Raw genomic sequence first — 63619 nt, 5'->3', positions numbered from 1 at the left:
TACTGCACGTCACTGGTGTTGACATCACGTTCGCCTCCGTGTCTTTTTCTTCCTCGTTGTCAAAACGTTGATCTGATGACCTCGCGTCTTCCTTGAAGCGGAGTATGCGCGCTACTTAGCCAGGACGTCTTCGGTGAGTGCTTCGCCCGTCTGGCTTATGCACCAGGACTTGCGCGCCCCGAGGAAGCCCCTTCTGCAAAGGGTGACCCATGATCACTCGAAGACACTCCCGGTGCATCCTTTCGAGCTTGTTGTATTGAAACAACAGTTATTGCAGAGGTTCTGCATCAGCTGCAGTTACCCGTCACTACAGTGCTGTGGCTATAGTGAAGGGCCCCCTCACTATAGTCAGTTCCTTCTTCGTCACTTCATTGAATATCAGCAGCAGTTACAAACTGTTCAGTTATAATAAATGACTCCTCGTTGTTAAATTTCGTTTTAGCTCACCTGCTGGTAATTAAGTACTACCACTCACAATGTTTGAGTAAAAGAAGAACTGTTTGTGTGTTGAAGAATTTTGCCCTTCAGACCATATAAAAGATCGTCCAATGCAGCTGCTCAAGCCTATAGCGTTAAAGAAGAAGTGGGTGCCACACGTGTGGCGTGCGCCCGTGACATGTGCCGATCTGACGACCCCTTTGATTCCTTGCCGAAACCGTCGGCGGCGTGGACGAGCCCTTGTCACTGTTCTGCTTCTCTCAGCCCACTCCTTCCCAGCAACTGTTCCATAATGAGCGGGAGAGTCGTCGCTAGCTTTTCTTGACAGTATTCGCCCCCGGCGGGGCATCATCGTCAAAGGTTTGAGCAAGGGCACGGCCGCCACCAGTTTCGCGGTGCTGTCTCTCCTAGGAGTTTGCGGCATCGCCGCTGCGCTGACGCTCATCGTGCTTGACTGGCATGATGATGCAGGCAACGAGACCATGACTACAGCGGTCAGCCGGGTCACACTGCCCGTGGCCCCACTACGAGGAAGTGCCGCTCCGTCGCAGCCAGCACCAGACCACTGGCACATACATTCCAAGCACGTGGCTTCGCTGTCGTCTGGCAAGGTACCACTGGCGTCCCGAAGCATGGGCGAAAAGCGAACACGGCTAGGGAGGCAAGTAGTAACGCGTCCGCGTTTCCAGAGAGAGGAAAGCAGATGCCTGAAAGAAGGCCGTACTATCACAACGGAGCCAGTGCCGACAGTGGCGATACTTAGAACACAACAGCACCGCTGTACGGTCAGACAAGCGCCAGCGTTCGCCAGTGGCGAGGACTACTACAGAGAAGTGTCGAACAGCTTCAATATGTCGATAGGGTGGCGACAACGGAGTAATGGAAGGTTCGGAAGAAAACCTGCACCACAGTTCGTTGCTAGGAGAGGTTTCGAGTTCGAGTTCCTCGCCACCTCGAGAATCACCGGTGAATCAGTCTATCTGGCCCAGCACAGTGCGTACAACCACCGCGATTTCCACAGAAGTTTCTTCCCATCTTTACGACAACCACGACACAAAAGACGACGACAATGGCAGCTACCATGAACAGCAGCAGAACACACTTCGTGGTCGAGGATGCCACGCTGAGCCCGGCTGCGGATAGCGTCGGGGGATAACCCGAAGAAACGCAAGTCTGGATCCTCATCGTGTTGCTGTTCTGTTTCTACGATGACCGGAGCAGCGTCCGCTCTCGGGCTTCAAGGTGTACGACTTCCCCGTGCAGCTGTGCACGGACGTCGCCTTCTGTTGTGGGACGTGAATGCCAAGGGTAAGGTGGTGATCACCAAGAATCTGAAGCTGTTCCTGGAGGTGGGGGCCCACGAATTTCTGCCACCTAGTCACCTCTTCGTAACGCTGGGAGGCCACCGCCTGCTGGCCACCACTTGGACGCGGCTCTGCAAAAACACCGCGCGTTTCGCTACGGAGCTTCGGAAGAGGCGCAGCGACTTGGTGCGGGCGGGTTGGCCATCTACCTAGAGGACGTGGAGGGTACTGAAGCACGCTTTTCGCGTTCACGACCTTATAATGGCTGTGCGAGGCGTGTCCGTGGCGGTGGCTGCTGCCGCGTGACCTGCGGCAGCAGGTGCGTTATTACCACACCGAGATCTACGCTGACACCCAAGGACATGCTGGTCATCTCGCCGCCGTCGCAGGGCTACGGCGGCAGGCAGCCTGCGTCCGGCGTTCGCCACTTGCCGCACCCTCGCCGAAGTGTCCGGGAGGGCTCGTCACTCGAGTTCATATACCAGCTCTCGAGGACCTCTGCTGTCATCAATGGTCGACGGCACCGTCAACTACGCATCCAGCCACGGTGTCGCTGCAGTCGAGCAGCCGACGGCGCCGCGATATCTCATCGGCGTCTCTTTCGGCGGCTTGAAGTTCCAGCTGAAGAACCGTAGCCCTCCATGACGTCGGGTCGCCAGCAACCTTCGTTCGCGCCGTGCCATTCCGCGAGATCTGCAGCCAGCCTTGGCACCACTGGCACGACAACGTGAGCGAGTGCTTCGTGGCTTGGGACGGCGATCGGGGCTGGATGTCCTCGCTGGGGCCACGGAGCGTCGGTTTTGCCGCAGAGCTGGCCGACGGACTGGCCGTGTTCGACTTAGACTTTGATGACCACCACGGCGAGTGCGGCAACAAGTTCCCCGTACTGAGGGCGCTTCGTGCCGCGTTGATTGCTCGGCACGCCAAGAAGCTGGCATGAGTCAGCGCGGCAACAAGATGCCGCGTTTCTTCTGCCAGAAGTAGCCGCCTGCTAGCCCATCGGCAGGTTACGAACGTGATTAAAGCGATAACGAATTCATTCGTAAAGAAATGGCATGTTTCTTGTCGACTGCATGAGCACGATTGTACACCGTGTCAGTGTGACTGCAGGCGGATCCTTAGCGCCAAATAATTTGTAAAACAAGAGGAAACGCGTAATTTTTATTAGTCTCAGATAACATTTGAATGCCTTGTATACACTTTGTTAAATATAACTACCAGATATGATAGAGACCCGGTCAGGAACTTGTACTCCAACACCAAAAAGGTATATGTATACCTTTTTTCTCTTTTTTTTCCTTTTGTATATAGAATGACTGTCCACTGAATCGTCTTGGAATTTACTCGCTTTAATTTATTCATCGAAATTATAGATTTTCTCAATTTATTCACTTAGCACATGTGTAAAATCTGCCCGACTCTTGGCCGGTGCCCGTGAAGGGGTTTGCTCCAAAGGCGTTAAGGTCATCATCATCATCAGCTTCAGCGAGTGATATTCACTCATTGCATAGGGTGCTACAGTTATATTTAGCAATACTAGAAGATTGGCTTGAGGATCTTCGTATGTCATTAAATGTTAGCAAGAGTGTCTTTATTGTATTTTCCCTAAATATGTCTGTTAATGTTTCTCTCCAATACCGTCAAGAAATAATCTCTCCGCTTGACTTTATAAATATCTTGGCGTTACATATACGACCCAAAGCTTAGCTGGCGCAACCACATCGAACATGCTACGTCTAAGGCAGCGTGCGCTGTTGGCATTTTTCGCAAACTCGGTCACCGCCACTCTGGGCCACGAAGGGACACCCTCATTACGATTTATCGTATGTATGTTCAACGCACATTAGAATTTGGGTACGTTTAATTATCTGGTGGGTCAGCATACAAGATTAACCCCCTCGTTCTTCGGAAGTGAGACGCTCGGCGGATTGGTCTTGGTTTGGCAAAATTTGTTGCTAATAATGTATTATATCAAGAAGCCCAATAGCCCATGCCTATTTGCAGATTTCGAATTCTTACTGTAAAAGCATACTTAAACATTTACGAATCTTCATTGAGACGATCGCAGTTTGTATTTATTTGCGTTCTGCATTCTTTGACGACACATGGTCCAGTCTATACAGTCCGCATACTCCCTTGGTGCAACCACAACTAGAACCATTAAAAGTACAGATACGCAAGATCATTCCCCCCCCCCCCCCAAAAAAAAAAAAAAAAGCCCGTTAGTACTATTAAGATCGAATCTGATGACATATTTCCTTCCAATGCTAAACCACTTCCCACTAAATATTTAAGCGGCCGATTACAAGATCATTTGGCGCAAATAAAAATCAATGATGTAATAGCGACGAATGCATCTATTTGTGAAGGGAAAGCCAGTGTAGGCATTTTTTCGCAGGCGCTATCCTGGTCTTATTCATTGCGAGTTCCTGATTTTAGACCCATATTTGAGGCATAATTATTAGCAATTACTTTAGCTCTTCGAAAACTTCCTGTAAATTATTCGACAGCTGTAATAGTCACCGATTCATTGTCAGTGTGCACAGCACTCACCTCATCCTCAGAAAATACAGTTCTTAATGTACTACAAACATTAATACCTTCGACCTTATCTCTGGTACGCTTGACATGGGTACCAGGTCACCGTGGTTTGTTTTGAAATGAAATGACCGACCACTTGCGCGTGCATCTCTAGATGGACCAGTAATGTCTGTTCTGCCGACTTCTGCTTATATCACCGCGGCTAGATTTAGAACATTTTGTCTTTTAAAATACTCTGCAAAACAGACATTCCAAACAACAGACTTTAACCATTTGCTTTTCCCTTGGGACAATCAATGGTATCCCACACGTAAATTGGAAATCGCCCTCCCAAAATAAGATGTCGTATTCTACCTTACATGTTTATTTACACAGGTCTCGCCTGACGTTGTCGATCCCCTCCATGCCATATCTGCAAAGAACCTGAAACCATTTTAGCTTTTCTATTAACTTGCCGTCAATTTACCATACAGAGAAAAAAGTACTTCGAAATTCTATTCCGAAAATTAGACGTTGATGCAAGCACTTAAAATATTCTCACCTTTGGGGCATCTACATTGACTTTTAGCCACAGGAACTTATGCATGACCATCTGCGAATTCTTTTGTGGCACAAAGAGTAAAGCTAATAAACTTACTCATTTATTCATTGTTATTGCTCAAAGTTAGTTTGAAATTGATTGAAATTTATTACCTTCAAATTTGGTATTATTTCATAATGTACACGTTTTCCTCTAAGGGAAAAAAAAGTGGCTCTAACGTTAGTTTGTCCACTTAACTTCCTTGTACAATTCAGCTTTACCCTTTACTTTTTGTCTTTATATTACTTATATACTATATATTACTTTATATACTTTTTGTCTCAAGGTTTCTCTCCCCCTACACGTTTAACCGCCGGTGTCCTGGCCAATCCCCCGGTAGAGGGTACGCGCCATAATATAGGAATTAGGCAAACACTCAAGCAAGCAAAAAAAAGGTTTCAACATCAACATCACCTTTACGAGAGCCAGTTATCTGTTAAACCATCACTTCCCGAGACCACTGAGATGACGGTGAATTCCATGTTCTGCGGTTATGCAGACCACAGGAGTCCTAATTCAGGCTCCAATGGTGGATGTTTCCTATTTATTATGCCGTGTTTAATAGCATGTCAGCGCACCATCAGCCTTTGGCCTCGCGTTCTCGACTGTCGTTGCGGGCACCGTCGACCAAAAGCCGGTGCGGTTCAGAAAACTGAACGTTTGCGTGACAGCCACTCTGTTTCCGGTGTAAAAGTTGAAACCTTTCAAAGAGCTATGCTTTGCGAGCGCGACGCATTTGTGGCACTTGGTGAGCCTCGCGCCCCATTTCACTCTGCGCAGCTGTGTTGCTGTCCATGGACCCATGGGGCGTCCTGCTGAGCCGCGCCCTGAAGGCGCTGCACGCGCAGGGGGTGGGCCGCAGTGCGGGCTCCTCGGTGGCGCTGTTCCTGGTGAGCGCACCCAGGGCCCTGCACCCGCGCGCACTGCTCTCCCCCGCCCTGCTCGCGCTGGACGCTGCGGCGCCGGAGCTGCTGCGCGCCCTGTTCGTGGTGACGTTCGTGTCCACCGACACGTCTTACGCCAAGCTGTGGAAGGACCGCCGCACGCAGCAGCTCTACCGACAATTGGCTGCGCGCACTTCGGCCGTAAGTGTATACACATACTACATGCGTGTTCGTTTGGATTTCATGACCCTTCGTGGTTTTCCGTGCGGTATTGCAAAACTGCGCAAAAACTCAATCTTTCCTTTCTTTTGTTTAAAGGGAATACCTTTGAAGTGTTTGTGCTATGCTTGTCAACGCTAGAAGACTGTTTTCTACAGTCTATGTGCGTCGGACTATGATGGAGGTGATATGACTTGCTGGTTGGTTATGTGACTGATACTAACTACCGTATTTGCACGAATATAACGCGTTTTCTTTTCTTTCACTTTCTCTAGCGCTTCAAACAGCAGTGAGCTAGACCAGTGTGCATTTCGCGTCGTCTTTCTTCTTTTTCTGATTTAGAACACCGTTAGTGCCGCGTCAATGTGTTTACGGCGTAATAATCGCAGCCTTGAGCAAGACAATCGGTGCCATTGTGCAGGCGCGTCAAACGAGTGGTCTTCAGAGTCGCGCGGTGCATCACCGCTCAATCCTGGAAAGACTTTGCCCGTTCGATTGTGTCGCGAGCATTTCTGCAGTGCTTGCTGTCCAATTCAGCTTGGTGGCTTGGCGGGTTCACCTTGGCTTGGTTGGTTTCAGGGAGGACGAGATCGTTTTTTTGCCGACAGTGACAAAGACGTCAGCACTCATCATTTCACATAATTTTGCGACAGCAGTTCGCAGTAACTATGAATGAGGTCCTGCGGGCATTCGCTTTTATGCGTCCTTTCAAACTCAGTCGGTCCTTGCCGGTCCTTTGTCTGAGTTTGAAGGACGCAGAAAGTCCCCGCTCGCCTAATATCCGTCATCGCGCTATTTACGTGGAAATACGGTATATTTTGCGTGTTTTCATTTTTTTTATTTGCTAGTGATGGCCGCGCATTCGGTTGTGAACTGCTAAATAGCTGAAATGTATGACTTCACCAATCATCGTTCTTTGTTCATTTAATAATATAACGTTGTGGTGACATCTGTAACTTGTTGCCAGCATTTGCAGCTCATAACAAATAAATAAATAAATAATAAATCAGGAAATGTAAATTTTATTTCCCTTCACGCTTAGACTTCTACTTTTCTGATAATGCTGTGTGGCCGCGGCAGCATGCTTGCGGCTGGACGTTTAGAGCAGGTGCAAGTAGATCTGCAACGAGATGAGGCGCGCAGCGCTCACAGTTCCTCAATGGAATGGTGCAACATACTCAGCCAGGAATCGTGCGGTATTTATTATAGGTCAAGAATAAAAAAAAAGAATTTTGAGAAATATAGGCTGAAAAAAAAATTATTAACTAGAAAATTGGAAGGCCTTGCCGTACAGTCACAACGGGACACTTCATCCTCACTTGAACAAGCGCATGTTGACAATGTCAGATTTGGACTCCTTCTAACGCAAGGCGGATTGAGGTACCTACTAAGACAGGTCTGAGTCCGTGGTTGCAGAACGACAAGGTTTGATCAGAACTCGAAATCTTCATATATATTATCTAGGTGGATCGAAGTGACAGCAAACAGAGGTTGTAGTCCTTTGTGCTGATTCTACGCTATGTGTTAATCAAGGCAACGCGTTCACACGCTTCCCTTCCCTGGTTATCTTCGCTTACAGAGTGAAGTCTACGCGGCCTTTCGTTACTTCAACGCCGTGTCGCTCCTCATCACTGCCTTGTGGCGGTCGTCGAAGTCGAAACCGTCGAATGGAGCTGCTGCTCTGCCCGCTGGGTCCTTCTTCATCAACGGCACTTTCCCCAGTCTGCCGACATCGCCCAGTTATGCTGACGCTCGGGGACAGGTGAGTCGTGCTATAAGTGTATATCGCCCAAATCAATGACAATGAAAAATAAAAAGACAAGTTTACTTCATACGTACACTCCCGTACAAAAGCTTACGGAGCAGAGTTGCCACCAGAAAACAGCTGAATTTATTCATTTGTATAGGCGCGCAGGAGTGAAGTAATTGATTTTGGTGTGGTGTCTGCGAGCTTAAGTTCTGAAGCCATTTTGCAATCCCAAAGTACGTGATGAGGCCGCGACTTTCTTTTATTTCTTTCTGACACTTACCTGACGGATTGCTTTTTTTGCAAAGTTTCTCAAGTAAAGAACTGTTATTATCTTCTCAACTTCCGGCCTTACGTTGTCACTTATAATAAACGTTATAGAAGATAGGCTTGCTAACGCAGCCACTGAAGTGGTGCCATGATACCTTTGTTATCTGCTTACAACAAGAGGTACACAATTCGCAAAACATGGCGTTAGTTTACGAGACAGTAAAGGAACTCACAAAGGCAAGTGAAGAAAATCGCACAATAATGTTCCAATGGACACCTGGCCACTGCACTATGCCTGGGAATGTTGCAGCAGACAAGGCAGCTGGACAAGCGCTTATTAATAACTGCACATATGGCCTCCCTCTAGCGCAAGGCGAATTGTGGCACATACTAAGATAGAACTCGACATCTTCAGATTTATTTTACATGGACCCTTCGCTTCAATTTAAATCCCGTCCACGTTGGATTCAATTAGAGCCTTTGAAACGCTGAGTAATCGCCTGCGCCTCGGTACCACCTATACAAAAAGCTTCCTTCAAAAAATTTAAAGAGCTGATAGTCTAGAATGCACTTGTGGCCACGCGTAGGAGGATATAGAACATTATCTGCTAGAATGTCCGCGACACGACGCACAGAAACAACACTTAGCACGCAATCTTGTAGAAGTGGACCGCAGGCTTCGGGATGACGTTAGGTCCATGACCAGCAAGAACGAGTGTTAATTGCAAGAACGAGTGTTAATGACCCTTCAAAGATTTCTAGAATCGAGCGATATTCTCAAAAACAATTGAGTAGAGCGTTTATCTGTTATAAGCTCACTCTATGTGTTTAATTTGGCCCGACTTTAGCCCATTCAATGCTTGGATTGATATACCTTCATGTAAATCTAATCGGTGTTTTCTTATGTGCACTCATTTTAGTGTCGCTATGTGACAGGACATTGTGTTGACTTTAGTTTAGTTATGTGACTGGCCTTTGTGTTGGTGTGTTTCTGAGTTGACTTTTAGTTTCACTGTGTTTAAGTGATTTCTTTTTGATATCTCTTTCTGAAAAGGGTTAGCCGGCGCCAATTAAGGGCGACAATTAACATCTCATAAGCACCACGTAATTGAAAAAGAGGTATACACCACAACGAGAAGAATAAATTTGGGCACACGTGTCGGTGGTGTTTCTTCTGTTTCTCATTCAACCGGGCCCAATGGCAGCACCAGCCACACGCTCCATGGCATGTTAACGCGATAGCGTTAATGGCCCCGTATCGCAGAAAATCCGGCGTCGGCGTCGGTCTTGGCTTCGGCATCGGCGTTAAGCATCGGAGTCTGGCGGAAATAATCATACCGAACCACATCATCCTGAACCACCACGACCACACAGGCCCTCCGCGTGGCGCAAGGTGTTAGTGGACAAAAATTGAATGTCTCAAAGTAAAATCCGTCAAAAAAATCGTAAAGTACGACTTAACCACAACCTACAGACGTGATAGCGTCGGATTGTAATTTGAATATACGAGAAAAAAGCCTGATAAGCAGCCAGGGATCTTTGAATGCTATCGCGTTCCACTCTTAAAGGCGAAGCTTAAGCATCCTCAAATTTTTTTTCGAAAAAAAAAAGAAAGAGAATAGAGTGTACGTACAGACGTTTAACCTGGCGACCCTTGCGTAGAGTTTCACCACGTGCCAGCACTGAATCTGTGCGTGTGCGCAGGTTCAGAGTAAAGCCGTGCTGCTGGACTACAGCCCCGGGGCTCGGGGATTCGTGTCCGTGCGCGAGACGGAGTTCCGCGATGCGGCCCAGCCACTGCGCAGTGGGGCCTACCAGGTCTCGGATCGTGGCTCTTCGCGGTCCTGGATAGGGCGCGTCGACTGGCCAGGAGGCCACAGGCTGGAGCCAGACCCCGAGTGCGTCCTGAAGGAGGTCAACTGCGGGGGAGCCTGGGACAGTGAGCGAGCCATCCGCTACTTTCTCTGTCCATAAATGTTCTCCAGAAACCATCGACGATGATTGTCATTGTAAGCGAAAAGCAGAATGCTCCTAGAAAGCTGTACATTTCATGAAAGCAATGCTGCGCTTAAAGGCGTATATTTGTTGCGGTAAGATATTTAGGTAGCGTTTGCTGTTTCATTACGCAATTCTGTCGAGAATGTAGCCGTTAGCCAACATATCTGTAACAATGTTATAGGTAGCGCTGGTGTGAAAGGCGACTGCCATCGTCCTCTCCCGCAGCCGTCACATGGGGAGGGGGTGGCGGGAGATGAGGAGAGCAGTCGTTCGGGAGCACTCCACCACACCTTTAGACGCCTGAAAGCCCTCATGCAACGGCACGTGCGTTGTATGGAGCACCGTGTTTCTGTTTGGCCGTTGGCGCACGCGTTAATTGTACGACGATTTTTGACAGCCAGGCATCAGTGCGTAACATTTTACAGTATACGGCATATGGGGGTAAAAGACATATGTCCTATGCGTTCTTACGGCATATGTGGGAACTATATATGAAGTGGCGTAATTATACACTGTCATGTCTGGCGGTCTCTCGGGACAAAGAAGGCTTCACCGGCAAACCTGCAGCTGGGTTCACGCTTCGTCGTTTTCTCAAGGCCAAGAAGCTGGAGACTAATTCAGCGTCACCTGGGGCGAATGAACGAGCAATTGTCTCGTGTATCTCCGGCCGTTCAGCCGCCCAGAGCTGATGGGCGAGACGAGTTTTGGGACCCCAGGGTGAAATGAGTCAGCGGCCTCGTGCGGCGCTCAAGCGACAACGTCGCTTTTGGGGTGTTTCCGGGAAGCACCAGCGCCCGCCCGGACTACGACGACGCCCAGCGCCGACGATCACGCGCAAGCCAGGAGCCCCCCTTCCGAGACGACGGCAGCCGCCGCCTTCCCTGCTGGAGAAACGGTGGTTTCCGCGAAGGCCAGTCTCCGGAGCCTGTCAAACTGAACGCCACATCGAGTTTTCTCGTGGGGACCACCTGGACGTTTGATTCCCAAGTTACCACCTGTTGCCTGGTGTGCGGGGGCGATCAGGCGACATTGGAGGCGGAGCCCGGCGGGAAATGATGCCACATTATGGGCGGGTGATTACGAGCTGATCGAATATTGTGATTGGCCTAAAGAAATTCAGTGAACTCCCTCAACGAGTGAAAGGGGGAAATTAGCTGGATTGAAACGGGGTCCTGACGTGTTGTGAAAGACGCTCGACGATGTGCACGCTTGACCATTAGACGTTCGACCATGTAGGTGCTCGGACATGCAACGACTTCACATGTAGTAAGCTCCGATAATCATGGAGCCCTTGTATAAAAATATGTACATATGTATATAAAACGCTGTTCTCAACTCTCTGGATATCTCCTTCTCCCGGCACTTGGCACGACACCACACATGGATCATTCGTGGCTGATCGGACGCTTGGACTTCACAACAACACCTATCAAAAGCTTTGCCATTAGGGAGTTTTAGTATAGCGGAAAACAGCAACGCAAGAATTAGCGTTAGTGTTGCGTGCTGCAAGCTGCGCATGCGCAGAACTTTTACGCTACGTACGTACGCGATTTCCGGAATATAGCGTTTAACGCTAACGCACGCAAGGGATTCCGTACGTAGGGCAAGATGGCGGCGCCTGTTCGAGCGAGAGCCGTACACTTCGAATCTATCGAATCGTCGGCCTGCACTGTTCGGCTCATTCGTTCCCCACTAATGCTCGTGTTTGCTTTAGATTCGACAGCGGCTTACAGGTGACAAATGGGCGTTGTTTTCAATATACGTTCTCGATTAGCGGCGGAGTAGGCTTAACGAGAGGGTCTGCTCATGTTTACTGTATCCGCCTCGAGATGGCGCCCAAGTCTATTTGCGTTAGCGTTAGCGTATTGCTGCGTGCCGCTATTCTAAAACACCACCTCGTACCGCGCAGTGCAGCCTTTCTTTGCGTCAGCGTTGCGTCGCACGCTAACGCTAACGTAAGTGTTTTCCGCTATACTAAAACTCCCTATTTTTCTAATGCTCTCTTGAAAAAAACTTGAACCCATGCATGACATCCAATATTATACAGTCTGTTTTAATACTAGTCACACCAACGCACTCTTAGCAATACATTTGCTCGCAGTGTAAGAATGCAGCAATGTTATCTGGAACTACCATTGTTTCGTACAGCAAAGGAATAAAATTGGCCGCATATCTGCTTGCTTCGCTGCAAATGACGTCGAAAGACGATAGTCTTCTGCCGCCCCTTATTCGTAACACCCTCTCTTCTCCCCTCTCCCCCTCACGCTCTTCCCCTCCCCTCTCCACTCCTCCCATGATGGACGCAATGGAGTTTTGCTGAGCCATAGCCTCCTCTATACTTTTCGTGCCCGCGCGTTGGCGCGGAATACGCAGGCGCCGTCCGTCCCTCATAGTTCCGGTGCTTGCCGCTAGAAGCCGCCCCGATCCCACAATAACAGCAGACGACGTGGCCTATGTGCACGCTTGCATTGGTGATCATCTAGAAACGTCTTCATGGCATTAGACTATGCGTATACGCTAAATAGGGTGCACACATAAAATTTTAACACAAACACTGTATGCGGAATGCAATGCGAACTTTTATATTTGATTTCGCGCTCATAGCATGAGCACTTTTCGAGACAACGGTTTGGCATGGAAATCTTTCGCAAAGTCGGGTTTGTCAGTCACGCTCGTCGCGAAGTTCACAAAAAGTGGACGGAGAAACTTCATAAACACAACGTCCAAGAGTTTTTCATGATGGCCTGGGGCTGACCACTTGAGTTGTTCACGTTTCTGAAGTACTTTCGCGGCGTTGTCAACGGCAGCCTTTAGTGGCTGCTTCATCTTTCTCGCTTTTGCGAGGAAAACTTCCAGGTACTTCTTTAGCGAATGCAGAACCATTACAAGCTCAGCAGACGGATAGAGGAGTCCACCTCTGTCCTGGTGCCTAACTAAGGCATCCGATGGCGTAGAAGTGTTTGGTTTCGTTACTAGAGTGAAGCATTCATCACAGGAAATGGTTTCCTGGATTTTTCGTGCGATATATCCACCAACCATTGCTAGTGCAGCAACATCTGGTGTTGGGAGCAACGTCTTCCCCCTGTCGAGATGCTCTTCGAGGGTCGTGGTACGCTTCCTGAGGGCTGCATCGCTTCTTTCGGTTTGCTTTCCAGGCTGCAAATATGATGGATACTCTTGGAAGACGCTGGGCACAACGCCTTTCTTCAGTCTTCGTGTCGTGCACCCTTCTTTAAAGTCGCACGGGACGAATTGTTATTCCACTGTTTGTCGGCTACAAACAGTGGAATAACAAGATGTGCTATTTGGGGTCCAGTTGTCTCTCGAGATTACCTTAAGCCACTTTTCGCGAAGTTCTTGGTCACTGGGAATTTCGTGGAATGATACTCCGGTTTCTTTCCGGCCGCTCCATGATTTGCAGTGCGGTACGCAGCAGTACGGCATTGTGCAGCATTCGGGGCGCAACCAAACTTCTGAGCTTGGACAGCCGCCTTTTCTCTTTATCGGTAGTGCTGCACACAACAAAAATACCACTTTTATGTATGTTGCCTTGAAAGAAGCGAATTTTCTTTACGATGTAACACATTTAACAGAGAACTTACCCGAGTCGACCAAAAGTTGGAAGAAAGCGCACACAGGCACGGCTGTCTCAGTGAATGCTGCAGTTAGCAAAGCACTTTGGGGACACGCACCACACTAGAAAGAACATCAACTGGCAAGCAGAGTTTTAGAACAAGCACGGTAAACTAATTTTGCACGCGGCGGGAAAACCGCAGCGTAGCGGTGTGCACCTGCTGTTGCAGCGAACGCCGAGTGAGCTATTATGGGACGCGAGCGCCCCTAGGGGAACGCCGAGGCGTTCAGGGGACGGCGGTGAGGGACCGACCGCGCAGGCACAAAAGTTATAGAGGAGGCTATGCCCAGGCATAGTTTTTTTTTAGGAGGCATTGATTTCCGCCAACGACGCCGTACAGCACATGCCGATGCCGACACCGGCGACGACGCCGGATTTTCTGCGACACGGCGCCCTCAACGCTATCTCGTTAAAATGAGGCGTCAACGTCAACATCAGGGCTTATTAGATCGCACCTGTAAGAACGCGTAGTTATAAAGCGAGGTACATCGAGGACGAAGACGCATGTGCTTGCTGCGGTAAAGCTAAGGAAACGACGGAACATGTTTTATTAGAAGCTACCCAGCTGCAAGTTTAAACTTCTTTAGCCTCCTTGAAGCCCTTGGGTTCAGGGATAGCAGAGGGAAAATAAACATGTCCACAATAGAGATTAGTAAGAGGTGATTGGAGGATTGATGGCAGAAACGTAGGGAGACCACAAAAAACGGAGGCGTACAAAACAGAGTTCCCAGCAATGGTTCAAAATGTTTGATGTTGGCAATTCTTTGCATTGTCACGTAGCAGTGACAGTCAAGAAAACAGTCGTAACACTGTGTATGACGAAACTGGCTGTTTATTGGGCGAACCTGTGCACACAAAAGCAAGCTACACTCTGCACAACGATAGCGGCGAACACCGTCGGCGATCGTCGAAATCTGATCAGCGGCGAAACGCGTCGGCTTTTATACCTGAGTCATCGAAGGTTCCAGATTAATCCCTGATGCCCGCGTTTCTTCCAGAGAGTTCTAGACAATTCGCGTCGCTCATACAATCAGATTACATGAGCGTCGGTGACCACAGACGAAGGATAGAAGCATCGATAGCGTTCGAGAAGCTTCCGATGCAGGCGCGTCCTGCGCCGAGCGATAACGTTTAACACTTGTTAGCCGGTGGAAAGTGGCCACCGGTGAAAGATAAACATGTATACGTGTCAGTATCTTTGTGTTTTCTCAGAAATATAGGTAGGACATTAGGCAAGGTAACAAGGGCTTGCTGGCGCAACCCACCACCCCGTTTAAAACGGGACGCTCATACAGCCCATCAACCCATCCATCCATCCATTGATACTTCTGTATATTACTACCTACTTCTCGGTCAAGTCTTGTTCACGCTGTTATCACGTTGTTCTGAATTTTGACCTAGTTTTACTTCCTTTCGGTGAAAGAATACATTGCTCGCGTCTTCGACGGCAACACTACCATGATTACCATGACGATCATCACTTGCGTGAGACACAAATATACCGTGAACACCAAATAATACGCTAAACGGTAGAGTTCTGAATATACAAAATATATGGACGCATAGCTGCTCTGCTGAGCCGAAGGCAGTCTCAGCGATCTCATCAGTCCGTGACAAGGTGAAACAGCAATTTCTGGAAGAGTGACAAAAGAGAGACGTCCGAACCTTCTTATGCAAACAACAAGCAAAAGTCATTATCAAAAGTGGTAGTTTCTAAATTGTACTGTATAATGGGTAACAGTTGGGGATGAAGAATTACCAAATATAAATAAAGAGCTAGGCAATTCTATAGCATACTAGGAGAAATAAAGAAAGATTAGGAGGTGTCTACTTACACATTTTCTTGCGAAGAAGGTGGTTTAGTCGAAGGGAGAACCGAAGAGTGACAAAAGAGAGACGTCCGAACCTTCTTATGCAAACAACAAGCAAACGTCAATATCAAAAGTGGTAGTTTCTAAATTATACTGTATAATGGGTAACAGTTGGGGATGAAGAATTACCAAATATAAATAAAGAGCTAGGCAATTCTGTAGCATACTAAGAGAAATAAAGAAAGATTAGGAGGTGTCTACTTACACATTTTCTTGCGAAGAAGGTGGTTTAGTCGAAGGGAGAACCGATTCCGTAACCGTAGCTAAGAAGGCCGTGTACGAAACAGTGGTTGCCGACACCGTAGCCGAGGGTGCTCACACCGTGTCCGTAAGCTGTTGTGGCATGGATGGCAGGGACAGCTGGAGCAGTGGCATATAGGTGGCGAATAGAGCAACAGCGATTGGGACTGGGGCAGCGGGCTCAACAGTAGCAACTCGGGTCACAGTAGGAGCAGCAGCAATCACTGGAGCAGCCGCGTAAGTGTAGGACAGTTGGAGCAGCGCGCAGAATAGTGATTGTTACTATACTGGGAAGAGGCGTATAAGGTAACAAAAGGGCTCCCACCGGAAACCAGAAGATCCGCTTTTCCAGAAAGCAAATGTGCACTGCCTTTAATATATGAAGGGAGAATGGGTGGAAGTTTCCTTAATAGGTTGTCAACGTAGCAGGTAATTTTCTCCGTTACGGTAGAATTTCCTGAAATCGTAGGCCACACAGGATTGTTTACTTTGTGATTTTTTTAATAATAGCATAGTGTTGGACTATCCTGTATTATCGTGTGGGCCTGTCTTGCGTGTCTGTCGGTAGTCGCCTAAATGCTATTGTGTTCCACTCTTAATGGCCAAGCTTAAGCGTCCTCCAATTCCGATGGTGTTTGGCTGTACTTTGGTTCTAGGAAATATTGAGGGGAAGGTTGAAAACCGAGCCTTTCTAAATTTTGGACACGCGCGCACCTCAGGGCAACAGCAAACAATCAATAAAATTATAACAAGACGTCGTAGGGCCTTCCCATTTTGATTTCAAACGGCTTAAATTGCCCCCGTAAAAAATGTATTCTCAGCAATGCAATGGTGTTTAAAAGTAAAGCCGACTTAAAGGGGATCAGTGTAAGCTTGGTCTTTGTAAGCTGGCTTTCCGACGTTGTGTGCTGCAGTGAAGCCTACTGATAAAGAAAAATGTTACACGAACGGAGCCTGATAACGTTATCGCGTTCGGCTCTTAAAGGCGAAGCTTAAGCGTCCTCCAATTTTTTTCAACCATTTTCACTTTCATTATTGCTCATTTATTTATTTCAATGAGCAAGTACGAGTAACATTTCTCATGATGTCTTTGGTGTCGAATGGCTTCTTATGGTATGATATATATATATATATATATATATATATATATATGTGTGTGTGTGTGTGTGTGTGTGTGTGTGTGTGTGTGTGTGTGTGTGTGTGTTGTCTGGTGGCTTTATATGGTCACGAGTAACCAAATCGAACTCCTCGGTTCCACTTGTTCTCTCGGTTATGCATAGCGACGGTCTCGCATGTGGCAGCATTGATGTGATTAGGTAGCACAAGAGGGTGTATTAGTCAAGGGCCGGCTCTCCTAAGTTCACGTGTTATGTGACACCACCGGGAAAAAATATTTTCCTCATCCGCTCACCGTGGCTATGAGTGGCGCTGGCTAACACTCCTGGGGCTGGATATAGTAACCTATAAATACCAAAGTTAGGGGACTGACTGATGGCCGTCACGGCAACACATTTGGTAGTGCAACGCACGCGTAATACGGAGGTTGTGGGTTCGTCTCCTACCGGCGACAAGTTATCTTTTCGTCCACTTTCATTTCTCTTTATTATTTTCTACGTTTCAATTTCAACCACAGCTAATTTCCCCGGTGCTTTTCTTGGCTTCATTGCCTGTTGGCTTTAAAAGGTCATGATTAACAAAATAGAGTCCCTCGGTTCCCACTGCTTCTCTCGTTGATATATATACCGGGTGTTTCAGCGAATACCTTCAAAACTTTTTACACTCATATTGCAAATATGAGTGCAATATTGCTTGTCCTTGTAGGTTTTATCCTTTTTGTTGATTTTGTTGATTATTCCCTATGATGTTAGCCGAGATCACTATATTTAGATGTTCTTCTTCTGTGTGTGCGTGACATGCCTGTTCATCTTTGTATATTAGTTTTATTGCGATAGCAATTATATGGACACTTCAACCGGATTTCTGCCGTCGCCGTCGCCGTGAGGTTACCTATAGATAAAATCTTCGCCGCGCGCCGTATGCCCGAGCGGAAGCGTGCGGGGACGCGCGCTATCACGGAGAGCGAACGCACTCAATCACCCACGCGCAAGCAAGGAAGCGGGAAGCCAGCGCCGGATAGAGTGCGGGGGGGGGGGGGGGGCGCACTTATACTCTGCCAACAACCGCGCTCGTCGCTCGCTCTCCCGCACCGTCTCTTATCTCCACACGGCTCTGACCTTTATGCGCCGTGCATTCGCCGCTCAGTTTCCGTTGAAGCGATAGACCGCACGTACCTTCGCCCGCGGTGGCGTATGCACTCGCTGCCAGCGTTTTCACAGTCGTTGTCTCCAGTCATTCAGTGTGATCTATTCATGTTTGTTTGTGCGCGCTCACACCACGCTTGTTCATTCAGTTAGTAATAGTTGGGCCACATTTTCCAACGCACGCTACACATGCAATGCTGCCCGGATCGGCAGTGCAGCCCTACAGGTGTGTCCCTTCGCACGCGCTGCCCACGGTAAGCGCTTCTCATCAACACCACCGCTTCACACGCGCCTTCTCGTGGTCATCGAGTCTCTCTTCATGTCGGTCTACTTACGCCGCAGCACACCTGCTTACTTAATCAGCTCATGTTTACTACAATTCATATTGCTACCAAAGCCGCTCACCTTACTTCGTATGACATTGCTGTGTTGCTATCGCATTCATTGCTTCGACCTTAGGGCGAAACTGTGACATTTTTTGTTTTGGCTTTTTACTGAAATAGTGCGTAGGTATTTAGATGCTTTATATGCTGCATCATTTGCCTAACTTATAGTATATGTCTCTTGTTATTTATTTCTGATGTTCCCCCCTACAATAATGCCCTAGAGGGCGCTGTAGGTATTGTATATAAATATAAATGGTATATAAAGAGGTTGATTGGTGGCAGATAGCACAATTCTAGTTCATGAGCTGGTCTACTCGAAGAGGCGGACATGCAAAAGAAATTGAAATCCGTAATCAACTAATTACAAAAAATTCACTAATTAAGTTTTTAACTAAGTACCTGATGACCCATATTGGATATTACAAATGCTAGGCGTGGAGCTCGCAAGGCGGATCCACTTGGCACGAATTCTCGGGATGACATCAGTTGGGAGATCTTAATTCCCGAACGTTGATGAGAAATGCATTGGCGTTGCAGGTACTTGCTTAACAAGACGTAGCGTTGTATATATATATATATATATATATATATATATATTGGAACGCCTCGGTTGAGGCGAAAGAAAGAAGAGGAGGACGACGGATCTTTTGGTGCGGAGCGCAGTACAAAACCGGAGCTCGACTATTTTTCCGCAAGTCTAATTTATCATCTGTACATACACACGCCTCATCCGTAACTGTTTTGTGGTGGAGGTGCTGGGTACTCAACCACGCAACACCGTTCTGCAACCACCTGATCTACGCCGAAGCCACCGCTTTGCTGGACTGCCGCCGTTGCCGCTGGTGGTCGACATGTCTCGCGGTGAAGATGGAACTCGGACTGTACCAGTTCCTGCAGAAGCAGCCCCTTCCCTGGTTACAGCGGCTCCTTCGGTACCCGCTTCGGCCACGGCTGGTCCCTGGCAGCGTCAGCACCTGATAGAGCCTCGCACATTCGGAGGCAAATCTGGCGAGGACGTGGATGAGTGGCTCACACACTACAAACTGGTGAGCGTCTCTTACCATTGGGATGCGGCAACTCAGCTGTCTAACGTCGTGTTTTCCTTAACGGACACGGCACTTGTGTAGTATGACAACCAAGAAGACACCCTCACGACCTGGAATCCGTTCGTATCTGAAATAACGGGGTGTTTTGGGGACGCAGTCGCGAAGAGGAAGGAGACTGAACAAACGCTGCTACAAAGAGCCCAAATACCAGGTGAGACGTGCACGATGTATACTGAGGCTATATTAAAGCTATGCAAGACCTTCAACCCTCGCATGTTAGAGGAGGACAAGGTCGGCCACCTCTTAAAAGGAATTTCTGAGGATGTCTATCACTTCCTCATCGGCAAAGATACCATTGGTACAGTAGCTGACGTCATATGGCATTGTCGTACATTCGAAACCAGGACGATGCGGCCTATAACGCCTAATTTCAGTCGGTTGCTGAATGTGACTTCCGTAACAAGTGTTGATGACTACGCGTCCTTTGATCTTGCGTCTGCAATACGCGATATTGTACGGGAAGAGCTCACCCGACACGGGCACTCGGCCCCTTGTGATGCGGCGCCAATCCCGGTTCCCTCTCATCATGTTTTTATCGCAGCTACTGGTGTCGAGGTCTACCACTACAGTTCCCGCTCGCCACCGAGGCCGCAGCGCAATCACTACGCAGAGTCGAGGTACGGACACCGCTTCAGCTATCCTCGTCAGCCGGCCGCTACCCACCAGGAGCCGCAGGAAGATGCATTTGTCCCACAGCGTCGCGACAATGCTTTTCAGTAGTACAGTGCATATCGCCAACCTCCTGTGTGTTATTGTTGTGGTGCTACCGGGCACATAGCTCGGTTCTGTCGTCGGCGCAGGGATACATCACGATACGATCCGCCATCAACGTTTCGTCCCGCCGGAAATGGTCGCAACAACGATCCCTGGGCCATCTTTTCCAGGAGCACCTCACGACAAGAGAATCGGCGCAATAGTTCTTCCGCTTCTGACCGTAGTTTGACACCTCTGCCCGCCCGACTGTACCGTTCGCCTTCACCACGATGGCGGCTTTCACCACCGCCACCGCTGGGAAACTAGCCGGCGCGACCAATGGAAGTGAGGTCGCACAAAATGATTTACCTCAGATGATTCCGCCAGTTACGATGCTCAAGAACAAAATACACGTGTTAATAGATGGAGTATGTGCAGCGGCTTTAGTGGACCCTGGTGCAACCATTTCTGTTATGAGTCGTTCCTTCAAAGATAGCATTAGCCGCAAAGTTATGTTGTCTTGGCACGAATCGACAAGATTTTGTGGTGTCGGCGGGGAAATACTTCACCCTCTGGGAGTTTTCTTCGTTAACATCTTGTTGGCCGGAAAGGTGTTCCCAACTGAGTTCCTGGTTCTGCAGCAGTGTACGCACGAAGTTATTCTCGGGCTTGACTTTCACCAAGCGTGTGGTGCTTTCGTCGACTGTGACACCGGTGAACTTTCAATCAGCAATGAAGTTGTTACTGCCCTCGGTGACGAGCTTCCACCCACGGAGGACAAACTGGTTGTTTCCGATGAACTGACAGTGCCACCATGGTCCATGCGGTCGGTTTCCGTGTTCGCTTCCGTCTCTGCCGTATCTCCCTTTCATGCCATCGCTCAATCTCTCACTGGTCAGTGTGCTAAGAAAGACGTCTTAGTTCCTCGCTGCATTGTATCGATTACAAACCAAGCCACGTTTCTGTGAGCACTTAACTGTTCGCCAGTGCCTGTTATACTTCCTGGAGGAATGAAACTCGCCATCTTTGATTATGCCTTCGGAAATTCTATTGCTGCCGTTAACGACGAAGAAGGTCATAAACGCTTGGCCGTTTGCGAAAGCAGTTACTGCTACGAGTCGCAGATTCTGTGCATGGTTAGTAAGAACCTACGGTAATACAAGTGACAAACTGCGACAAGTGCTGCGACAAGTGCCAGTGTCACACGGGACCTACAAGCACTCCGCAAGGCCTTCTTCATCCTGTATCGCGGCCTACTACACCTTTCGAGCAAGTTGGTATCGAATTGCTAGATCGAACAACAACTTCGAACAACAGCCGCTGGGTCATCGTCTGTGTCGATCACCTAACTAGATAGGCGGAAACTGCTACGATATCTACCTCCACAGATACTTGCTTCGCCGCCTTCTTGTTACGCTACTTAATTCTTCGTCACGGTCCGCCTTGCGTAATCATCAGCGACAGTGGTCGCCAATTCGTCGCTGACGTCATGGAAGAATTGCTTAGACTCTGCACTTCGCAGTTCCACCACTCAGCACCACATAATCCCCAGACGAATGGCCTTGTCGAACGTACCAACCGCACCCTGACCAACATGCCAGCTATGTATGTATCGTCTAATCACAGGAACTGGAATCACTTCTTTTATTATTTATTTATTTATTACCTATGCCTACAATACTGCGAAGCACGAAACTACGGACTTCACACCTTTCTACCTGCTCTACGCTCGGGCACCGCGCAGTTGTCTTGATACCATTTTCCCCTTTACACTCCATACAGAGGACTCAGTTGCCGAATCTCTGTGCCGTGCTGAAGAAGCCACACAAATTGCTCATCTGCGTACACTGGCATCACAAGACCGATCCAAGGAGCGGTATGACCACCGCCACGACTCAATTTCATTTGCAAAAGGTCACTTGGTGTGGCTGTGGACCCCTCAGCGCAGACGTGGGTTATGGCAAAAGTTCCTGGCTCAGTATACCGGTCCCTTCACAGTCATTGGCCGCATTAGTAATTTAACATATGTGGTCGCCCGTGTTAGGTCACCAGCACGCCGCTCTAGCGCTACTCAACTTGCGCATGTTACGCGCCTCAAGCGATATCACTCTATCACTCAGCCCTAACTCCCATGGTGGGCTTCGTCTGCGAAACGGGCAATGTAACGCCTCGGTTGAGGCGAACGAAAGAAGAGGAGGACGACGGATCTTTTGGGGCGGAGCGCAGAACAAAACCGGTGCTGGACTGTTTTTCCTCGAACCTCATTCATCATCAGTAAATAAACACGCCTCATCCGTAACAATATATATATATAATTCAATTCGTAAGTACAAGTAATGTCCCCTATGTTGTCCCTCGTGTCTTCGTTCCGTTGGCTTCTTATGATCTGATTAACAAAAATCGGGCACCTCGGTTCCCTATCTTCTCGTTCATATAAATATACACATATAAGGAGAAAGAGAGAGAGAGTTCGCAATAAGTTTATCATGGATATCACCTTGCTCTAATGAAAATAGAGACCATGTGGCCGTGTATCATTAAGCCCCGTCGGATGTAAGTTCGGTTTACACACTCTAGATGAGACGCCGTCATGGTTGCCGCCCACTGAAGCCTGGCCCGCGTTTAGGGCTGCCTTGGTGCACCTCAACAACAGCAACTATAGCCATCGCGAGAGACCATACGATCCAGACACACGTAGCTGTCGACTCCCTCGGAGCGCACATTCCTAATCTGCCAAAGATAACCGACCATCACCTAGTTTGCCTACCAGCCGAGATACCTCAATCGATCTTTTCAAAAGTGATTAGCGCCTATCTAGAGTGTGTACCGTCATCTTATAAACCGGCGGCAAATCCTTCCTCTCCCCTGTGGTGCCTGCGACAGCCTCAAGTGTATTTTACTATTCCCGGAATCACCAAGAAGGCCACTCATCCATCGCCGGCTCTGAAGCAAGTGACGCTCCCAGTACTGCACCAGACATATCCTGACTGTATATATATATATATATATATATATATATATATATATATATACCGACGGTTCGACCTCACGTACCAGCTCAAGTGCCGCATTCGACATGTAACCCAAGCAAGTTGCTGTTAAATTCAAATTGTCACATATGACTACATCTACTTCGGCAGAACTTGCAGCCCTTCATGCAGCTGTGACCTACGTGGCTGAAGAGGCGGTATAGAGATGGGTCATATTTTGCGACTCTAAGGCAGCCCTTCACAGTATCAAGTCTGCTTTACATCACAGAACCTACGAGCAGATGATGTCCGACATGAAGGACGTACACGATCATGCTCTGGAAACAGGGCACAGCATGGTCTTCCAGTGGATTCCTGCTCACTGGGGCATCGTCGGGAACGACATTGCTGACAAGGCTGCCCGTTCCACCCACGAACACACCCAGACGCGTTCAATACCTTTGGCGAGGACGGACACTGCCAGGGAAATTCGTCTGCTTGCGTGCAAAAAGTCACCAGCTTTCTGGAATTCAAGTGCCTTCAATTGGACCCCTTGCTACGCCTACAACTGCCATCTAGCCTTTCCCGCGGCGAAACAACCGTGCTGTGCCGCTTGTGGCTGGGAGTGGCGTTCACGAACGCTTACTCAAAAGCTTAGAAATAACCTAAAGGCAAAAGTTTACGAGGAGAGAATTCTAAGATAAATTATGCTCCATTACACGAAGCGCGCAATGGTAATAGGGCATATGTATTCACTGAAGACAGAGATATGAAAGATTTGTTGACAGATTTCATTAGAATTCCACTCGCCATCGCCTTCCTCGCGTGTGGCCTGCAAAATTGCGAAATAAATGCGAATAATCGCATCGAACGATCGCGGTAGCGGCCTTGCGCAAAGTTTTTCTCCACTCGGGAGCATCTCTAAGCGGGAAGCGGGGAGATCAGTGGTCGTGAAGCTGACCGGGCATTGTAATGAGGTGTAGAAAGGTTCTTCTCGTACAAGCCCTGGTTTGTAATGGGACGGCCTAGAGCTAACTGCACTGACTCTTGTTGTTCTTTTTCTTAATTCTTTTTTACGCTACAAACGTGTTCAGACAATTGCGTCGTTAACTGGTGTTTGCCTTATTAACTGTGTACTTTTATGTAAGACATGCACGACAGAATTGGCTGAAGAACTATAGAATTTACTTTGGGGTGCTAAATTCGGCTTGTTCTTTTTTTTTGTCTGCATGTTCAAAATAGAAGAAGTGATGAACGGCTATGTTGTTCCGCAGCTTGTCGCTAGAGGTCAATGTCTGAGCTCCAGACACATCGTGAAACGAGCTTCCTACAACGAAATCGTCTAACCAGCTTCGGCAACGGGACAAACGCCATTTAGTTCCCAATTACCACGCCACCCTTCACCACAGTACAGTGTCTCACATAACCACCTTATTACTTGCAACCTTTGGTCAAGATTAATGGACCGGTTGAAGTACAATAAGTAACGTGACATCATTTCGATTGAGACATATGCATGTTGTCGTACGGATGAAAATTCTTATATTCTTACGGAAATACCAGTTGCATACATGGCATCTCAGTCGCGACTGCTACATGCCGTTGTGCCTTAAAGAAATGTAATGATTTTAGGTACGCGTGACAGTGCATAACAACTAGAGGTATGCTTCATCTATTTATTATTGCAGTCTCTCTCTCTCTCTGTCTATCTCTGTGCGCGCGTGCGTGCCTGTGCTGGACGTGCAATAGTCCCGTACGTGCGTGCGGGACTATGTCGGAGCGCCGATAGTTCACAATAGCTCAGGAACCATTTAATTGCGTTTCGCTTCACGTTGTACGCCAGCACAGTCCTAAAGAATGATAAAGGAAGCTAGCAAACAGATTGCATCGCACATTGGCGCTAAAGAGTAGCGCAAATTTAATGCATGGTATGCGTTGGACTAGCTTAGCTCAGTTTGTGTTTACTTTAAACTTGCTCTTTTTTGCGTTTTTGCAATTTGGCGATGAGCATTATACTTGTGTTAAAGTTTTTGAGTTCCGTTATGTACTACTGGCGGTGCTTCACATTCTAATTCGATTACTGTGTCTTTGTTGGGTTGTACGTTATCCCGCTTTACACCACGTGCACAGATACCGGAACAAAATATGTTTAGAAAGGTGGAGAATGAACAAAAAAATTCATTGTTGTCCGTGAGTCCCTGAAACAGATATGGTATAAATCCTGTTTAGGAAGACTATCAAGATCGTCTTCGACAATTTTCGAGGTACAATTCAACCCCTATACGTCTCCGCAATCAAGCAATACAATATTGCACATGTATTTATTTCAGTACTGCCTTCAGGAAGAAAAGGCCGCAAGTACGCATATGGTAGTGCCGGTTATACTATCAGGACAATACACCACTTTCACGTCTCTCACTAAATACATCTACGGCGAAAAAGATGCATTTTTCTCTAACCCTACAACCGTAAAGCCTATATGACTTACATTTATCTTAGCGCAATGTTCTTCAATTTAATTAACAAGTCTCATTTATAAAATACCTTTAGGTACACTTAGCCACATTTCACGAGTTCTAACAAGCTTCTCTTTGTTGGCGAAACTGTCGTATTCAGTGACTATACCCTGAAAATATACGTAATTTCTTCATTTCTATGCAATGTCGAGTAGTTCTAACTGGAAGTTTGAGTGAGCTTTCCGCATATAATCCGTAGATGGGATAATTTTTCAACGCAGAGCTAATACATCTGTCTTCAAGCACCAATAAATGAAGCCGGGTACGTGTGTACATGAACAAGGCGGTATTCATACCGGCGAATGACAGAGATCCGCGATTCGCGACCAAGAAGCTATACTCACGGCAGCGCTATTTTCGCGCCAGCGAACTTGTCCTTCCCATCAACGCACCGAATTATCTTCCCATTGTTCACGTCTGATTGCACAAATATGGATACCTGAAATAACCATCAGCGTATTCCGACGTCCTGCACTTGCGCCGCTGACTGGTTCAGCAGCTTTGGGAGTCGAGTAGCGGAGCGGAAGAATAACTCAGTGAGCAAGTTCGCGAAATTGGTCGCTTTTCGACCAAGGAAACCGTGATTGAGATCCAATTTTATCGCCCGACCTCTGTCTGTCGGTGATATGAATGCCGCCTAAATCCAGCTTTCCAACCCGTGTCGCGATATCTACACGCATAGAGAGAGTGCAAAATCTTACGGACGAAAGCTTTTTTTTTTTTTCCGTGGAACAGTAGCTGAATATTTTTTTTCTTTTTCAATCCATTTTTTTAAATGTTTCTTTGCAATGAATTTGGGAATCTCGTGTATTTTTTATTTATAGCATGACATAAGTTAGACTACAAACGGGAGCATTGGAGCGAACAGTGATGTTGATTACGCAGACAACGTTAACAATGACTTCTTGGCTACCGCTGGCCACAGTTTAAAGTATTAGAGCCTAAGTACATACATGTTCCACATTTATGTAACCAGAGACTCTACAAAGCAGTGTCCGACTAAAAACAAGACCGTGTATTGCGCTATAATATATGATAATAGTATATTAGTATACAAGATTGGCCTATATGAGAAAAGGAGGGAATAGCACATGTCTCACATTTACTTTTACATCAACGCACTAAAAAAAAAACTTCTTGGTGACAAAATAATTTCATTCGTATGACGGACAATAAGTGATAAACAAAACGGTTTAGCACAGTCAACTATACGCTTCTTCATCGCGCTCATTATTACGATATCTACTCAATGCAAAAATATTTATCTGGTCAGTAAAGATCCTCAGTAATACTTTGCTTAGTAGTAACATTGAACTGTCGTGCAAAACGACTGCAGTATTTACTGAAGGTATCGATGATCTCTCAGTGTCTTCAGCCATTAAGTGCACAGAGAATGGAAGCAATAATAATTTTAAAGCAATGTATTCAAAAGTAAAGCGATCGTCTCGGCTGACCCCCCGTGAAGCGCGAATAAACCGTTTCACTTAAAATGTGGCCATCCTCTACTGCATTTGCTTGCTGATTGTGCATAACTTAATTTATTCCTATAGCACCTGCAGCATGGTATGAGGTGAAATTGTAAAAAACAGTAAAAGCTACATTTCTTCCAGACATCTGGCAATAAATTGCGCATCCAATGTCAGCCATACGAAAGGTCATGGGGAAAAATATTTATCAAGAGAAGGAGAAAACAGCATGTTTCCTAGCACAAGTACTTGCGGGGGACTAGGGTTTATAAAAAAATTGGCGGCCTGAACCATTTTTAAACATTGCACACATATAGAATGCCATTATGAAAGAGTGATCAGCTGTAACAAGGCACCAAATCTTGCCCACTACCTCACAGCAAGTCTTTAGACATGATTACCAAAAACCTGCGTGAAAATTAGGATAATTAGCGTGGCGTGCAAATTAGGATCCTCAAAAATATGAATTACGAAAGGTCTCATGGGTTTGTATCGTGAGCAGAGCTCATGCATTAACAAGCATTTTGTAAACTTGATCTGCGAGGCTATATTCAGCTGATGATATCAGGAAAACATGCCAGCCAATAATGCACGCTTACTACCATTTCTCGAATGTCTTACCTTAGGTTGCAATGACAGATGACATGAATTCTTAAGCTATGTAGAAAAAAAAGGAAAGCCTTGCTCTCATTATGACACACATTTTACCTGCACAAGGGTAAGTTGCATTGCAATTTTATTTATTAGTGGCAGCGAACATCAACCAATTCGATGAATGACGGCATGCTCAGCGAAAATCAGAAATAGCCATGGAAGTTCCCGAAAACCAACAAATAAAACTTGTATACCCCCCAAAACATTAGCAGAGCAGATAGGCTAATAGGTGAATCGTCACTTCGTATGCGACCGGATAACAAACAATCCGGGTAACGACCGGATTTCAACTCAAAGTGTTTAAAAATAAAAACATTTTGCATGTCCGAATACGTGATAAAAAATACAGCATCAGCAAAACAAACCAATTTATGGCCGGCCAATTCAACAGTTCGCGCACAAGATACCCAAGCAAAGATTCCTTTTCGATACAGATTACACGCGACTTTCCAGTACTGGTCTAGCAAAAAAAAAAGTGGGACAAGGCTCTCATGGTATATTGTTACTGTGAAACTTAAAAAGCGAGAAAATATTCATTAGTCGCCAGGTGTGTACACCTATGAAACCTATCTGCGGAATGCTGGCCTACAGAAGCAGGCCTTCGGAAACATGTCATGCATGCGGATGACTTATGTTTACTGCGCGAAAAGCTGCACCTCGACACGTGCCTTTTACAGCAGTCGAAACCCGGTCACACAGGATTGGTCACTTAAAACACGACTCTAATTGCTCTATTTCGATTCTTGCTGCGATGTATATAGAAAAATGTCATGTCTCAATACCATGCGTCAAGTTTGACGCGCGCTCAAAATACTGTAAATTGCTGTAATGCATATGTAAGTTGGGAGTTGCTCCTTATTTATGCGAGATATCGCCTCCCTGACCCTCACAAATGAAGGGGACCACGACGTCTCAGCAAATCGCGATCGCTCTTTGCTATGCATGGCGTCTTTATACTTCTGCACTTCTTGTTGCATTCCACGACACATGTAGCACAAAATGCTTGAAGCACAATTTAGCAGAGTTGATAATGCTGATAGTTTTGCATGGTCGCGTGCACACTTTAGCCCCCTCGTCACGTTTCCACTTTCTTGGCTCTCTGTCGTCGCAAGTATTCATTTGCTGTATTTTATTCCCTTCTCTCTCATTCACTCATTATAAGCTAAGTTTGGGGTTTCGTTCTCGTGGAGACTGAGTGGTGTATAAAAGAGGCTTCGCAAGACTAGCGACACAGCAGTTGGCTGAACAGTGTCAGCGCAGCAGCAGCAACCATGGTAAGACACAAGGTCAACTAAAGAGTAAGCTTTGATCAGGGCTCCGCAAAGTGTGCGTTTGGCAACTTTTATGCTTAGGCGAACCATAACGATTTATTCATTTCACGTTTTATGAGCAGCTAATTCCGTTACCACACTTAATATATCAGGAAAAGCCAAACTGTATCGCATTTCTGTAGATAATCACACCGTGCTGTTTTTTGTTCTTCATATTTAGCAGATTAAGTACACCTAATGTCTACGTCATACATTTATGTCTTCGTTCCCTAAATAGCAGCCATAGTACTATGCAGTGGCAATACGGCACTTGGCATTCACTCTTGATGCTGCCCAATGTCACCTGTAGTTCTGCGAATTATTACGGATCATTTCTCTATAACGTGTAATATACAAAGAAAATATGCTGAAACACAACATATTTCTGCATATACCAATTGTAAACGCTATGACTGTCGTCGTAGTACATAAAAATTATTTACATAATATTTAAAAGAAAAAATAATTGCTGTGGCTTAGCTCAGCTAACCCTGGATATGAAAAGCGAGCACTTGTTTTTAATTTTTTTTTCATCCAAGCCTGCTTTGTCTAAGGTTGTGGTCCCGCTTCCGGCGTTTTCTAGCCGAACGGCTCGCTCTTCCTCAGTCTCCGACGCTAGCTTCGCGCGCTTCGCATTCCGGACCCTCTCCAGTAAAGCAATTCGCCGGGCGATATCGGCGGGGTGGTTAGACACCGCGGCGGCTTAAAGCCTCCCGCTTCCGCGCAACATTCAGAGAAGAAGGCCCGGCCTTGCTCTCATCCATGGCCAAGCTCGCATTTATTATTATTATTTTTTTTTTTGTAGACCGCGGCGCTCCACTTAGCCAGGCGCGCGGCGAGTCACGTGATCAGGTGGCAAACCAGCTGCGGAGAGCGCATGCGCCAAGCCGGCAACGGCGGCGGAGTTTGGCGTGGCGAATCATACGCTCGCGCTGACAATTTTTTTTTTTTTTTTTTTTTTGTAGGCGAGTGCGGCGCTGCTCTTAGCCAGGCGCGTGGTGATTCAGGTCATGTGTTGTCAAGGTCAAATTGGTGACGACAGCTAAACTCGGCTCGACGTCCTTAGTAAAGCTTTCGCTTTAAATCATTCTGCAAAATATAGCTCTCAATTTTCCAAAAACTGGCTGCACAAAACAAGAACGTACAAGAAACTACACCGTGGAAATGACAACGCGCTGTAACATACACGTAAGTATTGATGCTACGAAATTGTTTTATCTTGACATCACATCCTAGATTCGTGCCTGCATCATCCTGGCTCTCGCCACTGGCGCCATTGGCACTGGACTCGGCTACGAATTTGCCCCAGCGGCCAGCTATGGTTTTGCCGCTCCAGCCATCAGCGCTGTGCATGCTGCCCCAGCTATCGCATCCTACGCTGCTCCAGCTGTGACCAGGGTTGCCACCACCTACGCCGCTGCCCCAGTTGCCACTGCTGTCCATGCTGCTCCAGCCGTCACCACTCTTCATGCTGCTCCAGCTGTTGCCTCCTACGCTGCCGCCCCAGTTGTCGCCGCTGCTCCAGCTGTGACCAGGGTTGCCACCACCTACGCCGCTGCGCCAGTCGCCACTGCTGTCCATGCTGCTCCAGCTGTTGCCTCCTACGCTGCTGCCCCAGTTGTCGCCGCTGCTCCAGCTGTAACCAGGGTTGCCACCACCTACGCCGCTGCCCCTGTTGCCACTGCCGTCCACGCTGCTCCAGCCGTCACCACTGTTCACGCTGCTCCAGCTGTTGCTACCTACGCTGCTGCTCCTGCTGTGACTCGCATCGCCACCGTGGCTCACGCCCCAGTCGCCACCGCTGTTGCCGCTCCCGCCGTCGCCACCTACGCTGCTGCCCCAGCTGTTGCCACCACTACTGTCCACCACGCCCCAGCTGTAGCCACCGTTGCCCACGCTGCTCCAGCCATCGCTGCCTACCACGCCGCCCCAGCCTACAGTTACGGTGTTGGCACACTGGGCTACGGTGCCGGCCACTATGGTTTCGGGCATGGTCTCCTCGGCTATGGTCTGAACTATGGCTACGGTCTGGGCTCTCCCTTCGACTACACCACCCTGCTCCGCAAGAGGAAGTGTGAGTAACTTTACTCTTATAATTTAGTTGCTTCGCTGTTGTTTTCACTGTTTCATTATGGAGATATTCGGTACATCCTAGGGGTTTTACTCGTGGAAGCGTGCTATGTAAACTATGCAGTCATACGCTGCTGATTAATGCGTTCTCTATTGCAGAAATATATTTGTTGTGGCTTTTTGTGTTATTTTCAGAATCTCTCGTCTGCAGACAATAAAACATCTAGAAGCATGGCGCCTCTGGCATGCAAAGGACCAATGTGTTGAAATAAATATTTATGCATACCTATGAATTGTATTGTATTTTATTCATGCATGTGTTTAGGCATAACTTTACACTGCTGGAGGAAACAGTAGAAGCCTTCCAAGAAAAAGAAATCAAATGTAGCTTCTTTCACGATATGAAAAGAAGGAAGCGCTGATATTGCGTTGTTGTTATAAAAACAGTTTCAATCAGTATTTTAATGTTTCTGCTTGCAACAAAAGATAGCCATGACTGCTAAGACGTTACGAATTATTTATTTGTATACACAGAACAATGCAGTACTTATGCAGCGAGTTCCGCCAACATATGTTATGTGCAAGCTTTTGCTTATACTGTTCATCTTATAGGAGCGATGTATCAATGCAACCTGGAAAGTGAAATACAAACTCGGGTAAAATTCAAAGAGCCCCACCTCTTTACACAAACTCTGTGTAATACGCGCATAAAAGGATTTGCCATATACAGTCGAGCGCTTTGTAACGAATGCCTGTACTACGAAATGTCCTGCACGTATAAAGAAGCAATGATTGTGTCCCGGTTTTATTGTGAGCTCTGTGAGCGCGACCTTTGCACATAAGTTGCTTGTGTTAAGGAATGATTTCGGAGGCCCCTAACGCTTCGTTATAAAGCCATTTGATTGTATTCTGTTTGAAGAAGCACAATGCTTCTGCTCTTATTTTGAACAACCACGACGATTGGCGAGTTTTTTGCGAATGACACACCTGTACTGTCTAGTTAATATGAAGTACTTTTCATGGATTTTTAACAGGGCCCCACTTGAGAAAGCTTTTCTTTTTTCTTCTGAGTAATACGCGCTCTTTACGGAAGGGTGCCTATCCCAGATATTATATTCGATTCGACCATGCTAGGTCCTACGAGAACGTTTATTTTCGACCTCATATTTTACCGGTTGATCCCAAACCCTCACTTACCTTTACTCATTTTTTTGCCGGGGTTACTGCCTTAGTTACTTGTTTAGCGCAAAAAACAACGGACACGTGAAACACGACAGGACAAGGCGCTACTCTCAACTGACATAATTTTATTGCATCCCCCCTTTATATAGAGCAGAAACAAGAACATGCGCAGTGAGCACCATGCGCGGCAACCACCACAACATCTGATCGCCAGAGTGCACTCGTGACACATATTCCAAAAAAAACCATATTCAGCGCTGTACAAGCTTAAGGAAGGCACACTATAATGCACTGCGAACCCAGTGACTGTATGAAAAAAGCTTCTGATAATTCTCGGGCGGTGATATCACGGCTCTTTTTCAAAATCGTAGTGTCATGAAACATAGCTTTGCACTTGCATATTTTGCAATGTTGAGCTAAATGGGAACCTGTGCCTGTCGGTATAGATCGCTCGTGTTCTCTAAGGCGCTCGTTAACACAGCGGCCTGACGGCCCTACGTACACTTTGCCACATGACAACGGAAATATACTACACCGACGCTACAATCTACAATCTTCGCGTGGTTCTTTTCACAATCTGGTTTCTTATTTGTTTTTGAAATACGGCTGCACAACATTGACAATTTCTGAGGAGCAGAAAACACTACTGGGATATTGTGTCTAGTGGCGACATTCGACTGCCTTAGGTTCAACGAATCATATAATCACGGCAATAAATGGTATAAAAATGAGTTGCAGAACTCCTGGCATTTAGTGGTTGTATTTAATTGAGCTGTCTATTTAAATTTGCTATAGTGATATTTTCTTAATAACTGTTATACGCCTCTGTGAAAGGAGTGCCAGAATTTCGACCTTTCCATGAAATTCATTCTTTCCAATTTTGTAAAGCAATAATAACTGGCATTGATGTTTCGCCAAATTCAGATATTCAGTGTGAGCGTAACGAAAAGCGAACGTCAAGCTGAATCTCTCTAATCGTTTCATCTGGCGCCGAGAAGCGCAGGCGGTATTTTGTCGGCCTCGCGTCGTGTACGTTCCGGTTGCGACGCGCATAACGTGCTTTGTCGAGCGTTTTTCTTGCTGTCAATTAAAGCGCGCATCAACACTATAAAAGATTTTGGGGCAGTTTATGCGACATTATTGAGAATGACGATCTGAGCGGGCTCAGATCGCCGTTCAGAGCAGACCAGACATGCTGTAGACCAACACACAAAAAAGCGTTGACGCGAGGGAAGCATTTATTTATTTATTTATTTATTTATTTATTTATTTATTTATTTATTTATTTATTCATTCACTTATTTCTTCAAAATACCCCTAAAGGCCCTCGCGCAGGAGGGTATTACATAGGGGGTGTTCAATACAACAAAAAAAAAATGTGGTTGATCCCTCTTATATAGGAATCGGTATAGACCACGAAAGTGAAACGTGTCTTCACAGAAGTAGTGTAATGTTTATTGCACATTGATATATAACGTCTATTGGTGTTTTGTGGCTAAAGCGCCCTTAGGCGTTGATGCACCCACGCTGACGCCTGGTGGCACGTCTCCTCCATCACGACTACCAACGTCGATGACCATGAGCAACCGTCGTGCATATAGAAGCTGCACTACGCTGCACACGCTAGCACAACGCGAAAGACGAAGCACGTAACTGACACACTAATACAACGCGCAAGACAAAGCACGTAACTGAATCGTCACCGAGTCAAATCAGCGCGTACAGCGCGTCGTAATTGCAGCCTCCGCGATCAACTTCAGAAACATTTTCAGAGCTAATTGCGGAGGCCAGCCACGCTCCGCTGTGCTGAGTACGGTGAACGCCACCTAGGTGGCGTTGGTAGTGCTTCTTGATGCCAGCGTCCCTTCGAATGCTGGCATCGAGGCGTCGTTGTGCTGAGACCACCGAAGCGTTCACTGTCGGTGCGCGTTAGTGTCATAATGCAGTACTTCTCTTTTCTGCTCGTAGGCGGCGGCACCGCCCCGAGCAAGAGCGCGGGTACACGGAGGAGTGTTAGATATATAAGGCGCGTCTGTGTAGCTCTCTGCAAATGCGTTTGTGGCGCAATGGGTTAAACGCTCGGCGATCTATAGTCGCGGACCGAGAGGTCGTGGGTTCGATTTCCAAATTTTGCATGTTTGTGGAACTTTTTCTTCTGGTTTCTTTCTTTGTATTATGTTCGTGTACATTGTAAGAACGTCATTCCGCATTTCCGTATGACGTATTTCCGTGACGGAAATACGTCAGTGAAGTCTTGGTGGACCCCGGCATAAAACACTTTCGTGTTAAAAATGTTATGAAGTGGGATTAGTCAAACGTGGAAAGAACAACGCATGAGCGAACACAAATATCACAAAATAATATTAGCTCCAAATAACACAAAGATAGACATGAAAGAAGCAACAACAAACAAAGAGAGAACAATGTGTCGGAAGTTATACAATAAAAATAGCGATTGTTTTATTTTCACTTCACAACTTCCGTCATTATTAGTTCATGAAATTTAACAGAATCAATGACGGTGGCTATGTGTGATGGCAGTGCGTTCCAGTCAACGATTGTACGTGGAATGAATGATTGTGAATAGTTAAAGGTATGACACGGCAGGCCTCCAGTTTCATTGGTTTATCTAGATTCCTTCTGGGTGGCTATCATCCCTTGGGCGTTGCCATATGGGTGGTCGACAAACTGGGGCTCACGTGATCATACGATCGGTGCATGGTCGCGCCTTCTTTCAATTGTTTGTCGTTCCACTGAGTGCATTACAGGTACAAGCAAGTTATGAAATAAATACATTCAGTACAATAATGTTAGTCACATTAACGTGGGTTTAAGCATTTTAAAGATTACAAGGTGTACACTGAATGTGTATTAGACTAATTCGTAGTTGAATACGTTTCGTGTTATACCACGAGGGGACGCTCGCCCTCTTTTTTTTTCCCTCTGGATTGGATTGGCGCGGCTCGCTACCTGCTTGCGCTAGCATTTCCGAGCACAGATTGGTGTGCGCATGGTTTTCCCACTAGGCTTTAAACAGATCGCTCGTTGCTCGCGCCAAAGTAAGGCTGCGAGACGAAGTGAGCGTCGGGTAGCGCAGAAGTGGTTTGCCGCGCGCTTACCGTGTAAGCACTCAGGAATGCCGGAAAGTACTCATAGAACGGTCAGAAAAATACGCTTTATTTTCTTTTACTTTATGATGCACCTTCATACTGAATAGCGCCGAGCAATGGCTTTTAACAACCGCAGGAAAGAAATAATTTTTATACTGGGTAGCCCGAGCGATCCGTGGCTTCTAACAAACGCAAGAAAGGGCATTTACAGTGCATGTGGCCGTTGAGTGCCACCACATCCATCTCAGGTGGGACTCCAGCATCGGTGCAGTTGCCGTGTACCCACCACTGACGAGGTGGCGCTTCACTTTTTTTTTTTACAATAACTTTCTATTCTTTGCGTGTGAACGCCCGTGATGGGGTCCACAAAGTTCACGCTGTAGCTGACTGTCTCCTAATGCAGATTGATCCATAGCCCCATTAGAATCCATTAAATTTGAGATAGAGTTGTATGCGTCCAATTCGTCAATACTAATGGTCCCCGGTTGATCATTGGCTGCAATAATGGCGCCTAATGTCGCCGTCTTTCGACCTTGAAAAGTCGCAGCACCCCTTTGGTCGCGCAGAACATACCGGAGACCCATGGGCCACCATCTTTAACACCGCCGTCGTAATTTTGGCGGCTCGGCGGAACGTTGTCGGCCGTCATTAGGTGGCCTCCATTGTACTTTTGCTCGCCGCGAAGAAGGCACTCGTCAATTTGCGCTATCTTCCCGGGGCCACGGAGTGGAGGTCGCGCGCTCGTCCCTCGCGACCTCACGGGTGTAGTTCCTCCAGTCGGCGATGACGTGTTCCGATAGAGGAAACAAGTCGCCGGTCATCTCCTTCAACAGCCATATGTATGATTTTGCTCACGTAGTACGTGAGCCAAATAGTTTGTCGCCTGGAGAGGTGGTCGTTCGGACGGCCGATGCGGTCCATGTTGGCGAAGTAACGTCCTTCACCTCTCTGCCCGTGCCATGCAGCGGTACCGTGTAACCGCGAAAACTGCTTTCGGCACCTGTTTCACCGGAAGGCAGACCGGCGTCCATTCTGAGTCTTCCTATATAATGTGACCACTTCGCCTTCGCAGGTTGGTTGGTCCGGGTTGAACCCCAGGGGCTCGCAGGTGCCCCAGTACTCCAATGACGCCGCCGGACCTGGCCTGGGGCTGGGGCGCGGTGGACGAACAGCGCTTGAAGCTGGAGTGAGCCGAAGCGATCGCACGAACTTTTCCTCCGCAGCCTAGTCACACCAGTCTGTGCTCGGAAAGCATAGGCGAAGACGAGGGCCTTGAAATACTCGTCACACAGTCAGCGCACTGACGTTTTGGAAAGGCAAAAATGACGCTGAAACTTTACGTCGGTCATGTAGGTGAACAGGTGCAGACGGTCATATTGATGCTTACTACCGGTGCATGCGATGACACAGGCTGCTGCTGCCGCCGCCATGTTCCCGAGTTCAACTCGAGGGGGCTTTCGCGATGTACGAGTTTCGCACGAGTTCGCCTGTCAATCAAAACCATAGATCACGCCCAACGCGAGGCTGTAACTTGTGTGCGCGCCCACCACGTTTGGGCCACGCCCAACTTATTTTTCGGCAACAGCGACGTGGTGCGGAACAGAGAGGCATCTGCAATTTTGACCGCCGAAATAACACACGCAAAACGCACTGTTATCGGTGATGTACTGAGCACCATTATCAAAAACAAAGCGTCGACTTTCGCTGGCTTATGCATATATCTTCTTGCGCTGTCATGGCCCCACAACACTGTTTCATTGCTTGCATTGAGGCGATTTAGTGCATAGGAAATATTTATCTGCACGCCACTATAACTGCTTGCAAGGCGTCGATGTGCCGTGGTGGACGATGATGCTGAGCAGTGCGTAGTGTTTTCCAACGACAACGTATCGCAGCTGTCGTTTGAGATGGCTGCTCGGTCATCGGTGATGTATCAGAGCCGCAGTGTCGCAAACACGGTCAGCGTCTTGAAACGCTCGCATTTAGAACCTGTGCGATGGCATTTTTTCATCACAAGCACGGCACACTAAACAGTTGCAACACCTTCCTGCGTTCGAAGTCTAATTTCCTAACTCTACACAAGAGCCCTCACCCGCCAAAATGCGACTGCTGCGCTGTCGTTGCGATATCCATCTGCGATCGCTGTTAGCTCAGCAGTAGAGGCAATCGGCAAGCACATTGGAGTGAACAAAACAGTGAAATTCTGCGTACATGCGCAAGGAGGCACCTTCACTGGGCAAGCGATAACAAGCAATGTATTGTGTCGCTGGGCAGCACTCTCTTCATCGCAATGCATCGCGGAAGCTTCGCGCACGCAGATAAACTGGCGCATTTTCACTGTGCTGCGTCACTACGGACCCCAGAATACCGCACAGCCATTTTGAAGCGACAGGATACAGCCGTTGCTCCCGTCTCTGTGGCTAGAGTGTCGTTTCAGTTGGTAAAGCGGCGGCCTTATTAGCCGCTCAGTGAAGCACCTGCGGTGAACAGTCATGCCGCAGCGCTGCGTTGCCATTCCCCTAATAGACAGGGAATGGACAGATCATTGTCATGACTGACTTAATCGAACATAGCACTGCAGCGCACCTGGCGACTGCTCACCGTATTAACTCCCTCGTGCGTGCGACCCTCTAGAATGTATCCGCTTGTAAGTTTTCACCTCACTGTCGCCACTCGCGGCAAATAAGTGCAAAATTTAATGATTCACTCGATCTCCGTTTGTCATCAGAAATTTATAGCATTCAAAACGAAAAACTGATACTTTAAGAAATAAAACGTTCGTTATTTTATTTGTTGTATATGAAAGTACTCGATTAAGGAAAAGTGCAGGTGCAAGAATGCACCGCATGTGCCCCATTCGCATTCGAAGGAGCATAGACAGATAATGCCCGAAAGAGGAGGCACGCCCTTGACGCGCCCGAGAAAGGCGTGGCAAACGGCTCACGGCAAGTGTGCAGATAGACAGCGGGAGTGTGACGGTATTGCTAAGTTGCGATAGTACGTTGATAACAACACGCGGCGCTGGCGCGTTTTGTTGCGCAGTCTTCTGTGCTTGAAGCACGGAATCACTGTGCCGCGCAGGGTGCGCTCATGTTGTCATACGCGGCTTTATCTCGACATTTCGTTTTGCCTGTTGTTTTTGCACGTTCCTTGCTATCTCCTTTCACTGACTTCTATGGAGCAAACTGGGGTAAAACTCGTGCGAACGAGAAACTCGGCGCATCCTGCATAGCACCCCAGATTACTTTTATTCCGCACACTCCTATGACTTACCTGTTATAACTAGTTGAACCAGATCCGCAATGTGTGATCTGTCTACTGCAGAATTTTCTTCGTACATTTATAGGATATGACTTCAGAAATGCGTGCTTCTTGAATACCAGCAAGTCTACGATTGTGTTACACTACTTCGGACACCCGCCGTGGTTGCTTAGTGGCTATGGTGTTCAGCTGCCAAACACGAGGTCGCAGGATCGAATCCCGACCATGGCGGCCAAATTTCGATGGGGGCTAAATGCGAAAACACCCATGTACTTAGATTTAGGTCCACGTTAGAGAACCTCAGGTGGTCTAAATTATTCCGGAGTCCCCCACTATGGCATGCCTCATAATTAGTTCGTGGTTTTGGTGCGTAAATCCCCATAATTAAGTACTACTTTCGACACGCATCAGAACACGCCCTACACTCCTACTGTGCGTTGTCACAATTTCTTTCAACTGTTACCTATGCATTGAACCACGCACCCTAATTATTTCGTAGCGAACAAATGTTTGCGCAATGTTGCATCAAAAAATATGCTAGAAAGCTTTCCTTCCGCATAATAAACCCTTCCTAATAAAGGCCGGTCCCCGCCAATACGTCTGTAATAAATCTGTTGTGTTGTCAACGCGGATTTCTCACACACACACAGGCACGCACGCACGCACGCGCGCGCACACACATACACACACATATTTTTTCAGCACTAAGTTAAGCATGAATATCATCATGCTGTAATGAATATGAACAATGTGTGTCCGTATCCGGATTAATATTCATATTGATCACCTTCGGATGTATGTTACGTTGCCACACTCCACGTTCAGTTTGCGCTTACTATGGTGACAGTAGGTGGACTGCTGCTTTCGACCCAACTGCTGAATTTGGGCGTTTGTGGAGAGCTTTTTATACGTGAGTTTGGAAAGAATAAACAAGTAAAAGTTTACCACGAGAGAATTCGCAAAAAAAAAGAAATATGCTACAGTACGCGAAGCGTACACTGGTAATAGCGCGTATATATTCACTGAAGAAAGATATATGCAAAATGTCTTCTCAAATTTGATTAGAATTGCACTAGCCATAGCTTTCCATGTGTGTTGCCTGCAAAATGGTGAAATGAATGCGACTAATTGCATCGAACGATCGCGGTACTGGCCTTGCTCCACGTTATTGCCCACTCGGGAGCATCTCTAAATGGAGCAGCGGGGAGATAAGCGGTCGTGAAGCAGGCCGCGCATCATAATGAGATTTTGAAAGGTTCTTCACGTACGTGCCATGGTTTGTTATCATACAATCTAGAACTGACAGCTCTGATTGTTTTTCTTCTTCTTCTTCTTTTTTACGGCAGGAGCTTGTTCAGACAATTATGTCGTGAACTTGACGAAGTTTGCAATTTTAGGCAAGACATACACGGCAGCATTTGCTGACGAACCATAGAATTTACTGTGTTGTGCTGGATTCTCTCTCTTTTTTTTTTTTTTTGCTGCACACTTAAAATAGGACGAGTGATAAAGGGCTATGTTGTTCCGCAGATGATCAGCACGAAGTCGGTGTCTCAGTTCCCGAAATATCGTGCAACGAGCTTGGTGCAATGAAATCATGAAACCAGTTTCGGCTACCCGACAAACGCCGTTTAGTTCAAATTACCACGGAGTCCTGCAGCACTGTCTCACATAGCGGCGTTATTGCTTGGAACCTTTGATCTCGATCAGTCGATCGGGTACAAGTACGATTCTTTGAGTGACATTATTTTGTGAGAGTCCTATGTGTATATTGTAAGGTAGAAAATTACCATATGTTTACGGAGATGGCATCTGTTTGTAGTGTACATGTGTGCATACATGGCGTGCACCATGTGGCGAGGTTGTCACGCTTAGTCACATGTTATGGGAGTGTCAGGACTTAACAAACAATTCGGACAGTGCCGATCCCTCCTTCCCTTCCACCGCCAGCCTCCGGTCGCGCTGGAAGACCGCAGTGCTCCGCTCGAACCTGACAGCACAACTCTGGGCCGTCCAGCGAGCCGAAGAAGCCGCTACGAGACAAGGTATCGGAACCGTGTCCGTAGCGGGCGTCCACACCCACTCAAAAGACGCCGGACTCGAATCTGATCGATTGGGAAATAAAGTTTACGTGCTTCGTCTTACGGAGATCCAGTTGTGTATGCGGCATCACTTTTGTGACGGCCACTGCATGTCGTCTTCCTGAAATAAAGTCAATAAGTTAAAATGGTAAAGATAATACGTAACAGTCAGAGTTAATTGTACTTCACCTATGTATTATTTCTTTCTCTCTCTCTCAATGAGTGTGCTTGTGCGTGTGTGTGTGTGCGTGCGTGCATGTGTGCGTGCATTGCCCTATTGGCTGTGTTTCACATTCTACTTAGTTCGCATGTCATTGCTCGGTTGCAAATTACCTCTCTTTAAACTACGTGGACAGACGCGGAAACATAGGATGCTTAAAAAGATGCAGAATAAACAAACACCAATTTCGTTCTTGAATCTTGAAACAGCTATGGCTTAAAGCCCGTTCCCTAAGGCTGCCAATATTTCCGACATTTATGAAGTTATAATTCGACTCCTGTACCTTTCCACTACAAAAGAGTACAAAATTACGCAAGTAGTTGTTTTACGAACAGCGTTTGTTATGAAAAAGCCGCCGGTACGCATACTGTAGTGTCGGCTATACTATCGAGAAAGAGGCCACCTGCCCGTGTATCGCTGCCGAAAATTTAAGGCTAAAATGAATGAAGATGCCGACTTTCATTACGCTACACTTATATTTCTCATATCACACATATTTTGTGTTTTTTCTTTGCCAGAATATTTCTAAGTTTAATGCAAAAGTGCGAGAGAGAGAGAGAGAGAGAGAGAAAGGGAAAGAAAGTCAAGGAGGTTAGCCAGTGTAAATACCGGCTTGCTATACCCTGTACTGGGGAAAGGGGTACAGGGAAGAAAAGGTGATAGAACAAACAAATAAAAAGAAGTGATGTAAGAAAATTCACGAAATTACGCGATCTTACGCGCAACAACGTTCAAAGCCGTTCGCACAATTCACAAGCCCTTAAGAACTTCAGCAGAGCCCTTAAGGCCTTGAGTGCCGAAGCCTGTCTAGAGCAGTGTCTTAAAAGTTTTACCTTTGTGAGGGGCCGATAGGCCAGTTTTCCAAGCGCAGTCGCAAGCACTTTTCTTGCCACATTGTAGCGGGGATAGTCACAGAGGAGGTGCTTGATTGTCTCCTCGCAGCCACAGTTGTCGCAAGCAGGGCAGCCAGCAATTCTAATGCGGAAGTAATAGGCGTTCGTGAATGCCACGCCGAGCCACAGGCGCACATAAGTGTTGCTTCCGCTCGTGGCAACCCTGGGGTTGCAGACGTGGATCCAATCTGTGGAGGCGTGCCTTGCTGAAATCACTGTTGTTCCGTAGAGTCGGCGTAAGCTCGCGTGCGAGGGAACGAAGTTGTGTGGCTGCGTCTGTTCTCGACAGTGCTATTGATACAATAGGGGCACCATCGTGAGCCGATCGGGCAGCGTCATCCGCACTGTGATTTCCTGAAATTCCGCAGTGACCCGGTATCCACTGGTAGATGATGTTGTGCCCCTTGTGGGTTGCGTGATGGTGAAGTAGTCGGATGTCTGCGAACAATTGTGCGTTAGGTCCGTGGTGGAAAGGGGACAGCAGGCACTGGAGAGCTGCCTTCGAGTCACAAAAGATGGACCATGACTGTGATGATTTGGGACCAATAAATTCCAGAGCAGCACAAATAGCTGCGAGTTCTGCAGCCATCGATGTTGTAATGTGAGACGTTTTGAATTGGATGGTCACAGATTTCACGGGAATTACCACAGCTCCAGCTGAACTTTTGGAGGAGACAGAACCTTCCGTGTAAACGTGGGTGCGTTCTCTGTGCTTTTCATGCATGAATGAAAGCACGGTTTGGTTGAGGGCGAATGACGACATCTCCATTTTCTTTTTGACACCGGGAATTACAAGAAGGGCTTGGATTGGATGCAGGCACCACAGTGATAGAGATGGTCGTCCTCCAGGTGAGAAGTTCGACGGTAAAGTTCCATGGTTGGTGGCGATAATCCTGCTAAACGCTGAACGAGGTCGAGCGGCAGGAAGGGAGGCGAGATGATGCGATGGAAGTTGGGCGAAGTGCCGTGCCGGTTGTGCATGCTTAAAGCGTCGACTTGATTGTACGTATTGATGGGGTGGTCATGCGCGATGGCTATTGTTGCTGCCGTGGATGTACACCTGGGAAGGCCAAGACATATTCGCAGACCATGAGCTTGCACAGACTGGAGGGCATGGAGGTTGGTCTTACCGGTCCCACTCAATACAGGTAAGCTATAGCGTAGGAGACCCAGGAAGTGTGTGTTATAGAGTTGGAGCATCGCTCTCACAGATGCACCCCATGACTTTCCCGCGAGGAACCTACCATCGCCAGCTTCTTTTTCAGGTAGGAGATATGAGGACTCCAGGAGAGGTCTCGATCGATTATCACTCCTAAAGAACGGTGCGTCTTCTCGTAGATGATTGGCAGTCTATTAACTTTGACAACATACGGTCTTATTGCTTTGCGCGTGAAAGCGACCATAGAGTACTTCTCAAAGTGCCGTATTCAGTGAATCCCCTAAATTTAGATATCTTTTGATTTCAATGCGCATCCGAGTTGTTTCAATTGTACGTACTAACTAGTTTCGGCCAATAATCCGTGCATCAGGTTATCTCCCAATGCACAGTTAAAGGGCGTGTCTTCAACCACCAAACCCTGAAGGAAGCTACGTATGTACTATCGGCCAAAAACGTTTACGTACCACGGGATCTCAGAAAACGCTAAATATGCGAGCAGCCTTTAAATGTAGCCAGTAAAACCATATATCATAATGTTGTTCACATACACCAGTAGAGGTTCGAAATGGAAATACCAGGTTGTGTTATGAGGTTGCGGAGATATTCAGCTTTTTGTTAGATCCCTTGGTTCGTAAACGTTTTACAGCGTAAGGTGTAATGGGCTCATTCAAATAGCAGTTTCGGGTCGCGATGGTGTCCGCCGCCGCTGCCGCCACCGCCGTTGGGCACCGTAGCCGCTATCGTCGGAAATGCAAAAGAAGTACCCGGTACCCGCCGGGATCGAACCCGCGCCCACTACGTGGAAGCCAGATACCCTACCACTGAGCCACGCAAGCGCTTGCTACCGGGCAGCGGAAAAATGCGCTGTAAATGCTTCCCAGGCACGCGCACAGATGCAGACGTCCCGAGCCTCCGCCAGTATGGTAGCGCCATCTAGGTAAGGCGCCTGCAAACGCAGCGTTCGCAGGCGCAGATGACGTACGAGATGTGATTCAGACAAGGCGCGCAATAAAAAAAAAAAAGACAAAGCGATCCCCAGCCTCCGCCAGTATGGTGACGCCTTCTAGTTAAGATGCCTGCAAACGCAGCGTGCGCAGGCGCGGACGACGAGATGTCATTCAGACGAGGCTCGCATTCAACGCGATTCCGATGTTAGGTGTGCGCTATGTATTCTGGATACTTCTTCGGTACACGTTATGGTGGTACGAACCGCTGCTGCAGAAGCGAATCGTATAGGTTAGTGCATCATCGGTTAGGCATCATCGGCCTCAGCAGACTGCTGTGCAGAGAGCATTACAAGCCGCAGCTCGCCGTCGACGCCGGGCGGACAGTTCAGATCATTCTCGTCAAAACGAGGCGAAGAGACTTTGTCGCGAAGACCCTGGCGTGCGTGGTGCCGAAATTGGAGCTACTCTTGAGCTGCTCCACCAACTTACGCTGTGACAGTGCTGAGTATGCCGCGCAGGCCTGTGACTTTTTTGGCCGATAGTACGTGAACAAGGCGGCGTTCACACTGGTGACTGATAGAAGTCCACAATTCGCGACCGATGAGCACGTCGGCGAAAGCGCCCTTCCAGTCCCCACACCCAAATATCTCCCGACTGCGGCAGTTCACGTGCGCTTGCACAACCATAGCCGCGTAAAATAACCATCAGCGTGTTCCGACCTCATTCACTTTTGCCGGTCATAGGTTTAGCAGCTTTGCGACTCGCAGCTGAAGATTTGGTCAGGGTCCAACTTCCCGAAATTGGTTGCGTTTCAAACTGAAGAAGCCATGATTGCGATCAAATTTTATCAAGTGACTTCTGTCTGTTGGCGGTGTGAAGGCCGCCTAAATCCTGCTTTCCAGCACGTGTAATAATATGTACATTCATAGAGGAAGAGCAATATTTTATTGACATCTATTTTTGTTGAAACAGTAGCTCGTATTCTACCCAGTTTATATTTTATATAATTTTTTGCTGGGTTTAGGAATTCTGTAACATCTTTATTGATAGCATGACACTAGTTTGACTACTAACGGGAGCATAGAAGCAAACTGATGATAATGATGACGATGATTTAATGGCATTCCCTTTGAAACGGGACTGTAACAGTAACCTAGCTTGCTTGATTTATTCAGGTATGCTATGCGTGTTTTTCATCCGTGCATTTTCGTATACAACTCCTTAATAATCTTTTTCTTCCTTAAAGCTTCTCTGTATACCCTGCACCACTATACATATGCAACTGCTACATAGCGTGCCATCTAGTGCATTGTTATACAACTGCAATTCAAAGTGTGCACGTAACGACACTACACGGCGCGCATATCACATCGCGTGGCAAGTGGCAGGCTACGATGCTAATGAAGATGATAATGATAATTTATTGGCATCCCCTTTGAAACGTGGTGAGGGCATAGCCACCTAGCCAGCTTGATTCAATCAGGTATAATTTTTTAGCATTTTTGTATAGATCCCCTTAAACTTCTTTTTCTTCCTCAAACCTTCTACCTTGTATACCGCTACGTGTGCATCTACTACATGGCACGCCACCTGGTGTAATAATATGCAAAACGCCATGCAAAGTGTGCATGTGTCGACGCTATGCAGTGCACACGTCACATCGCGTGTTTCCTCGCGAGCTAGGGCGCGATTAGAGGGTATTTTTCCGCTGCAAGGTAACAAGCTTTTGCGTGGCTCAGTTTGTGATCTATAAACAGCAAATTCTCATTGGATCAGTGTACTTGATGAACTGTCATAAATGATGACATTTTACCGCATTACTTCAAACAAAGTAGCCTGGCGTTTTTGTGTTTTTTAAGTACCACTTTGTATCTGGTTGTTGCCATGGAAATATAAAAAAAAAGTTGCGTGGCACAGTGGTAGTGTAGCTGACTCCCACGCCGCGGGCCCGGGTTTGATCCTGGCGGGCACTGGGTATTTTGTTTTCTCATTCCCGGCGAAAGCGGCTACGGACACCGGACACCCCGGCGGTGTCCGCCATCGCCAACTGAAACGACTATTGGAATGAGCCTATAACAGCTTACGCTGTAAAAATGTGCAGCAAGGTTCTCGTATATAGTTACTGTAACACTTAGAAATCCGGAACACATTCGGACACCTTCGTTCGTTGCCAGATGGGTACAGCTATGAGACGTATCTACGTAACTCATGCCTGCTGAAGCTTCCCTTCGGAAAGACATCATGTCTGCGGACGACTTACGTTTACTGCGGTAAAATCTACACCTCAACACCTGTCGAATACAACAGGCAAAACCCCGTCACACAGGATTGCTCACTTAAAACTCTACTTGCTTATTTAGATATTCGTGGTGTGAAGTATATAGAGGTTTTATATAATTTTTTGCGGGCGTTTAGGAATTCTGTAACATTTTTGCACGACACTAGTTTGACTACTAACGGGAGCATAGAGTATAGAGGTTTTATATGCCATATGCCTGCTTGCCATGCATATCGTCTCAGCATATCGCGATCGCTTTGTTATTCAAGGCGTCTTTCGCCTTCCGCGCTTCTTGCTGCATTCCAAGACACAAGTAGCGCAAAATAACTGATGTACAAATTAGCGAAGGAGAAAATGCTGATATCTTGCCCTTGTCGCGTGCACGCTTGCAGCTTCATGTTAGCCCCCTCGTCACGTTTCCTCTTTTTTGGTTCTCTCTCGTCGCATGTATTGATTTGCCCTCTCTTATTCCCTTCTCTCTTGCTTACTCTTCAAGAGCAAAGTTTGGTGTTTCGCGCAAGAGGAGACTGAGTGGTGTATAAAAGAGGCTCCGCAACTCTAGAGATACAGCAGTTTGCTGGACAGCGTCAGCGCAGAAATAGCAACCATGGTAAGACATGCGGTCTAATTAGGAATAAGCTTTGATCAAGGCTCCGCGATGTGTGCTTTCGGCAACGTTTATGGCTAGGTGAACCATTACGATTTACTCACTTCATCTTTTATGAGCAGCTGATTGCGTTACCACACTTTACGTATCACGAAAAGCCAAACTGTATATCATTTCTGCCGATTCTCAAACCTTGTTCTTCTTTCTTGGGCATGTTTAAAGGATACGCTAGGCTTAATATCTGCATCATACATATACGTTTTCGTTCGCTAAATAGCACCAATATCTCTCACTTGGCACTTACTCATGATGTTCATTTCACTGAGGTTCTGTGTACTATTCCGAACCATGAATATATAATGCGTAATATATATATATATATAATATATATGAAACAACATTATCTGCATCTACCATTGTCTAGAACAGGATTTTCATCCCTTTAAGTCAAAATCAATTATATGATATCATAGAAAAATATTCTACAAAATATAGCGCTCTATATTCAAAAAAAAAAAAAAAAAACTGGCCGCTCAGAAAAAGAGCATACAAGAAATTACACAGTGGAAATGACAATATGCCTGAACCTAACATTAAGACTTTAGCTCCCAAAATGTTTTATCCTGCCGTTACACTCTAGATCCGTGCCTGCATCATCCTGGCTCTGGCCACCAGCGCATTTGCTGGCTTCATTGGCACTGGATTCGGCTACGGGTTGGCTCCAGCGGCTAGCTATGGTTTTGCCGCACCAGCCATCAGCGCTGTGTATACTGCCCCATCTATCGCATCCTACGCTACTGCTCCAGCTGTGACTAGGGTAGCCACCACCTACGCCGCTACCCCAGTCGCGACTGCTATCCATGCTGCTCCAGCCGTCACCACTGTTCATGCTGCTCCAGCTGTTGCCTCCTACGTTGCTGCTCCACTTGTCGACGCTTCTCCAGCTGTGACCAGGATTGCCACCACCTACGCCGCGGCCCCAGTCGCCACTGCTGTGCATACTTCTCCAGCCGTCACCACTGTTCCATGCTGCTCCAGCTGTTGTCTCCTACGCTGTTGCTCCAGCTGTGACCAGGGTTTCCACCACCTACGCCGCTGCCCCAGCCACCACTACGGTCTGCACAAATCGAGGACGTCTTCTATATAGCTGGTGAACGTCTCACCCGTGTCCTGTGCGCGTGTACGCAAACGCTGCTCGGCTCGGAGTATCCTGACGGCGGGTCGGTCAAATACTTTGGTAATCGATGCCTTGAACGCCGACCACATTCGGATATCCCTCTCATGATTCCTGAACCAGAGACTGGCGACGCCCGCAAGATAGAAAGATACGTAAGCCATATTGTCCGAGTCATTCCATTTGTTGTGAACGCTCACCCGTTCATAAGATGACAGCCACTCTTCAACGTCGTTGTCTTCGGTTCCGCTGAAGATAGGAGGTTCCCGCTGGCGAACGGTGCCAGCGCAAGGGACGGGTGGCGATGGAAGAGTCTGCTGGTCGGCGTCCGGCATAGCAGAGGGTAGCGTCCGCGAACGAAGTTCCAGGATGGTAGAGTGGAACGTTACCCAGCACGGCTCCACCACTTATAAAGGGGATTTATTGGGGTTCGTAGCGACAGCCGGTCGTAGGATGCACCGAGCCCAGTCCTTTCGCTCGAGCTTCTGCTGCGCGCTTGATGCTGCCGATGCTGCTGACTCTGCGCCGACGTTCGTCATCTTCCTTACAATATATATATACATATATACAGGGTGTTTCAGCGAACACTTTCAAAACTTCTTAAAGGTTGCCTGTCGCAGATAGGACAATTCTAGTTGATGAGCTGGTCTACTCGAAGAGGCGGACATTACTTGCACAAAAAATTGAAATGCATAATTAAGTAATTAACAGAAATTCACTAATTAAGTTTTTAACTAATTCCTGATGGCCCATATTGCAATTTACAAATTGTAGCCGTGGAGTTCGCAAGGCGGATCCACTTGGAACGAATTCTCGGGATGACACCAGTTTCAAGATAATAATTCCAGAACTTTGCGGAGAAATGCATTGGCGTTTTAGTGAGGTTCTTAACAAAACGTCACTTCATGCATTGAAGCTCAAGATTAACTGGAACGTCAATGCATTTCTCCGCAGAGTTCGGGAATTAATATCTCGAAACTGGTGTCATCCTGAGAATTAATTCTAAGTGGATCCGCCTCGCGAACTCCATGCCTAAATTTGTAAATTGCAATACGGGCCATCAGGTAATTAGTTAAAAACTTAATTAGTGAATTTTTGTTAATTAGGCGATTATGCATTTCAATTTTTTGTGCAAGTGATGTCCGCCTCTTCGAATAGACCAGCTCATTAACTAGAATTGGGCTATCGTCCACAGGCAACCTTAAATAAATTTTGAAAGTGTTCGCTGAAACACCCTGTATGTATATATGTATACGTATACATATGATCAATTCGGCGATTCCAAGTGCAGGCTCTTTTTTTTTTTTTTTCTCGGCGCATACCGGTTATGTATCTTTCGCAAACTGAGAGATTCAAGTAGTGTTTTGCTTTAGGAAAATAAAGCCAGTTTTCGTTTTCTTCACAAATTGTCCTGGTACAACGAACCTGTCCTTCAGAAATTTCGGAAGCCTCGGGAACATAATCTTCATTCGTTGCGAAAGTTGAGCACGAATAGGACTATGCCAATGGGGGTATGTAAAATTATGGTGTGCCCGTCACAAAGGGCGCGACCTATTCAAGGTTGCTCATTTATTCCGTGGCCGTGTTCGCATAGGACACGGTAATTTATAAGCTTGCGTTTTAAGTTCCACGATCCCTCTTCCGTTGGGAAGAAGCTTGAAAACCCCATGAGTACAAATTTTTATCTTCGTTCTGTAAACGCGACTTCACTTAACTAGCGCCACCATGTGCTGTTGTTCATCCAAACTGCACGTGGATTCTATACATCTTCTCCTCTCCGAGATATCCGTAAGATTAGTTACACTTGGACTGGTGTGAATAAAAATAAATACTTTTATTTCTTGAGGACTAGGAGCATGGTCATCATTTCTGAAAGAAATAGAAAAACGAACCATCAGAATCAATAAGGCGCTGTGGACCCTTCCATATTTCTATGGAACTATATGATTCTAAACAGGCAGAAAGCTAATGGGTGGATGTTCCACGATTTGCTTAAAAGTTACATGAAAAGCTGGCGTGTTCAAATAGCGAGTAATTATAGCACTGATGAAACCAGAAAAGCGTTCACAAACATTGTTGACTTCTATGAGAGAGATGCATTTTATTGCCGCTAGGCCTTTACGGCGAATGATCTCCTTGCTACGCATTGCAGAAAGTTCCGTCGCGCACCGCGGCTAGCGAGGACCGTAGGCCTGGCTCATGATGTTGAACTGATTGCCAACGAAATGGAACAACGCTGTTTATACAAAAGCAAGAACTGTCTGGCCGAGTTGCCATTCGTATCATTAACGGAAGCAGGAATCCCATCCCGACTCAATGTACCACGTTCGAGAAGAGCCACGCTATCAATTTTATTTGCTCAAGTGCGCCGTTGACATCCCGATTTGTTGATTCCTTGTGCACTTTGTTTACTTAAATTGAAGTATAAATGCATCCTGGTACAATTGAGTGCATTCCCTAAAATAAGGCTTCAATTGCGTGTCAGCGCGCTTCTTGTGTCTATGAAACACTTCGCGAAAGTAGTATAAGGGCAAATCCAACGACAAGGGCCCTTGATTGCGTATTTGAGCATTTCGGAAAGCGTTCACGACTAATAAAGCAGTCTTGACATTTGAATGATTTTTTCCCGAGGGTGTTTTGCTGTAGTGGCATTTTCACCTATCACTTTATTTATGTCTGTGAATGCTGCATTGTACTCTACTCTAACGTCGTCATTGTGTCGTTATCACAGTCATTATAGGCGCACGTATTTCTCAATGTGTTGTTTTTCCTGAATAAATGCTCAGCAGCTGCCTGGAGAGCGAGAATGGGTTAGCAGCGGTGGTATTTCCCGAACCATTGAAGTTTATAAAATATACTCACACTTCTTGCGCAGCAGAGCACCGTAATGGAATGGGGTGCCAAGACCGTAGCCGTAGTTCAGGCCGTAGCCGAGGAGACCATGACCGTAGCCGTAGTTACCAGCACCGTAGCCGAGGGTGCCAACGCCATAGCCGTAGTAGGCCGGTGCGGCGTGGTAGGCAGCGAAGGCTGGGGCAGCGTGGGCGACAGTGGCGACAGCTGGGGCGTGGTGGACGGCAGTGAACGCTGGGGCGGCGTGGTAGGTGGCGACTGGAGCAGCATGGGCGACGGTGGCGACTGGGGCAGCGTGGGCAACGGTGGCCACAGCTGGCGCAGCTGCCAGGCCTAGGCCGTAGCCGCCATGGGCGACGTCGTAACCAGCATGGCCGAGGCCAAAGCCGGTGTGGCCAACGAAACCAGCGAAGGCGCTGGTGGCCAATGTAAGGACGATGCAAGCGCGAATCTGGAAAGCAAGGGGGGAGCAGTGTAAGCACCAAGACACAATACGCAAAACCTTTGCTGCTACCAAGAAGTAATAGGTGGATCTTCATCATTTTCTGCAATCGCTCGAGCTGTAGAATTGTCTAAACTCCTTGGTGGAATTTTTGAAACAGCTGCTGACAACTTTCCTGTGCCATGAAACCTACTACCATGAAGAATGTCTTCAAAAGCAACGAAAGATACTGAAGAACATGTCATGTGGTTCTACGCGGACCTGATTATTGAAGAAAATGCCATTTTCTTGCAATATTCGTCTGGTGTAATCAGTCGCCACACGGCTTATTGCCTGCGATCTCAATCTGTATGCGATGTACTGCGCTTGGAGAAAATACCGATTAGTATTGCTATTCCTACCATCTTGCTTGCTCAAGAAAATGCTAATCAAGCGTAAGCTTAGTTCATTGCACCCCATTATGGCCTCGCTCGACTTGCGCGTCTCATATTCTATACACTAACGGGGCCGGGAGTGCTGGCAACTTCTGTCATACAAGAGGGATGTCTCTTATGTGATTTCATATTCGAAAATGTGCCCTTTGAGGAGTGAGTTCACTATGGCTGGACATATGCCGAAAAAACGCGCGGTCTGTCTAGGTGTACCATATCTCTGAAAAAGGGAGTCAAATACGCCATCTTCTTTTGGACAGTAACTTATTACCGCACATGATGGTTTCCAGCACTTCATTGTTTCTTACAATAAACAGTGAAATTAAAGTCTGCAAAATATACTATACTGAAAAAGTTTGTATTACCATGACTGTTCCGAAGCTGCTGCTGAAAGAACTGCTACTTCTGTGCAATGTTTCATCGCTTTTTATACAAAGCGTTGGGTGTGGCGGCGTCTACTCATGAGGGCCCAAGAAAAAAAAGGCGAATAATTTGTATGCGCTTTGGTCGCTTCCACTTGAGAACGGTGCGCTGACTAAGCCAGCTAACTTAGCACTACGTGCTATAGTGAAACTGCGCCAAGGCTTTCTGATGTCTTACCGTCGATGTCAAATAAAAAAAAGGATACTAGGAACGAAGACGATACATACTGCACAGCACCTCATGGCAAAAGTGCGCATTCGTATTGGATTGGTTAAGCTTCCCCAAGAGCACGTACGGCTTGTTAAAACTGGTCCAATAAAACGTTCGGTAAGTCGCTTATCGCTCTTAACGTACGTGTACACAAAGGAACTGCCTGAGAGAGTAAAATAGCTGAAATTTGAAAATACGAGGGAGAAATGTTATGTACCGGTTCCGCTGACTGTTCTTGTATCCTAGCATGGTTCCGTAAGCCCGATAAAAAAAAGATGTAAGATCGCAATCTTACCGTGTGGGTAAGAACTAGGTCGTGGCAGGTTCTTTTCAGGGGCCCTGATTCCTGAATAACCAGAATGGAAAGAATATAGTCAGCGTGCCTGAAAGAATAAATGCCGTAACCTTCGATGACATTTTTCTTGCGTGAATGTAACCATTGATTAATTTGTAACCGTAATTTGTCATCTTTTTATTATATGTACCTACAGCCCCCTCTCGGTTGGCACATTTATCGCAGTTAATGAGGCAATGAACAACATTTGGTTTCTCATTTTCATCTTTGACCACGTCTCCATAGAGCAGCAGTATCACTTTAAATTTCTAGACATAATTTTTTGATAACTATCGTTTGTTCACTATGTAATAAGAACCGAACCACACTCTTGTGTGCTCTCAAGACGCTGCTGTGCTAAAGATTACAATACTCTGAAATAGGTGAAGATTATTAAACGTAGAAGCAACATTAAAGAGAAACAAACTTATATCTAACGATAATTTACATCTGTGTCTACGGCTTTTTCGGGAACAAAAAACAAGAGGCAAAGGAAGCGCTACACAGTAGCGAGGGTAGCACTGAATATAGAAAACTGTGTGTGCAACCTGAAGTCGGTTTTATCTATCAGTTGTCATTTCGCACTTTTTATGTGGGAAGCCACCCATCAGAAAAAAGTATAAGGTGCACTAATAATAAACGAGAAAGCAGGAGAGCTCGTTTTTGGCTACGTTTTGGCTGCATTTCCCAACACGATGCCTCGATTATGACCGTGAGTAGTATATTCAGATTACGTGTAATGTCCAAAGGATTATGTTTGTGAGCAATGCAAGATTGTCAACGAGGTCTCTGATGTCGACAGCAGGAGCTAGTAATGCGCCAGACACTATTCAACATCGCTTTTAGACAAAGAATGCATCTATGTCTTCTTTTAAATACAACAGAAGGGCATGAATGATAGGTGAACAGTGGTCATAGCATTAAATCCAGTTGAAAGTTTGCGCTTGTGTCTGTCGTTTCTACTCCTCGTGTCAAGTGCTGCGCAAATAACATTTATGACGACTAAAGTGGGCAGGCGGATTCGTCCCTTTGTGGAGTGAGTGCGTTGCCACGACCATCAGTTCCCAAATGGTAAACAATTCGTCCCTTAAAGACTAACTATGGATTCGTCCCTCAAGGACAGCAACCCGACAAATTAACCAGCTGCACCCCAAATGCACTGGGTGTGCACCGTTTTCGCTCCAGCGCTTTTGCTAGCTGCGTCATGAATGTGCTGGGTATGTGTGCCACTCTTCAATGAAATTCTCACCAACTCGGTTCACTGATTATGTGTCTCTAAGTGTGCGGTAACAGCGGAAAAATTCTATAGAGCCATTATCGCACAGGTGCACAGTATAGAGGCACCGGCGCACAGGTGCCTCTATACTAGAACAAGGCTCAGTCCGTCAGCAGTCTTTCACGTTTTTTTAACAGCGGAGCTGTTTAATGTCTTGGTTAGGCCACATAGTACGAATGAAATCTGTGGGCCGACCCTGGAGGTAGTGCAGAAAGTGTGCAAGCGCGATGGCACGTACCCTTGTGAACTAGCGAAGCTGTTTAAGCTCGAAGATGGCCCGTAGAGTGTACGCAGCAAAACCTTCGCCTGGCGATGACGTCACCATGCGTCGCCTAGCAACTCTTCGCCGCAGCTGCGCCGACCGCGCCGAGCCTCGCCATATCTGCGTGAGTCGTGACGTCATCGCGAGCGCCGCATCGCTTCGCCTTAGCTTTGCCGAGCCAAGACACCACCGCGCCGTGTGGAGTGGTTTCCACGGCTGCGCAGACACGGAGCTAAGTGCTGACTGCACTGCGCCGACCCACGTTATATATAGCTCCGCGTCGCCGCCGCGGCGACACCAAAACCCCACCATCTCCGCGCTCAGCACATAGCCGCCAAGATGGGGCGGCCGAAGAAGAGCGTCACTCCCAAAGAAGAAGAAGCGTGGCGCGAAAGCCGCCGCGCCGCTACTCGAGAGCTAGCGAGACGACTTCGGTTCGATACCGAGTATCGCGCCGCCGAAGCGGCGGCGAAACGTCCGTCATTCGCAGAAAATCCGAAGTTATGACACCGCAAAATCGAGCAAAAGCGTTTGAGCGTCCCGAAGCGTCCAGATACTTTTATGGCCGAGTGTTCGTTGCTCCTTGGGCTGTCGGTGATTCCGGGGTGATCTTGCGCAAAACGTGGCAGAGTCTCGAATAACCTCGCAAAAACTTGGCCGAACCAAGATAAAGCTAGATGGGTTCTCCAGCTTCGCTGTTTGCGCAGTCTTCGCACCACTAGTGCCAAGCTGCTCCTAAATTTTTTTACTGCAAGACCCAAGAAGCAGTCGGCCCCATGTTGCAGTGATGGATTTAAAGTCCTCCAAGACCCATCCGGCTCGCGATATATTCGCCCAGAACAGCCTCAAAGAAACGGTGAAGCCTTTCCAGCGAGAGCGAAGGCACCGAGTTGTACTCCGTTTCAGCTGATGACTCCGCGGACGCCCAATTTGAAACCGTGTTCCCTTGCTAGGCCAAACAAAGAATTATCAAGGCACCTTCCGTGTCGAGTGCGTCTACCGTGAAACCCGTGCCACTATGTTGGTCGTATACAATCTCTTTCGTGCCAGGGCACCCTACTGAGACTCTGCGTATCCTAAGAATGCAGGTTGTCTCTTTGTTTTAGAAAACATCGCATAACATTAAATTAGGGATGTAAGCCTTAACACCAGAAAGACATCCTGGCATTGACTTTGTTAACATGAACGCAATGAACGCTTTGCGCAGAACAACGTATCCGGGCGACATAAAAGTCAGATGTCTCGATTTTGAGTACCGTGTCACTACAGCTGGTGCCATCTATGACGTTGACATAAATATACCCAATGTCAACCTCTCCCTACACTTACAGTCTACTTCTGAAAGGGATGCCATCCTTCAAGTTGGTCGCCTGGGGTACACCTGCTGTGTGAAGGTTATCTTTAAGAAGACTCCATTCCCGCGCATGCCAAGGTCATCCACTTTCAACATGCGGTCCACCGATTCTTCCCGAGACCACCACATTTCCCCATGTGCCCTATGATTGGACACGTGAAGGACGGGTGAAAAAACTCGGTGGTTTCTCACCGGTGCGCGGAGCCCAACACAGAAGATATCTGTTGCGCTGCTATATCGAAGTGCGTGAACTGCAAATATTCTCATAAAATCACTCAGAAAGGCTCTCCGCAAATACAAAGCGAGCTTCTTATTCTAAGAAAAAAATGGTCCAGAAAAATTCTACTCATGATGAAGAAGCCGATATTGCCCTACGTCATCGACGTCGCCACCAACAGCCATGCTGACAGACTACGTCTGCTGTGAAGCACACTTCTAGATCAATTGTATGGCCAACATTATGAGCGTCGTGCGCAGCCGGCGCTAACACAGAAGTTGGAAAGTAAGACGGTAATGATGGATGGCCTACACGAGCGCATCAGCTGTGATGGAGTCGCAGTGTGCTTCCCCTAGTATGGCTTATACATCGGTTATCAAGGGGTCGCAGCGTACAGTCCCTACTGTACCCCTAGTCACAAGGCGTCAGTTGCAGATCGACAAGTTCTCCTACTGTTCCAATTAATGGACGTCATCCATCTGCATTTAGGCAGTCAACATTCTACGTCGACTCAAAGTGCTCTGCTGGCATCCCTCCAATAGAGGAACTCTCCACAAACCAGCATCCTTTCATAGACAGAAGATAAGCATCGCCAAACTGACTCGTCACGGAAGATTCTGCGCGTCGTTTGACAGCTGGTCTATGCAAACTAGAACAATCCATCATGATTTGTTTTTGTTGTTGTTGTTTTCGTGCCTGGGTTGTACCAATAGTAACAATCGTAACTGAGCATGTCACAAAGTAGAAACTGAGAGAAATGACAAAGTGTACCGAACTCAACTCCATACTTTATTATCTACATTGAGCCTGCTCTGACCAGCGATCCAGCCAACCGACCCACCGACCTACCTAACGACCGACCGACACCGATTGACCGGTATCTGCCCACCTGCTTCCCCGCCTACCCATTAATCCTACGACCCACCTAGCTACTTGCCTACCCATCTGCATACGTACGTGCATCTATACACAGTGCCATATATGTAATGAGTTCGCAGTTTTTGAGGAAATGTTGCAGAAACCATCTAACAGAAAATATATACCCTGTCACTTTTTCAGGGAAACTAGACTTAAACAGCGCGCGGCCGAGATATATGGATTTGCCGTAGTAAATACTTTTCTGTGTAACGTAATGTTTTTAAAACAAGCCTATTTAGATATAAAAGTCACATGGATTGTTAAAATAAAAATCCTCCATAGATTTCGTGGCAACCCTGAGCACTTGCTTGACGGAAGTTATGTTGTATAATATCCATACACAGAAGAACTATTACCGGAAAGTACAGTCCCAGAATGCACAGTTTTCTAGAGGCGGAGCATGCAGACATGTCAATAGGTTTAAAACTTCCTGTGAAAACTAATTTGGGCGACATTTAGGCGCTAGCTTGGAAATACGTTCAAATATGCTAGGCACTATAATTACCCAGTAGCAGACTCTAAAAGGAACGAATTGAACTCTGGGGTTTTATGTGCCAAAACCACGATTTCAGTATGAGGCACGCCGTAGTGGGGGACTGCGGAGTAATTTCGACCAACTGTGGACCTTTACCGTGTCCCCAATGCACGGGACAGAGGCGTTTTTACATTTCACTTCATCGAAACGCGGCCGCCATGGCCGGGATGTGGTCCCGCAATCTCGCGCTCAGCAGCGCAACACCATAGCCGCTCAGCCGCCGCGGCGGGTCTAAAAGGAAAGAGAACCAGAAGAAAGGGAGTTCAGGGAACTTCTCCCTGTGTCCCGTCTGTATTTAGCATGGCGATATTATAGTGCCTTGTTCTAAACGCAAAATAGGCCACATTTCTTTGTTCAACATTTTGCTTCACTCCCATGGCGATTGGAAGCATTCGTGAGTTTCAGGTTTTGTTTAGTCTTTGTTATAACGGGAGCGGGATCTATGTCTATAAATTCAATCATACGTATTGTGTGGCAGACGGTGCATAAAGTAAGAAACAATGAATGAAGGAAGTAAGAAGGAAATGACAAAGAAAAGCAACGCAACGTAAAAGCAGATAGGTTTAGCTGTACTCGCCAAATTCCTCATCTGGTTATCAGGCACGCCATAGTTATCACGCCATAGCTATCAGCACGCCATAGGGACTCTCGATTCATTTTAACCAACTAGCATTTTTAAACGGGCAACCCAATGTGGGGTACAGGATTATTTTTCATTCCACTCTCATCAGAACGCGGACACCACGGCCAGCATTAACCATGTGACATCGCGCTCAGCAGATTGCTCAGTCACTGCTTTTATTTGTTCCACAAATCAAAACAGTGACTCTCAACTCGGCGTATTTGACAGCGTTAAATGCCTATTTTACCGTAAAGACAAAAGGTAATATAACAGTTTCAGATAAACACTATCAAAGGCAATAAACCACGATAACAATACTGCAGAAAGACCTGTTAATGGGCTAGTCGGCGCTTACTTAATGCGATGGTGATGATAAACGCGCTATATATAGCTTGTCGATTGTGGCTGATGCGTCAGCGCATCTGAAAGAGAGTATGCGCAGGCAGTGTTGTTCGGGGGGAGGGGGGGGGACGTTGCAGCGCGGCCTCCTCCTTACTGAATTGTCGAGTTATCATATACATTATTAATAACTGCGTTGCCATTGCCAATGCCATTGTATATTGGATGCTGCAAAAGAATTCTTGAACGCTGCGCACTGTCAAGACAAGTAAAATGTGTATTTTTTCATAAAAGAATATATTCGTATGTCCCAAAAATTGCGGCAGAAGTAACTGATATCAATGCTTCCATGTTTTTTGTCTATTTACTAAGTAAAGAAAATATCACGCGAACTTCGGAACTAGATCAGTTCGACACGAGCAAAGCAGTGTATACAGCTGATATGAAAAACGTAAAGGCCATGAAATGAACAAGTTGAGGACAAATATTTTGATGAATCTTTGTCATTCAAGAACCTTGTTTACATTTTTGTACATATGAAACGGCCAGAGAAAAACATCAATGACACTGTCCTTCGTTCCGATGTATTGCGCAGGAGGAGCTGTTACCCGTCGTGTATTGTGAGTAATTGCACCGAAATCATAGTCGGAACAGAGAGTACATATAAAAAGCAGGAGTTTTGCAAAATATATATTGAAAATGCGAAAATGCAGTGGAATATACAAATGCGAAAATACAGCTTGGTGGTATTGCGGATAGTACAATTACAGAAAAGTCCTTTGAGATTGTCCTGTTCTTTTCGAATCGCTGGTGTAACTGTGCTAATACATGTTTTATGAATGGAATCAACACAATTCTACGGAAATATTCCTCAGCATCTTCTGATGCAACGCTCCCACGATCCTGCTGTCGGACACCGATTCGTCGGCTGGTGAATTCCACATCCAGTTTCTTTTTTTTTTTTTTTTTGCCAGTTGCTGTACTTGTGCATATATTTTTGAGAATGAAGCAGTCGCATTCTTGCGGTCATTTTTGATCGCCTGCTGTACTACAGTTATGTCGTCAATGGCGGTGCTAATGTCGATGTTCCTGGTCTGCAGGTTCTTTGACAGACGCAGTGTCACCTCTAACACATGCTCCGCCACATGCAGGCTCACATGGAATGGCGGTGACAAAAGTGCCAACGCTAGACTATTTGTCTCAACTGGACTTTTGCTATTGCCATTTAATTTTATCTCCTCTAGAGCCGCGATCACCGGGTCAAACAGATTGACAAATGAAAGAACTACATCATGTTTTTCCACCGAACGCGTTTGCTTTGCGGACTTAATTAGGACACATCAAATTATCATTTCTCGTAAACGTGTGAGCAGTTAGGAGATTTGCGGAGAATGTGCGGTGTTGTCTTCAGCGTTCCAAAACAGTTTTGGATATCTGTGATGGAGCACGCCGCACAGAGAACTAGGTTGAGAGAGTGGCTGGTGCAATGTGTTTAGTGTGGCTGGATATTTCTGGCGAACGGCCGCTTGCACACCACTTGTTTTACCAGCCATCGAGCTGGCACCATCACAACCTTGGCCACCTATATGGCGCATGTTAATTCAAAGGTGCAGCAGAAATTTTATAATGGCGTCAGCGAGGGCCCTGCTACTTTGGTCCTTGAATTGGCACAAAATCCAAGAACACTTCTTCGATGTCGTTGGTATCCTTGTTTAGCTACCTTGCACAAACAGTAAGCTGTTCGATTCCAGCAATATCCATCGCTTCGCCAGCAAGTAAGGAGAAGCAGCCTGCATTGCTTACTTTTACAACTAGGCTTTCTTTGATAATTTCACCACGAATTTTTATAATTTGTTTTTGTACATCTGGGCTTAAATACAAGGAATTTCTGGGACAACTTTTCAAATGGTTCTTCAGATCTGTATCTCCAGAATCCGCTCGCATGCGAAAAAGCACTCGGAAAATAACAGTATTTTCAGCGGGGGCTTTGCTTAAGTTCATAGGACCTCTGTCCCTATGGCCACGGAAAGCCATACCTTGACGCCCGATAAGAAGATCTGTTTCAATAATCGGCCAGCAAATCTCTGTTTTCTCTTACTTTACTTTGCCTGCCCTGGTCCAGCTGATCCATCACATTGGGCGCGCATCCTGAAAATGTTTGGAGAAAATTATCAGCTGCCAGCTGACAGTCCCGGTGATATTTATTATTTTCGTGTGTGTGGAAGATTTCGAGCATGTGCTTCCATTTCTCAAATGGCTTGAAGAACTCCAGTGCGCACATGTGTATAAGAACACGAAACCCATAAAGTTCTGGAATTGAAAATATAAAGCTCGATCGTCAGTGCGCCTATCGCGTCAAAATGTTATAGCTGTACACCCACAAAGTTTCGCAATTGAAATCCATGCGCTCCGTAGATTCTGCGGCCACCACGAGATGCCATGACGCACCCGCTCGCCATCGAAAAGCCGTGAAACTTCTTGCTCAGATGGGGCTCCTTGCGCTATGCGACTGCAGTGCATGGGTGTTGTCACAAAATCCAGCAAGAGTTCGGAATATTCGCGCCGAAATGTCTTTTCGAGCGTGAAAAAGACATTGTAGACGAAATCCGGAATGATTCTCTGTGCCAGTGCTTGTTGTGGTCCGCGGTGGGCAGCACCAAGAAATTTCGGGGTTGGGGGGGGGGGGGGGGCGCTAGTATTAAAGACGACAGTCTTTCTTGCGCTACCTAAACACAAAAACTTCGTATGTCTGTCTGTCTGTCATTCGATTCAACCAGCACGGCCTAAACCGATTCCACCAGCCTGGCCAAAACCAACCAAGCTACTAGCACTGGTAGCACGGGGTCTTACACGTCAACATTATACAGCGCAAAGGAAACCTCAGGCCTAGTTGAGGCAAAATATAAGTACATAACCGTTATTCAGCAGCGTTCATTTATTTAAGAAAACACATTAGGCTGGTTTTTACGTTAGTGACAGTGACAGTGACAAGAACTTTTATTGGTCCTGAGAAACTGGCCAGGGGGAGCCGAAGGCACCCTCAGGTCAAGTCGGTGGCTCCGCCCACGATGGCACCGGGAGGAGAAATCCCGTTGCGATGTCGTGGGCTCTCTGGACTGCCTGGAGTTGGATGTGGTGGTGGTCGCTTCTTAGGAACTCCTCCCACTGTTCCTTTGTGGCAAGTATACGAGTTTTCTATGGCTGGGCACAGCCAGAGCATGTGATCGAAAGAGCATGAGTCGGCTCCGCATCTGGGGCACGACTGCGGGAAGTGCGGATCTGTCCTGCTAAGGAACCACGGAGTGGGGTACGCGCGGGTTTGTAACATTCTGAGCGTGCTAGCTTGTGGTTTACTTAGTTTTGGGTAAGGAGGAGAGAACCACCTCCTTTACAAGCGGTAGTGTGAGACGATCTCGTGAAAGCTGCACAATGGGTCTTTCTGGATGCTAGCCTCGTTACGAGGAGGGCCGTTGACGGCTGCGCGGGTCGTGAAATCGCGCGCAGTAACCCATGACCATTTTTACGTTAGTAAATGAAAAATAAACTCGTTAGCAATGGTGTTGAAGAGACCTTACGCGTTAAAAACAAGCTGACTGAAGCCGCGGCTCTGTAGCCCGCTTTACGCCAACAATAATAAAAGGTCCCCACAGATGGCGCGAGAACAGGGTGATAGCGGGAAATTTGTATTGAATTCAGCAAAACCTCCATTGCGTCCATCCTGGGAGAAGTGAGAGGGGAGGGGACGATCGTGAGGGGTGGGTTGGACAGAAAAGAGGGTGTTACGTATCAGGGTCGGCAGAAGACTATCGTCTTTCGACGTCATTTGCAGCGAAGCAGCAGATATGCGACCAGTTTTTTTTGCGTTACTGTAATTTAGTTACGTAATTGTAATTAATTACCTAACTGGAGAAGTACTGCCCTAATTATCAAAGTGTCAATGAGAAGATCGTAGAGCAACATGAAACACTCCGATACAGCTTTTTGTTGCTCAATACCTGCTACAGAAAAGTGTCTCTCCGAGTGTGAAATATGCCCGTAAAATACATGCAAACTTCCTCGAGCGGCCAGTCGCGCGGCAATTTGTGTGTATATGCCAGCTTCTTTCACGCTCGGGAGAACACTTTTATGTTGCACGTATAGAACAACAGAAAGCTGTATCGCGAGTACTGTACTAGAAACAATATGCACTAGGTTTTCTTCTAGTAAAGCAATTGTTCTTGTTTAAAACATTGGTACATGATAGTTGGGACACCTTTATAGTGTGGCTCAAGGACTTTCAATTAGGTTATCAGTATTGTCTGTGACGTGTTCTGCAAGTATCTTCACGTCACAAAAACAATGTTCACATCACAAAAACAATGTTCAAAACAATACTGCAGGCCTTTCTGGTGCATTTAAATAGAACTAGATGTACTCTTTGTCTCATAGTAATATTGAACTGTGTCAGGAGCGCTACTAGTGCTTTCTGTGGAGATCAGAGACCTCATCGACAATCTTGCACAGCTCAAAAACCTAATCTTTTCGTCGGGACAGCAGTAATCAGAATATACTGCTCAAAGCCGCAATCAAGCCATCGTGCTGGGGAAATGTAACCAAACGGTAACAAAAAGCGAGCTCTCCTGAATCGTAATTTATTATTAGTGCACCTTATACGTTTTCTGATGTGTGGTTGCCCACGGGAAAAGTGCGAACTGACAATTGATTGATAAAACAGACTTCAGAATACACATACAGTTTGTATGTTCAGCTCTTCCCTCGATACCTTGTAGTGCTATCTTTGGCTTTTGTTTTTGTTCCTGACAAAGCCGTAGACACAGATGTAAACTAGCAATAATATGTACGATTTGTTTCCCTTTAATGTTGCTTTTACGTTTAGTGAGGTTTACCTATACTTCCCAGCATTATTATCTTTGCCACATCAGCGGTTCGGAAGCACACAAGAGCGCTGTTTTATTATAACGTCAGCCTACGATATTTATGAAGAAATGTTGCATAAAAAATTAAAGTATGACTGTTACTCTGAAGAGGCGTGGTAAAACTTGAAAATCCTAAACCAAATGTTGTTCAACACCTGTGTGACTGCGATAAACGCGCCAGCTGAGAAGGAGGTGTAGGCATTCATTGTAATAAAATCTGGGCGACCTTAATGGTTCCTTTAAGTGTCTTTATTGGTGATAGCCCCTAGACCTCAGGTTCACGCACGTCCTTCTCCCACCACACCCACAGGATCAACTGACGACGTGTCCTAACGCGCCGGCGGAGCGCGTGTTAGGCGACGAAGAACGAATGGCTCATACCCCCGTAAACGTAGCCGCCCCATTACAACAGAAGTGA

The 63619-nt window shown here is 46.9% G+C and overlaps 1 protein-coding gene across 1 annotated transcript; it reads left to right on the top strand.

Annotated features, from left to right (window-relative positions):
* Positions 1 to 19240: 19240 nt before the first annotated feature.
* Positions 19241 to 31169, top strand: LOC119444847 (cuticle protein 16.5-like). The gene is made up of 2 exons (XM_037709188.1): positions 19241 to 19339; positions 30324 to 31169. Exons 1-2 carry the CDS (start codon positions 19241 to 19243, stop codon positions 31167 to 31169), a joined length of 945 nt encoding a protein of 314 aa, XP_037565116.1.
* Positions 31170 to 63619: the final 32450 nt, after the last annotated feature.

The sequence above is a fragment of the Dermacentor silvarum genome, chromosome 3, assembly GCF_013339745.2.
Source record: "Dermacentor silvarum isolate Dsil-2018 chromosome 3, BIME_Dsil_1.4, whole genome shotgun sequence".
NCBI classification, from domain to species: Eukaryota; Metazoa; Arthropoda; class Arachnida; order Ixodida; family Ixodidae; genus Dermacentor; species Dermacentor silvarum.
This window is presented reverse-complemented; position numbering and strand designations above follow the sequence as displayed.

Coding starts and splice junctions, on each gene's coding strand:
- LOC119444847 (XM_037709188.1), top strand. CDS start 19,241: ATGGAACTCGGACTGTACCAGTTCCTGCAGAAGCAGCCCCTTCCCTGG. Junction 19,340..30,323: donor CACGGCTGGTCCCTGGCAGC/GTCAGCACCTGA, acceptor ATCACATCCTAG/ATTCGTGCCTGCATCATCCT.